This window comes from Calonectris borealis, chromosome 1 (assembly GCF_964195595.1).
Source record: "Calonectris borealis chromosome 1, bCalBor7.hap1.2, whole genome shotgun sequence".
NCBI classification, from domain to species: Eukaryota; Metazoa; Chordata; class Aves; order Procellariiformes; family Procellariidae; genus Calonectris; species Calonectris borealis.
In genome coordinates, this window is record NC_134312.1 from 151,644,060 (window position 1) to 151,705,007 (window position 60,948).

Sequence of the window (60,948 nt, forward strand, 5' to 3'; positions counted from 1 at the left end):
GCCCAGTAAACCATGATCCCAGCCCAGAAACTCAGTCCCTGGGCTGACCAGTTCACCTCTCACCTCCCTGTTTCACAAAAAAAGATATTCATCACTCATTGCCTACTTTGAAAGCAGATTTAAAGCTGCAGGCAGTGGGGTTTGACCTCACTCCACCTTATCTGTCAGAGTGCACTGTTTACAGGCTACTCAGATTCACAGCTGCAATAAAAGAGAGCCACTCCATAAGCAGCTCTTGGGTTTTTCTTTGTTGAGACACACCAGCTGATGTGCTTTGGGGATTACTGTATTACCAGGATGGTTGTGTAACTGAAAGGGGGATGCATACCATTTCAACCCAGCAAACGAACTGCCAGGTGCAGGTGTGAGAAGGACAAACGGAATCGGCATGGACTTAGCACAGAGAGGAAAATGCCAAATCCTCCCGTGACAGAACTTGAAAGTAATGGTCACATTAAAAAAAAAAAAAAAAACAAACAGAAGAAGAAATATTATACCTTAATAGTATATTCTCTGCTTGTTCTGTGTTATTTGTTAGTTCTGGTGTTGCCACCCTTCAGAAGAAAAACCTGGTGTCAGAGCCAGAAAAAGATCAAGTGGTTGGCTTAAAGCCAATCAAGCAGTCTTCTCGATTTCTTGGTTTGTTTCCCGATTCTTTGGAAACTTTTCCTGAGATCATACAGGGAACGCTGAACTAATTCACTGACTCCCACAGCCCCTCAACGGGGACCCACTACTTATATGCTGTGAGTTGTGTGAGGAAAGTCATCGCCTGTATGTGGACCAACGGGTGGAAGGTGGTGATCCTGACTGGGAGACCACTGTCCATCGAGAGTCAGAGATCCACATCGCAGTTAACCTGAGCAGGCGCAGCCCGTGCTGTGCTGCACAGATCCCTCGGCTGCAGGACAAAGTCAGCCTGTTAACAGGAGCCTGCAGGCAGCTCCCGCTTGGTACCAGTGATCACGCCTCCTGCCTGGCCGTGCCTCTGTCTAAAAGGGCAACAAAAAGGTCTCCTGTGAACGTCCTTCATGAAGAGAGTTGTTTTCTTGTAAGAAAACTATATAATAGCTTGAATGACCAAAAAGGAGTTTCTCTCCACGAACAGGAACCACTCAGTGTGCCCTGGGAAAAATCCACCCGGGCTCCATCTGATGCTGCACAAACGCAAGGTTCCCAGCATCTGAAGGGACGTAAGATTTACTTGCTATCTATATTCCTCCTCTTACTCTGTCTTATTAAAGCAGTTATCTTATTAAGTCGTTTGTTCTCAGGCCTTTCTTATTGATATCCAGAAGAGCCCTACACCAGCTCACTCTCACCTCACTCCCCACCTCCAGGGCAGAAATCCTCACTTCCCACCTGTGCCTTAAACTGTAAGTGAGTCTTTGCTACCTAGATATCTACGCTCCTCCTACAGTCAATGCAGAGCTAATCCATACAGTTCATGGACTCTGCAGAGCAAGTCAGCTCATGTTTGGTCAGCTGAATCACTCTCTAGACGCCACTGGCTAGGCTGACTAGAGCTCCATCCGAGGGTAGGTTTACTGCAATGATGGCCACATCCTCATTTGAATAGTATGTATGAAATGTCTTTAAAAAATTGAGATAACAGAAAGCCATTTTAGATACAAACATTGCCAGACCATCCAAAGGATGACCAAAAAGGACTTTGAGTACTCACAGTGCTTGCATGCCTTCAGCACAAGACAGAAGCAATGCCTGATAGCAATGCTCTTCAGAATAATTTTCCTTTATGAACACAATCCATCCAAACTTGCTTGAGTTCAGCTGTAGTGACCTACCTTTTGCCCAAGAACAGCTTTTCCTGATGCAGCCAACATGACTGCAAAAGCTGGGAACCAGACAAAAAAGTGTCATTGGCACACTTTTAGCAGCCACTGTTACTACACTGTTTGTGGCTAGTCCGGCGCATGTCATTGCTTCTCCCAGTATCTCATATAGATTTAAAGATAGATAGGGCCTTAAATCTTATAAAGAAACATTACCTCACACACAGAGATCCCTAACCCTGTAATGCCAGGCTAGGTAAGAAGTGAACCTGTCTAGAAAGTGCTATAAAACATAAATGGCTGGCCCCAGCAATGAAACAGACCCTCAGACATCTATTAAATGAGCATGGTGCAGTATGTGGTGAAAATGGAACCAACTTACTTTTAATTCATTCAGGCCCGTTGATCTTAGGTATTAACAAATAATAAACTATTTTGCAATTTAGATTAAATATTAGTAAGAAAATGAATTATTCCAAGACTGTTGACAATTACAGAGACAAGTTAAAATAATCTTGCTGGAGCTACTGACCAACATTTCATGTTGTTGCCAGTAAAGAATCATACTTCAGATGATAGATCATAGAATAGATCACAGAACAGTTTGGGTTCAAAAGGACCTTAACGATCATCTAGTTCCAACCCCCCTACCCTTCCCTAGATGAGAATTCAAAGTATTTTTCCTTCATGGGATTAAAAAGGAGTTCATAAACCAAGCCAGAAATACTGTTCAGCTGTTGGCTGCTGCCGTACCTCCTCCTCGGCTCTCCTCACACTCATAGGAGGAATAGAAACTCCACCCAAGCTTTCATTCTATGTCTGCCTGAAGATTTAAGTGCGTGCACAGTCAACAATACAGCCAAGGCTGAAGACACTCAAGCAAGAAAAATTCTCTGGCAAGTTTCTTTTTCCTTCTTTTTTTTTGTTTCTTTGGTCACTGCCCAGCCACCAACACAACCTCTTGCTATGCTCAACTGAATCTGTGTGAAATCAGATGTAAGTCAACAAGGTAAACAAAAGGAAATATTTTGGCAATGTTTGCTGTGGGGATTGAAATGTCTTTTGTCTTTTCTGGCTGATATTTTTAATTGAGATGATTTCTGTATCCTCCCTTTAAGCAGAACTTTCCTCTGACCAGATTCTGGAGCTCTGAAGGTTATGACTAAGAAGATGCCTCCTTAAGAGAAATCCAGACATCAATAACTAGTTACTGTAAAACTGTACAATAGGCAGTAGACTTAACTAGATCGATTTAAATAATTAAAGTCTAACAACCTTTAGTTAATGATCTATCTAGTTCAGGTTATTTATCTGCAAATCTGAAACAAATTTCAATATACAGCAAAGAGCACTTAGAGTGAAAAGCTCCAGGAATGAAACATAGAAAAGCTCAGCAAATATTTTTAAGTATGAGGCCCAAAGGGTGTTAGAAGGTGTTTCTGTTTGTTTTCTTCAGGAAGGGCTGGGTCCTGCATGCTGACTTCAGTGGGAGCTGTTACGCTCTGCCTTCTTTTGAATCACACCTGATTACTTTTTCTTGCCTTTCAAAGGCCACATACTTACAGTCACAATTTTACATAAATGTGTTTGGTAAAATGTTTAAAAATGGGATTCACGTGTTTTTTTCTCTTTTTGTATCTGAGTAAACAGAGTGATTTTTAGAGATGCTGAGAACCACCACCAGCAATTTACCAAGCATTTCTGAAAATTAGATCCAGCTTTAAGGAGCCTCTATATGGATCCACATAGGCCAAATCATAGCCAAAGAAATCAGAGGACATGGAATTCAGTCAATAAAAGAGACCTCAAGAATGGATGAGTAAATTTAGATTTTTTTTCAGAGCAATGACCATGTTAATTCCAAGCCTTTCTTTTTTCATGCAGTGCTCAGTGGCCCTGGATAAAATGGAAGATTTGAGTCTGAAACAGACAGTGCCCCGAGCTGAGATAGGTGAAGTGGAAGGTATTCCCCTCACAAAAACACTATGCAGCACGTGGAACCAAGTGTGGAAGTTCAAAGCCAGATCTGACGATCTGCTCATCGCAACCTATGCAAAAGCAGGTTGGTGTGGGTAGGAAACAGATTAGAAAAGTTTGGGATAGTGCTTACTGTTTGAATTGAAAATTGTGTTTTCCTATTGTGACTGATATTTGTTTAATCCCAAACCAGACGTATTTTAAAGACATGAAGCTATGTCAGTTGTGACTAGTAACTTCTGATTTTGGTGGAAGCAACAACCATCTATTATTATTGAAGTTCAGATGGTCGAAGTCTAACTTCCTATACTTAAGTGTTTCCTTTGATTTAGATTACATACATATATATTAATGGCAACAATAGAAGTTTTTCACCAATAGGTAATGATTTAACAAAGCCTAGTAAAAAGTCATCTTTACTGAGAAATAATAGAAGCTGACTGAACAACTATGGATAATATTATGTATTTGGGGAATGACTGGTGTTATGACTTAGGGCTTCTTCCCCCAAAAAGCTGGTAGGATCAATAGCCCAACTGAAGTATATCTGCACCAATGCACATAGCATGGGCAACAAACAGGAGGAGCTGGAAGCCATTGTGCAGCAGGAAAACTATGATATAGTTGCCATCATGCAAACATGGTGGGATGACTCGCACAACTGAGTGCTGCAATGGATGGCTATAAGCTCTTCAGAAGGGATAGGCAAGGAGGGAGAGGCAGTAGGGTAGCCCTGTGTGTTAGGGAGTGTTTTGATTGTCTAGAGCTTAATGATGGTGACAATGTCTTTATCAATGATCTGGATGAGGGGATCGAGTGTACCCTCGGCAAGTTTGCAGACAACACCAAATTCGGTGGGAGTGTTGATCTGTTTGAGGGTGGGAAGGCTCTGAAGAGGGACCCGGACAGGCTGGATTGATGGGCCAAGGCCAATTGTATGAGGTTCAACAAGGCCAAGTCGGGTCCTGCACTTCGGCCACAACAACCCCATGCAACGCTACAGGCTTGGGCAAGAGTGGCTGGAAAGTTGCCTGGCAGAAAAAGACCTGGGGGTGTTGGTCGACAGCCGGCTGAACATGAGCCGGCAGTGTGCCCAGGTGGCCAAGAAGGCCAATGGCATCCTGGCCTATATCAGAAACAGTGTGGCCAGCAGGACTAGGGAAGTGGTTGTCCTCCTGTACTCTGGTGAGTCCGCACCTCGAATCCTGTGTTCAGTTTTGGGCCCCTCACTACCAGAAGGACATTGAGGTGCTGGAGCGTGTCCAGAGAAGGGCAACGAAGCTGGTGAAGGGCCTGGAGCACAAGTCTTATGAGGAGTGGCTGAGGGAACTGGGACTGTTTAGCCTGGAGAAAAGGAGGCTCAGGGGAGACCTCATCGCGCTCTACAACTACCTGAAATGAGGTTGTAGCGAGGTGGGTGTTGGTCTCTTCTGCCAAGTAACTAGTGATAGGACAAGAGGAAATGGCCTCAAGTTGCATCAGGGGAGGTTTAGATTGGATATTAGGAAAAATTTCTTCACCGAAAGGGTTGTCAGGCCTTGGAACAGGCTGCCCAGGGAAGTGGTTGAGTCACCATCCCTGGAGGTATTTAAAAGACGTGTAGATGTGGTGCTTAGGGACATGGTTTAGTGGTGGATTTGGCAATGTTAGGTTAATGGTTAGACCTAATGATCTTAAAGGTCTTTTCCTACCTAAATGATTCTATGATTCTATGGTTCTATGGTCTGTAAACCAGTACTGATTTCTGGAAATGGGTTAATTATTTTAAGGATATAACCAAATTCTCTTAATATTTTCAGCCAATAAAATAAAATACCCACCATTAATATTAGCTATCTGACCCTTTAGGCTTACTACACAGGAACACAAGAATAACAAGCATCAATATTAATCCTGGGTGAATAAAAACCTGTACAGTTTAGGGGATTCAGGAACAGATTCGGGAACATTTGATGATCATAAAAAAATCATGACTTGAATTAGCAAGAATTTTAAAGTATTTTTTTCAGTAGGGAAAAAAAACATTATACAAAAAAAACCCACACACATTATTTTTGGAAAACCTGAAAGCTTTTAATTTATTTCCTGTATACTGAAAACAAAAACACGTTATTTTATCCAGCCTGGATTAAAACCTCTCAGCCATTGAACTGAAAAGAAATAAAGTTAGCAGTCCGTTTGACATTATGTTGTATCTGCCTCAGATGCAGAATTCAAGCATCTTAAGAAGGGCTGAGTTTCCTGCCCACATTGCTTTCCAAGTTATCCCTTAGCCTGTTCTCTAGCCGACCTGCCACAGCACCTCGGAGGAGATGTGGTTAACCCAGTGATCACGGCTATAAGGGAAAAGAGCCACAGAGACACAATACTGTAACTCTTACAAGATGTTGCAGTAGCTCAGGCAGATGAAATGTTGTACCGACCTTCATTAAAGCATTTCAAATAGGAACGTTGAAAATACTGCAACTTTTTTATATCTTCAAACTGTATGAAATTTTTACTCACTCAAAGTCCAGGTATTTCATTTTTTCATTCAAATTCAGGATGAAAACAAATGTTGAGATACCTGAATTTGTGTGAGGTATGAAAACTGGGAGGAGGGAATTTCATTCCTCTCTGCGAATAATACAATCTCCAAATAATACTGGAGGTGCTTTTTTCATTACTGGCGTGGGGGTGGAGGCTATTTCTGTTGGCAAGAAGAAGCCTGTCTAAAATGGAATCCGTGAAACTGTGCTTTGGAATTACCTTTGTATTCCTAATTATGCATTTTTCCTCCATTATCCTCTCTTTCCACTTTGTCCATCATCTTCTGTGCTGTTCCTTCCTCCTTTAATACAGAGTCCATCCTTCTGGCTTTCACTTCCCTAGCAGAAGAGCCTGTTGGCTATCCCTGAGGGAAACCTCTAAACACTGACATTTTCAGGTACCACATGGACACAGGAGATAGTGGATATGATTCAGCAAAATGGAGATGTTGAGAAGTGTAGACGCACCACTACCTACAGACGCCATCCCTTCCTTGAGTGGTCTATCCAAGAGCCTTCAGCTGCGAGTTACTCAGGTGAATATTATACAAATAGGTTTGTATTTTAGATAAAATGAAACAAAACAAGCACCCAGTGCTGATGCCACAGGTTTCCTGGGAAAGGTCCCCCTTGTTTTGTTACTGAACTATGCACCGTGTTGGGTATTAGGGATCAGTTCAGTTGCTTTAACATAAACATCTAGTGCTACTCAAGCCGAAGCAAGGCTGGCAGATGTGACTCAGGCGCTACTGAAGACCATGCTGTTTTGGAGTGCCATGTGAAAGCTGTGTGTGATACTCCACAGTACCTAAAACAGCAGCAGATATGTGTAAAACGGCAACGTGGGGGCAACTGAATCCCATTCTCTGATTAGGGGCTGTATGGAAGAGAAACCTCTGTCATGGAAGTATTCCCAAAAGGTGTATAATGTTTTCAGTGGTTTTGCGACTGGTTTTGAGTAACTGCTGTTAAATTCTAGGGTCTAGTCATCTAAACAAGCTATGGGGCATTCAGGCAACCAGCAGGCCTGACTGTTTCGCAAAGACAGTTTCCTACAACAGTCTTCCCCCAGCAAGGGCTCCCGTTCCACACAAACCTTTAAGCCAGACTCTCTTCACATTTGAAGCTAAAAAGCTTGACTAATTCTGCAGCAGAAGTGCTACCTTTTCTCTTCTAAGCTAGACTGTATTGACACAGAGACAAAAAAATGATAGAGGATGACAGAGGATGATAGATGATAATAGGAAAAAAAATGATAGAGGTCATGATAGATGTTTAAAAAGGAGAGGGGGAGGGGATAACACATCTCCACATATCATCAGATATTCCCAAGTATTCCCATATATCCATAGCTACTCAAAATCCACTGTCCATCATTCTCCTAGTTTCTCTTTACATACTATCCAGAAAGTCTAGTCAGCCAGCCTATTCTTCTCGTATCCTAGAAAGAAACAAAAATTTCTTACCTGCAAAGTGAAAGGAGATCACTAAATATTGCGAAGGAAGAACTTTGGTTGGGTAAATATAAATTAGTATTCATCATTATCCCTTGGAATGCAGGGGTTAGACATGGGCCCAAGAAAGCAAGAAGAAGATATGAATCAGTGTTCCCCCCCTTTCCTTGTTGAATACACAGGTAAAAATTTCCCTAGAAACACTGAAGGTGCTTATGCAATGTTGTATATGTTACACTGCTATGTAATTGCTTTGGAGATGAAAGATCGTTGCAAGGTGAACGGTTGAAAAGTCACAGTCAAAATCACACATATGAGAAGAGCAAAGAAGTGCTAGTGCAATTTAGAGAACAAGTCACATATCATAATGAAACATCCCACAGGCCTGGAATTAGCCGAAGCTATGCCTTCTCCACGAACAATAAAAACTCATCTCCCTGTGCAGCTGGTGCCTCCCTCCTTCTGGGAACAAAACTGTAAGGTAAGGCTGAAGAGGTAGGACTCAATTCTGCTTCACCTGCAAAGAAAGTGACATAAACCAGGACTGAATACAGTTTCCAGAATCTTTATGAAAACTAAAGGTCTCCCCAGACATTTTCCCTTCAATGTGCAAAGCTTGTGTGAAACTAAAGAAGTCATGTCTAAGTTACCTGCATTGAATTTCAGAAAATGGCAGCTTCAAAGCAAAATCTCTTAAGCCTCTGTCATCAGGCTCCAAGAGAAAACTCCAAGAGATACTCAATATCTATATAAGCCTGTGTAAGTTAATTTTTTTTCTCTCTCTCTCTTTTTCTATCAATAAAGATAATCTATGTGGCGAGAAATGCAAAAGACAACCTGGTGTCATACTACCATTTCCACAGAATGAATAAAGGAATGCCTGACCCAGGAACCTGGGAGGAGTTCATGGAGAAATTCATGACTGGAAAAGGTGATGAACTGCAATCAGTTCTATGGGAGATTTTGTTCATTTAAAAAATACATGACATTGATTTTTTTATTTCAGCTATGGTTTGAAATCCACTGCTGACTCTCTACAGAAGGATATCTGCTGAAGGTGTTTCAGTAGTAATTTATCTTCATTCATAGGTTTTTATTAGTACCTAAAGGATTAATCCTGTCTTTACATCTATCTTTCCCATTTTGAAAAAAAAATGCTATTCTTTATTCTATTATCATTCAGAAACATACATGACAGGCTTAATTTCTTCCCTCTGATTTTAAAAGAAACCTGCTTGGAAGCCAGCTAGGAAGGAACAGTGGTTTAATTGGTTTTACTCTAGGCTGATATACAAGAAACCAAGGTTTAATTTTGTGTGGAAATGTGTGGTGTGAATTCGAGTTAAAGGAGTCTTTTTACCTAAATTTATCTGTATAAAAACCAGGCACCTGAACAAAGCCAGTTATCTAGCTAAAGACAGGCAGCCCCAGAAACTGATTCCTCTCTTTCTAAAAAAGGTGCTCATATCCAAGAAAGAAAACCTGCTCTGGTCTGCAGACCAAAAGTCTGCAATTTTGGTCAGAAAAGCTTCCATAGGTCCTTAATATTTTTGCCACCCATGTAGGTCTAGAAACACTACTGTCTGGACCAGCATGAGAGTCTCATGTCTAGAGACCTTGTGTCTTGTGTTTGACGAGCTTGGCTTGGAAGCCGTCTGTCCCAGTGCGGACATCTAGAACATAGCTACCTCTGTCCAAGCTAGACGTCTTGACACTTGCTGGAGAGAAACAGGCACTTCTGATACTATAGCAAATACTTAAACCAGTTAGAATCACAAAATAATGCAAGCTGGAAGGGACCTTTGGTGTCCATCTGGTCTCCAACCCCCTGCTCAAAACAGGGCCAATTAAGCTGATCAGATGAATCACTCTGGAAACGTCTGTTTCTCTCCATCGACCACAAAGGCAGCCTGGATTTTTCATTCAGGGGTAAGCATCTGCGTTTGTGGCCCTCTAAAGTTCACACATGAATCCTGCTCTGAGTATACGCCTCAGGGATTCACAGCACGAATGCTGTGGTAAGCACAGAGCACAGCAGTCATGGCCACAGTGATTCAAAACCAGCTGGGAAATGCCCAGACAGTGGTTATGAGGGAAACATGACTGTCACAGATACCTAAAGACAGTTTGGGCATTTGTAGCTGCTGATGATGTTACTCCTTTTTCAGTGCTCTGGGGTTCCTGGTATGACCATGTAAAAGGATGGTGGAAGGCAAAAGATAAGCACCGTATTCTCTACCTCTTCTATGAAGATATGAAGGAGGTAAAAGGCCGAATGCGTGTTTATAGAGCTCTGAAATCTGGAAGTCCAGTAGATACTACCTACGATCAACAGTCTTCTATGTAATGCTAGCTGTATCAAATCTTCAGATAACCTGATCATCTCACCCTGACAACAACTGCAACCTTAACACTATGTTTGATCTCTTTGTTTTTCCTAGTTCTGTATCTTATCCCATGTTATTCTCTCTGCAGAATCCAAAGCAAGAAATTCAGAAGATTCTGAAGTTCATGGAGAAGGACGTGAATCAGGAGGTTCTTAACAAGATAATCCATAACACCTCGTTTGAGATAATGAAGGAAAATCCCATGACAAACTACACTAACGAGTTTCAGGGAATAATGGATCATTCCATTTCCCCATTCATGAGAAAAGGTACTGAGGTTTGTTACTGGCATCAACTCTGTCTTCCTGGTTATCATTCTGTTTTGAAAAAAGGCTTGAAGTACAAGTATCTAGTGAGTCATGGCTAATGGGCTCCAGGAAATACTGGTAAACTAATCTTTTTTTTTTTTTGCTTTGCTGTTTCTTAGGGGTTGTTGGGGACTGGAAGAATTATTTCACTGTGGCACAGAATAAGAAATTTGATGAAGATTATAAGAAGAAAATGGCTGATACCTCTCTTGTTTTTCGCATGGAATTGTGATTATTAGCAATGGGAATTATTCTCGATGATCTTCAGCCTTTTCCATTTTATATATTTTGCTTTTCCTTCACAAAATGCTTGTGTCCCTAAGATTTCAATATCTCTCTTTCACACACCACTGATTTTTCATTATCGTGAGAGTGCCCAAATTATATGGAAGTTTAGGTTGGTCTCCCTGAAGAAAATAATCCCGCTGGATACTTCTCATTCATCCCTCCCACAGTAACTTTCAGCATTAACAAAAATATTTCAGACATGCTTTGAGTTTTTGTCTTTGTAAAACTGCAGTTGATACTGCTGGCATTTTCAAACCAACTTCTAATAGAAATTAGGAACCAATAGGAAAAAAGGTGGTGTTGTGGTTTAGCCTGGCAGGCAGCCAAACACCACACAGCCGCTCACTCCCTTCCCCGCCCCCCCGCCCCCCAGCAGTGGGATGGGGGAGAGAATCAAAAAAAAAAAAAAGTAAAATTTGTGGATTGAAATAAAGACAGTTTAATAGAATGGAAAAGGAAGGGATAATAATAATAATAATGACAGAATACACAAAATGAGTGATGCACAATGCAATTTGCTCACCATCTGCTGACCGATGCCCAGCCAGTCCCCGAGCAGTGATCGCTGCTCCCTGGCCAACTCCCCCCAGCTTATATACTAAGTATGACGTCACATGGTATGGAATACCCCGTTGGCCAGTTGGGTTAGCTGTCCTGGCTATGCTCCCTCCCAGCTTCTTGTGCACCTGGCAGAGCATGGGAAGCTGAAAAGTCCTTGACTATCTAAACACTACTTAGCAACAACTAAAACATCCATGTGTTATCAACATTATTCTCATACTAAATCCAAAACACAGCACTATACCAGTTAATAGGAAGAAAATTAACTCTATCCCAGCCGAAACCAGGACAGTATCCGCCCCTTCCCTATTCTATACCATCTACGTCATGCCCAGGTCTCACATTTTCCAATACATTCCAATTAATCACCACCACTTTTCCTGTCTTTTGATATATATACCCACAGATATCATTCCCTTAGTCTATGGGCCATCCCTTTAAAATGTCCATTGAGTTCCTTTAGTCCATGACTTTGGGCTCCATCTGTCATAACAGTCTTTCAGGGCAGGAGAGATGGTGTGTGGTGTTGGATTGTTGCATGCTGAGGCCAGTTCTGGTTCCATTATCACTGCACTTGTCCAGTTCTATCATCGTTGCACTTTGCTCGGTTTCATCAAAGTTCATTCTTCATTAATCTGGGTGATTCTTACTGCAATATCGTTGGTATGACATATAGCAACCATAGAAGTGATGACATACAGTATTATATAGTAATTAACATCATACAATTCAGTTCATTGGCTATTTTCACCCAAAATCAAATCCCCTTAAGGTACACATCGGACTTCCCCATCCTTTTGCATTACCCACGAAGTGCACCAAGGTCCTTGAGCAACAGCAATCCCACGAATGGGTTTTCCTTTGCCCGAGCAGGAGTAACCCAGACTGTCTTCCCCAGCATATTTCTCATATCAACGACAGGGACTTTGTCCCCCTCTACAGTACTTAAAGGTTTTGATTGGGCAGTGCCAGCTGTGGTGACAAATCCCCTAGTGCTGACTAACGCGGTGGCTTTTGCTAAATGTGTATCCCAAAGCTTGCATGTCCCACCACCCATTGCTTTCAGTGTACTCTTTAGTAGTTCATTGTATCGTTCGATTTTCCCGGAGGCTGGTGCATGGACATTAGGAGAAATTTCTTTACTGAAAGAGTGGTCAGGCCTTGCAACAGGCTGCCCAGGGAAGTGGTTGAGTCACCATCCCTGGAAGTATTTAAAAGACGTGTAGATGAGGCGCTTAGGGACATGGTGTAGTGGGTATGGTGGTGTTGGGCTGACAGTTGGACTCGATGATCTTAGAGGTCTTTTCCAACCTTAATGATTCTATGATTCTATGATTCTATGGTAGGGGATGTGATATACTCACTCAATGCCATGCTCTTTGGCCCAGGTGTTTATGAGGCTGTTTCGGAGATGAGTCCCGTTGTCTGACTCAATTCTTTCTGGGGTGCCATGTCGCCATGACTTGCTTTTCAAGGCCCAGGATGGTGTTCTGGGCAGTGGCATGGGGCACGGGATATGTTTCCAGCCACCCGGTGGTTGCTTCCACCATGGTGAGCACATAGCGCTTGCCTTGGCAGGTTTGTGGGAGTGTGATATAATCAATCTGCCAGGCCTCCCCATATTTCAACCATCATCCTCCACACCAAAGAGGCCTTACTCGCTTGGCTTGCTTGACTGCAGCACATGTTTCACATTCATGGATAACCTGTGCAATAGTGTCCATAGTCAAGTCCACCCTTTGACCATGAGCCCGTCTATATATATATGTTGCATCTCTTCCTTGATGGCCTGAGGTGTCATGGGACCACCAACCTATAAATAATTCACACTTATGTTGCCAGTCCAGATCCACCTGAGCCACTTCAATCTTAGCAGCCTGACCCACCTGCTGGTTGTTTTGATGTTCTTCAGTGGCCCGACTCTTGGGTAAAGGAACATCTATGTGACATACTTTTACAACCAGGTTTTCTACTTGGGCAGCAATATCTTGCCACAATGCGGCAGCCCAGATGGATTTACCTCTGCGCTGCCAGTTGTTCTGCTTCCATTGCTGCAACCATCCCCACAGGGCATTTGCCACCATCCATGAGTCAGTACAGAGATAAACTACTGGCCATTTTTCTCGTTCAGCAATGTCCAAGGCCAGCTGGATGGCTTTCACCTCTGCAAACTGACTCGATTCACCTTCTCCTTCAGCAGTTTCTGCGATTTGTCGTATAGGACTCCATACAGCAGCTTTCCATCTCTGATGCTTTCCCACAAGGCGACAGGACCCATCAGTGAACAGGGCATATTGCTTCTCGTTTTCTGGTAGTTTGTTATACAGTGGGGCCTCTTCAGCACGCGTCACCTCCTCCTCTGGGGATTTTCCGAAATTTTTGCCTTCTGGCCAGTTCGTGATCACCTCCAAGATTCCTGGGTGACTGGGGTTTCCTGTTCGGGCCCGTTGTGTGATCAGTGCAACCCACTTACTCCACGTAGCATCGGTTGCATGACGTGTAGAGGGGACCCTCCCTTTGAACATCCAGCCCAGCACCGGCAGTCGGGGTGCCAGGAGGAGCTGTGCTTCAGTGCCAACCACTTCCGAAGCAGCTTGAACCCCTTCATATGCTGCCAATATCTCCTTCTTAATTGGAGTGTGGGGGGCCTCAGATCCTCTGTATCCCCGACTCCAGAACCCTAAGGGTCGACCTCGAGTCTCCCCTGGTGCTTTCTGCCAGAGGCTCCAGGTAGGGCCATTCTCCCCGGCTGCGGTGTAGAGCACATTCTTCACATCTTGTCCTGCCCGGACTGGCCCAAGGGCTACTGCCTGAACTATCTCCTGTTTAATTTGTTCAAAGGCTTGTCGTTGCTCAGGGCCCCATTTGAAGTCGTTCTTCTTCCTGGTCACGTGATAGAGACGGCTTACAATCTGACTGTAATCTGGAATATGCATTCTCCAAAAGCCCACAACGCCTAAGAAAGCTTGCGTTTTCTTTTTGCTAGCTGGTGGAGACATGGCTGTTATTTTGTTGATCACATCCGTTGGGATCTGACGACGTCCATCTTGCCATTTTATTCCTAAAAACTGGATCTTCTGTGCAGGTCCCTTGACCTTACTTTGTTTTACGGCAAAACCGGCCTTCAGAAGGATTTGGACTATTCTCTCCCCTTTCTCAAAGACTACTTCTGCTGTGTTGCCCCATACAATGATGTCATCAATGTATTGCAGGTGTTCTGGAGCCTCACCCTGTTCCAGTGCGGTGTGGATCAGTCCATGGCAAATGGTAGGGCTGTGTTTCCACCCCTGGGGCAGTCGGTTCCAGGTGTACTGGACGCCCCTCCAAGTGAAAGCAAACTGCGGCCTGCACTCTGCCGCCAAAGGGATGGAGAAGAAGGCATCAGCAATGTCAATGGTGGCGTACCACTTGGCTGCCTTCGACTCCAGTGCGTATTGGAGTTCTAGCATTCTGGCACGGCAGCACTCAGTGGCGGCGTGACTTCGTTCAGGCCACAGTAGTCTACTGTTAGTCTCCACTCTCCATTAGACTTTCGCACTGGCCATGTGGGACTGTTAAAGGGTGAGCGAGTCTTGTTGATCGCTCCTTGGCTCTCCAGTCAACGAATCAGCTCATGGGTGGGAAGCAGGGAGTCTCGGCTGGTGCGGTATTGCCGCCGGTGCAGTGTTGTGGTAGCGATCGGCACCTGTTGTTCCTCAACCCTTAGCAACCCCACAACAGAAGGGTCCTTCGAGAGACCAGGCAAGGTGGACAGCTGTTTAATTTCCTCCGTCTCCAGGGCAGCTATACCAAAAGCCCACCGATACCCTTTTGGGTCCTTGAAATACCCTCTCCTGAGGTAGTCTATGCCAAGGATGCACGGAGCCTCTGGGCCAGTCACAATGGGGTGCTTCTGCCACTCGTTCCCGGTTAGGCTCACTTCGGCCTCCAATACAGTTAACTCTTGGGATCCCCCTGTCACTCCAGAAATACAAATGGGTTCTGCCCCTCTATAGCTTGATGGCATCAGGGTACACTGTGCACCAATGTCTACGAGAGCCTTATACTCCTGTGGGTCTGATGTGCCAGGCCATCGAATCCACACAGTCCAGTAAACCCGGTTGTCCCTTTCCTCCACCTGGCCAGAGGCAGGGCCCCTCTAGTTCTGGTCATTGTATTCACTACCCACTTCTTGTAAATGCGAATCAAAAGTCCCTTTATTAAGATCGGAAGTAAAATCAGCCCTTCTACTCTGTCTGGGGAACTGCTCACTGGAAACTGGAGCAGCAGTTTTCCTGGAAGAACCCCCTTTTGTGATTGTTCTTCCTTGCAACTCACTTACCCATGCCTCTAAGGTTGCCCTGGTTTCGGCTGGGATAGGGTTAAATTTCTTCCTAGTGCTGTGTTTTGGATTTAGTATGAGAAGAATGTTGGTAAAACACTGATGTTTTCAGTTGTTGCTAAGTACCCTGCTAGTCCAAGGACAGCTCCCGTGCCTACTGACTGAGCTAGGTGCACAAGACAGGAGGGAACATAATCAGGACAGCCAGCCCAGCTGGCCAATGGGGTATTCCATACCATGTGACGTCATGCTCAGTATATGAATGGTAGGCGTGATCCAGGAAGTACCGATTGCTACTTGGTTATCGGTCAGCGCGGGTGGTGAGCAATTGCATTGTGTATCACTCATTTTGTATATTCTATCATTATTATTATTATTATTTTCCCTCTTCTGTTCTATTAAACTGTCTTTATCTCAACCTACGAGTTTTTCTCACTCTTACCCTTCTGATTCTCTCCCCGTCCCACTGGGGGACAGGGGGAGTGAGCGAGCTGCTGCACGGTATTTGGTTGCCTGCCAGATTAAACCATGACAAAGGTCGAAGTAGATTTTCCATCCCGCTTTCTCGTGGCCACTTGTCTTCTCTGTGATCACGCAGATAAAACCATAGGGTGGCCGGTGGTGTGCATCCACTATATCTTCTCTCTTGAGCAGAGGGACACTTACTCCTAATGGCTGAGATACTGGTCCGTACAGGTGGGGAGTAGGACATATCCTTTCTGAATCGCTGGAACTCCCGGGACAGTTTCTCAGCTGTCATGTCTGGCAGTTTCTCCACAGATGAAATGCAGGCCTGTAAGGAGGAAGAGAGACTTTTCTTGTACTGCCGGAGTTGGCCAGCCAATTCATCCACCGTTTGTTCCTCTCCATCTTTCCAGGTCATTATTGCCAAGGAGTTTGCATACAACGATAGTGCGCTCTGTACAAAATTCTGCCACATGGGTCGGGTGCACTTGACTTCATCTGGAACTTTAGATAACTGCTCGGTATTCAGGTCATCATAAATCACCTCCAGCACGCCTAATTCCCTCAGGTACTGGATACCTCTCTCCATGGTGGTCCAAGTTTGCCATAACGAAGGCAAAACCTTTCTTACCCTAAATCAGTGTTAAACCACCTACCAGAGTGAGGTCTTTGATTTCAGGAATAATGTTCAAAGCACCACATCAGGTCTTCTGTCTCCACTTTCTCTGCATGATATGATTCATTCTTTATCAGGTTTTCCAAAACTTTTGCCCAAGCTGACTCCCTGCTTCAAGCACTTAAATTGCTCCCCCATAGATTGGTTCTCCGACAAGAAAAGGTAAAGAGTGTAATTATTAATAGTTTCCGAGAGGTGGCTCCCGAGGTACAGAGATGACGGCAATGCTGAGTACAAATTCCAGATTAGACTCGTGACCAATCATTTCATCATATCATAACACAGTACTACACAGTGCAGCAAAATGATAACCTTGACCCAGCTCCGAGCGTTGATAAACAGCACGACAGGGAACATATGCTGCAAGTAAGGTATTACATAACACAACGTTGAGAGCCAGCCTCGCAACTTTGAGAGCCAATAAATCAAGACTGTGACCAGTGACTTTGAATTTGCCTTAACACACTTTGGTCAGATCTGTCGTTATCTCAACCCTTCATGCCCCATGTTGGGCACCGAAAAGGACTGTTGTGGTTTAACCCGGCAGGCAGCCAAACAGCACACAGCCGCTTGCTCACTTCCCTTGCCCCTGCAGTGAGATGGGCGAGAGAATCGAAAAAAAAAAGTAATATTTGTGGATTGAAATAAAGACAGTTTTATAGAACAGAAAAGGAAGGGAAAATAATAATGATGACAGAATATACAAAATGAGTGATGCACAGTGCAGTTGCTCACCACCCGCTGACCGATGCCCAGCCAGTTACCAAGCAGCATTCGCTGCTCCCTGGCCAACTCCCCCTAGTTTATATATTGAGCCTGACATCTTATGGTATGGAATACCCTGTTGGCCAGTTGGGTTAGCTGTCCTGGCTATGCTTCCTCCCAGCTTCTTGTGCACCTGGCAGAGCATGGGAAGCTGAAAAGTCCTTGACTAGTGTAAACACTACTTAGCAACAACTAAAACATCAGTGTGTAATCAATATTATTCTCATACTAAACACAAAACAGTTAATAGGAAGAAAATTAACTCTATCCCAGCCAAAACCAGAACAGGTGTTAAAAGAGTGCAGCAGGTATGGGCATTATATGTTATTCACATGTTGTACGAACATTAATCAATACATAACAATAAATAAATTTAAAGGTGGGCAAGTATAAAGAAAGCAACAGAAGTGCACAAAGTAGAATCATTTTCTTTTTCTCTCGTTTTAAGCTGGACATCATAAATGCTGTTGAGATGAAAGCAACGTTTCCAAAAACACCAAACACCTATTACTTCCTTTGATAAAACTTGCTAAAGGGCCACATAGAGGCATTTATCTACAATCCAGCTGTGGAGGCTAGTCCCTACTGCATCAAGACAAGAAGATTTTCTCACTGTTGCCTTTTGAAATGGATAGCATAATCTTCTGTTAACATTTGGAGAATTCTGAAAGGTGGTATGAACCAGGTCAAGAGGCCATGCTGCATATATCGTCTCCCTCTTCTCCAACATTGTAAAAGTGTTCATCAGACACATCACGTTATTACCTCCTCCTTTTCTTCACTCTTCTCTTGTTAATCAAACATACAACATCCTGTTGAGGGCTCTTAGTTGCAATAGGGCCTGGTTGATATTATCAGATAAAGACCAGTTCCGCTTTAGCATTAGTACCAGCACTATAGCCATGCTTTGAGCTTGTGGGAAATTAACTAAGGCAATTCGTGGCCCACTTAATTATAGACAACTGTTACCAATCCACTTTTGATGTTAAAGTGCCACCATTGAGCTTGGCACACAAAAAAGGTCCCAAAGAGTTCCAGCTTAACTGGGTTTGCACTCTGGCCAAATGGAAAACAACATAGATGACAGCAGCTGGAGGAAAATACTGTCTTAGTCTCATTTAAAATCATAGAATAGTTTGCTTGGAAGTGACCTTTAAAGGTCATCTAGTCCAACCCCCTGCAGTGAGCAGGGACATCTTCAACAAGATCAGGTTGCTGAGAGCCCCATCCAGCCTGACCTTGAATGTTTCCAGGGATGGAGCATCTACCACCTCTCTGGGCAACCTGTTCCAGTGTTTCAGCACCCTCGTTTTGAAAAATGTCTTCCTTATATCTAGTGTAAATCTACCCTCTTTTAGTTTAAAACCATTCCTCCTTGCCTTGTCGCAACAGGCCCTGCTAAAAAGTCTGTCCCCATCTTTCTTATAAGCCCCCTTTAAGTACAGAAAGGCTGCAATAAGGTCTCCCCGAAGACTTGTCGTGGTTTAACCCCAGCCAGCAAATAAACCCTGCTGCTGCTCGCTCACCCCCACCCTCCGGTAGGATGGGGGAGAGAATCGGAAGGGCACAAGGAGGAAAACTCGCAGGTTGAGATAAAAACAATTTAATAATTGAAATAAAACGGAGTAGAACAGTAGTAATAACAATGAGAACAACAATAACAGAATATACAAAGCAGGCGATGCACAATGCAACTGCTCACCGACCACCAACTGCGTGTCACGAATGGGGGGCGAGCCCCCACCCACTCCTGGTTTTTATACTGAGCATGATGTCACATGGTATAGAATACCCCATTGGCCAGCTGGGTCAACCACCCCAGCTAGGCTCCTCCCCTCCCCCCCCCACCCCGAGCTTCCCCTGCACGTGGCATGGCATGGGAGGCCGAAAAGAGAAACCAAAAGTCTCCCTGGTGCAAGAACCACCCAGCAACAACCAAAGCATCAATGGGCCATCAACGCTCCTCTCATACCAAACCCAAAATACAGCACACACTCCCCCCCAAGCTACTGGGAAGAAAGTTAACTCTGTCCCAGCCGGAACCAGGACAAGCCTTCTCTTCTCAGGCTGAATAACCCCAACTCTTTCAGCCTTTCTTTGTAGGAGAGGTGTTCCATCCCCCTGATCATTTTCGTGGCCCTCCTTTGGATCCGCTCCAACAGGTCCATGTCCTTCTTGAGCTGAGGGTTCCAGAGTTGGACACAGTACTCCAGATGGGGTCTCACCAGAGCAGAGTAGAGGGACAGAATCACCTCCCTTGACCTGCTGGCCACGCTGCTTTTGATGCCCAGCTTTAATCTAGTTCAGTCTAGTTTAACACAGAAATGTTTGCTGGGGATATTTTCTCTTTGGCCTATGGAGAGGATTTAGTAATAGGAGCAGCTGTCAATACGCAAGTCCAGGCTACTGATTTAATCCAAATATTCAAAATGAATGCAGTTCTCTAAAGGGCAGCAATATCTTGCATCAAGTTTGAAAACAAACTAAAAGCTTCCTGTTAAATGTAGAAATTACATTGTCAGTTCCTGGCCCACCAAGTTTCCCCCCAAAATGCAGGAAACACTGAAACCAGAAACATGCATTTGCTACATTAGTACAAACGTGGGCAACTGAAGGGCTTTAGGTCAACAGAGATTCCTGCCCACAAATACAGGATGTCTCAGTAAATTGACTGCCTGAGAAAAAAATCATCTGGCAGAGGTGCTGCTGTTCATCACATCACGGCTAAATATCAGCCTGGGCAGCCTTCTGCTACTTGTTTGTTTTTTGTTTATGATTAACTTGATTTGCTATCTTACTATTGCCAGTATGAGGAAAAGGCATTGCCTGCTCTCTTTTTTCAGAGAGCACGTATTTCCGTCCTCTTGGGTTGCCCTATGAAACCACGTAAGTCAGCTCAGTTTGTCAATCTAATCCTCATTCAGTGTCATAAGAGTCATCAGTAAATGGAAAACATGCTTAACTCAGTCAGTTGGTGACATGAGCAGTGCTGTACAAAAGGTCGCACAGACGACCTATTTGTTGCTCCTTGGAAATCTCTGAATCTATCAGAAGTGCAAAATACTGACAGTGACTGGTCTGAAAGGAGCTGCATAGCCACTGCAAGGATAGAGGCACCATATAATCAAGGGCTCGTATCACGGGACTTGGGAAAGTCACCTTTGCTCTCACTTCCTTAGGTAACTCTTCACCCAGCTGCAATTCAGATAAAAAGTAATACAGGTCAGAGTGCAGTCCTAGAAAAAAAAGGGGGAAACAAACACTGGATGTGTGGTTACACAAAACCTGGCTTTTCTTATCCTATTGATATTATCCTTATATGTATTCAAAGACAGAAATGTTAGCCTTTATGACAAAATATAGCTGGCAGGGGAATAGAAAAGTGGGATGTTTCTGCTTTTTATGCCCTCTCAAGCCACCACAGCTGAGAGAGATCAACCTGTGGATTCAGTCAAAATTTGCAAAATGTTATTAATTATACCAATGTAAAACTAAGGGAAAAGTGCATTGCTACCAGTGAAGATGATTGGATCTGTAGTTACCAGAAAACTTTGGGAAAGGGGTGAATAGGCTGTATGCATCCCCCAGTGAGCCTGGAGACTACTGTGCTTTGGTGTCTATTATGACAGTATGTCAATAGAGATGTGCATATGCTTCTGGATAGATGACTGGAGGGTTCCTACATCTAGAGTGCCTTTAACTTACATATCTTTAGGTTTGTCAGTTTTATGTAGCCCTGTATGTTAGGGAGTGCTTCGACTGTCTAGAGCTCAATGGTAGTGATGACGAGGTCGAGTGCTTGTGGGTAAGGATGAGGGGGAAGGCCAACAAGGCAGATATCCTGCTGGGAGTCTGTTATAGACCACCTAGCCAGGACGAGGAGGCAGACAAAATATTCTACCAGAGGCTGGCAGAAGTCTCCCAGTCGCTAGCCCTGGTTCTCGTGGGGGACTTCAACTTTCCTGACGTCTGCTGGAAATACCACACGGCAGAGAGGAAACAGTCGAGGAGGTTCCTGGAGTGTGTGGAGGATAACTTCCTGACGCAGATGGTAAGCGAGCCCACTAGGGGAGGTGCCTCCCTTGACCTGCTGTTCACAAACAGAGAAGGGCTGGTGGGAGGAGGCCGGCTTGGGCTTAGCGACCATGAAATGATAAAATACTCAATACTTAGTGAAGTAAAGAGGGGGGCCAGCAAAACCGCTACCATGGACTTCCAGAGGGCGGACTTTGGCCTGCTCAGGACACTGGTCGAGAGGGTCCCTTGGGAGACAGTCCTGAGAGGCAAAGGGGTCCAGGAAGGCTGGATGCTCTTCAAGAAGGAAGTCTTAAAGGCGCAGGAGCGGGCTGTCCCCATGTGCCGTAAGAAGAACGGGCGGGGAAGACGACCGGCCTGGCTGAACGGGGAGCTCTGGCTGGGACTCAGGAAAAAAAGGAGAGTTTATCACCTTTGGAAGAAGGGGCAGGCAACTCAAGAAGAGTACAGGGATCTCGTTAGGTCGTGCAGAGAGAAAATTAGAAAGGCAAAAGCCCAGCTAGAACTCAACCTGGCCACTGTCGTGAGAGACAACAAAAAATGCTTTTACAAGTATCTTAATGACAGAAGGAGAGCCAAGGAGAATCTCCACCCTCTATTGGATGAAGGGGGAGGGAGGAACGTTGCCACCAAGGATGAGGATAAGGCTGAGGTACTCAACGCCTTCTTTGCCTCCGTCTTTAATAGTCAGAGCAGTTATCCTCAGGGTACTCAGCCCCCTGAGCTGGAAGACAGGGACGGCGAGCAGGATAAACCCCCCATAATCCAAGAGGAAGCAGTTAATGACCTGCTACGCCACCTGGACGCTCACAAGTCTATGGGGCCGGATGGGATCCACCCGAGGGTACTGAGGGAGCTGGCGGCGGAGCTTGCCAAGCCGCTCTCCATCATTTACCAGCAGTCCTGGATAACTGGGGAGGTACCGGACGACTGGAGGCTCGCCAAAGTGACGCCCATCTACAAGAAGGGCCGGAAGGATCCAGGGAACTACAGGCCGGTCAGCCTGACCTCGGTGCCGGGGAAGATCATGGAGCGGTTTGTTTTGAGGGTGCTCACGAGCCATGTGCGGAACAACCAGGGGATCAGGCCCAGCCAGCACGGGTTCATGGAAGGTAGGTCCTGTTTGACCAACCTGATCTCCTTCTATGACCAGGTGACCCGCCTAGTGGATGAGGGAAAGGCAGTGGATGTGGTCTACCTGGACTTCAGTAAGGCCTTTGACACTGTCTCCCATGGCATTCTCCTAGAGAAACTGGCGGCTCATGGCTTAGATAGGCGTACTCTTCGCTGGGTAAAAAACTGGCTGGACGGCCGAGCCCAGAGAGTTGTGGTGAACGGAGTTAAATCCAGTTGGCAGCCGGTCACGAGCGGCGTTCCCCAGGGCTCAGTACTGGGGCCGGTCTTGTTCAATATCTTTATCAACGATCTGGATGAGAGGATCGAGTGCTCCCTCAGTAAGTTTGCAGATGACACCAAGTTGGGTGGGAGTGTTGATCTGCTTGAGGGTAGGAAGGCTCTGCAGAGGGACCTGGACAGGCTGGATCGATGGGCTGAGGCCAACTGTATGAGGTTCAACAAGGCCAAGTGACGGGTCCTGCACTTTGGCCACAATAACCCCAGGCAACGCTACAGGCTTGGGGAAGACTGGCTGGAAAGCTGCCCAGAGGAAAAGGACCTGGGGGTGCTGGTTGACAGCCGGCTGAACATGAGCCGGCAGTGTGCCCAGGTGGCCAAGAAGGCCAACGGCATCCTGGCCTGTATCAGAAATAGTGTGGCCAGCAGGAGCAGGGAGGTGATCGTGCCCCTGTACTCGGCACTGGTGAGGCCGCACCTCGAATCCTGTGTTCAGTTTTGGGCCCCTCACTACCAGAAGGACATTGAGGTGCTGGAGCGTGTCCAGAGAAGGGCAACGAAGCTGGTGAAGGGCCTGGAGCACAAGTCTGATGAGGAGCGGCTGAGGGAACTGGGGTTGTTTAGTCTGGAGAAGAGGAGGCTGAGGGGAGACCTCATCGCGCTCTACAACTACCTGAAAGGAGGTTGTAGTGAGGTGGGTGTTGGTCTCTTCTCCCAAGTAACATGCGATAGGACGAGAGAAAATGGCCTCAAGTTGTGCCAAGGGAGGTTTAGACTGGATTTTAGGAGAAATTTCTTTACTGAAAGAGTGATCAGGCCTTGGACCAGGCTGCCCAGGGAAGTGGTTGAGTCACCATCCCTGGAGATATTTAAAAGACGTGTAGATGAGGTGCTTAGGGACATGGTTTTGTGGGCACGGTGGTGTTGGGTTGACGGTTGGACTCGATGATCTTAGAGGTCTTTTCCAACCTTAATGATTCTATGATTCTATGTACAGAAGAGCTTTAAATGATGTGTTTATATACAGAGATTGTTTACTAATACCTACATAAATTGGTAAGAGGTTTAATTCATTTTTACGTAAGATTTTGTTAACCAATGAGCACCTGCAGAAGGAGACTGTACATGTTCAGCTAAATTATTTCAAATCAGTTTAAACTATTGTCAAGCTTCTGGTGCAAACAAGTGACTCTGTTTACTATGGTGACAGAGGTCTGTACAAAGTTCTGTTAGACATATGCCCTGAATATACACCTATGCTTTATTTTCATCCAGTTACCTAGATGCATGATTTTACTAACCTTCTTACACAGGTGCAACTTCAGTTTAAAAAGGACTTGTGTCAGTTTAGTTAATGCAATCCCACAGCAACTTCTTCAATGCTGCTTGTCTCTTTTTTTATAAGTAAGTGTACCTGCAGAGTTTTGATAGCTGAGAAACTGTTATTAATCTCTAACAAATGTTTGAAAATCAGTGTTGATTAATACACATTAACTGTTCACATGGTTCTTTTTGTAGCTCTGCATTAACAGCTACCAAAACAAATCCTCCCATGGGAATGACTGAAGATTCCTGCTTCAATATAGACTTTTTAATGGGAACTGCTCTATTAATTCTAGGGTAGTCACAGTCACCCTTTAACTTGACTGTCAATAGCAACTAGGGGAGCCATTTTACTTTCACATGGAATGCAACCATTCACGAAATAGAATGGAAGAAGCACCAAGCTTCAGAAAATTAAAGAAAGAGACAGAGAAGGGAGCCATTCTACCTTCTTAGCTAGCATTCAAACACAGAGGGACACTGCTTTTCTTTCCACTAATTTCCACTGTAGATTATCTGCTTCATGCTTGGATTGAAAGTCACTATTTCTCCAGTTAGGAAACAGACGGTGGACAGGAAGTAGTTTTTATTTAATTTGTCCTATCCATATAGAATATGGATATCCTATCTTATAATATATACTTTATATTTTTTTAATAATGATTTATGCCAACATTTTCGCAAAGAGCCTTATCTTTACAACAAGGTTAATTATTAATTCTGGAATTTTCCAGAGGTGCATTAACATAATATTTTAAGCTTGGACTGAAGCTTCCATTTCCCTCACGTCCTCAATGAGTGATGCAAGCCCTGTCTCAGTGTAGGCTGTAGGTGAGCCTAGAGGCACATTGAGAGAGAAAGTTAAGCCCTTTATACTCATAGGATGCAATGAAACTGTGCTGCCAGACCTAAAGCCATGGGCTTAGGCTGGATAACAAGGCTCTGCCTGCCCTCCAGACCAAGCACAGACTTAGGCACTGTGTAGGCGGACCAGGAATGTTGTCATGCAGCAGTGTCGCATGGTTGATGTTGCAGAGGCAAATTACTCATGGATTATTTTGCAGAAGGGCTTCAGCATAGCCTGCTGCAAGGGCAGTTGGTATTTATCAGCAATGTGAGCTGCAGTGTGAGCTCAGACTGCCTTTAGGATTTGTGAAGGCTCACAGCTGAATTATAGCCATCTACCACGACCATAGAAACAGAGGGATTATGTCAAAAGCAAGCCACAGTGGGTTCTGTTCTGGTATAGGCAATACAGATACAAGTATAGATAGAGTCTTAGGTTAGACACCTAAACATGAAGGTAACTGATTTTTTTTTTTAATTGTTAAAATTGGGCCTCTTGATTCACAGTAACTTCTTATTGTACCAATAACCCTCACTCATCTATATTTGCTACTATCTCTGTGTGCAGTTAAAAGGGCTTTCATGTTCTGTTAACAATGGAACAGTCTTTTATAGCCAGACCCAACCCTAAGTGCTCAAACAAAATATTAGTTTCCGTGTTTGAGTTTCACGCTAATCTTTCAACAGGCTTGGTGGGCTTTGCAGACAAGTAATAAAACACCAAACTTCTTACCTTTCAGTTCCCTATTGCAATTTAAGAGCACAATTAAGGACTACGTATACAATTTCTTTTTTTAATACTTAACCAAATCCTTCACACACAAAGTAGTTTTGAGATAGAAAGGACAGTACTGGCCTTGCATCTTATTTACTCATATAAACATTCAGATTAGCCTTCCCCTTTACACTTCAACTCTTTTACTGTACCTGTAGCCTCTACCATTCCATTCCAGTGGGAACATACTGAACCTGAACCCAACCCAACAAAATGGCCCTAATCAGCCAAAAAATTTATGGTTCATTTGCATGGGGCAGGGAGAATACTTTAAGTTTCCAAAGAAGAATAGTTAACATACCATAAATTCATACCCTGCCTTCCTTTATACTAATTTGGCATGTAGAAAAGCCATAAAAATAGCTCAAAGCAAGAATGCTGACCGGCCCGGCATGGTTCACAAGCAAAAGAGTTTGTGATCTTCAGAACCTGTTGGAAAGGCAGATTCTACAATGGCAAGTATTTAAAGCATCAGCTCTTGAATGCTGGAAACAAATTCCACAGTTGCAAAATTACAGTAATTTACTCATTCTGTGCTCTTCAGAAAATTCTTGCAGGTCTAATAATTCCAATGATAGTGAACAAGTATTTGTATCCTGCCTTGATGTAAGGGCTAATAACAGCCCTGTGGGACTTGGCTTCTCAACAAAAGCGGGATTTAAAGTCTGTTATGCTCTGTCCCAACACATCTCATAAATGTCTTGGTAATCTTGTTTTACATAAACAGTGCTATTTAAGAAGATGAACTAATTATCTTTTTCAAAGATAATAAAATCATAGAATATATGGAGCACATAAATTATTCCTGTTTTTCTCACTTACCTTGTCTCAAATTAGCTGCATGGAATATATATCAACTTACTGGCTCCTTCAGGATAGGTAAAATGTACAATTCATAAACTGTTTAAGAAAATTATGTAAGACTATTGCAGGTACAAATCGACATTTTTTCCCACAAAATACTGAGCAACTTGTACTTTATTGTAACAAGTTGAAATAATCAACACTCAAAAGCCTCAATATTTTTTCTTCTAGTTACCCCAGAAACTTTTAAAATTCTTCTACCATTCCCTAAACAGGACGCTTTGCAATTGCTGTTGCAACTCAAGACCAGAATGAAAGACTGTCAAGATAATCTCAGTTGTAAAATATACCTAAATTCTGTGGTACAAAATGGAGGGGGGGTGGGAGGGGAGAATTGGCCTGTCTCTGTCAAATACATAGCTCACAGGAGCAGAGATCTGTATCAGGGGCTGAGTGCTCTCTAGCCAGAATCAGTTAGTTTCAGAAAGCCTGCAATGAGTGAGCCGGTAGTTCACTGCCTTCAGTACAAACACATCTGAACGCACTTTGTGTGTCCGCCTTGGACAGTCTCCAAAATCAATCTCCTCATAGGCTAAGTCACGAGATGACCCAAGAGTCGAATCATAATACATATTTTCCGGGGATAGAAAGAAAGAACAAATTTACATGAAACACTGTTTTCTCCGGGGTTTTCCAAAGGAGAAGGTAAGCTTTCCTATCGTGTTCTCTCCAGACGTCCAACTTCAATCGGAGACTGACCTGGAAGGACAAAGCAGTGCTGCATGGCATAGTTTAGGGTCAAAAGCTTTTGCCACAGAATGGTTTTGGAAGGACTGTATCTAGAAAGGCTCTTCTTGAAGTTGTGTGAAACCCCCATGTTAGACCACGGCAGTGCAGGCGTAGGTACCAGTTCAGAGTCTCCCAAAGTGGATGGGGAAAGAAAGATTTAATCTGTTTAGTGCCCCGTGTGGCTTCTAAAAAGTATAAGAATATAAGTAATGGAAAAACAGCTCCTTGCAGTTTGGTTAGGGAGATCTGTTCCTTGCCAGCAACCTCTGTGAGAGCATGGAACCATATGTTCCTGCTGCAGTTGTGTACCTGCATATATTACAATATACAATAAATATAGATAACGTACAGTGAATGCATTGGGGAAAAAAAAAAAGACGAGGAAATAATTTTTGAGGTATATGTGAAGAACCTTTCTGCCTTTTGTCACTATTTGTCATTTGAATTTTAAAAGAAGACTTACAATAAGTAGACTTGGAAAAATGCAAATTATTCTTCCCAGAGCAGCATTTTGACTAACATGAGTCTCTTTTTTTATTAAAATAATAGATATTCTCTCATGACACCATAATTAATTCAGTGATATTCAATATTTATCCAGTGAACTATAAATAGATTAATATGCCTAAATTGTTTCTCCCAGGCAACTTCTCATTAAAAATCAATTGCTTATCACGAATGTCAAAAATAATTCAGGCACTACCAAAGTGCATGCATGATTACAATAAAAAATGCGTGCACTTTAAAGTAGGTATTGCTCCCCTCAAACACCTACCCAAATGGCCATAAAAAAGGCTCTTAATTAAAAAAACACAGAACTACAAGCCATAATTTCTGGCTTCTGCTATTTGCTCTGGTACAATCCTTCATATCCGACGTTTGATAAATAACTTAATCACTCTGTGCTTTCATCGAGATATTAAAAACAGGATCCTAAATCCTTAACTACCTGTCTGAGCACATAGCCATTCACCTCATACCCTCCTTATGGTGACAGTGAGAGACAGACTTGCCTAATAACAGGCTCTCCGCACGGTAAGGTGCCCTTGCAGCGGCGGGTACCCCTCAGGAGCCCTTCAGGACTAGGAAATGGTGGGGTGCAGCTGTGTTGGAGCCGTACCCCTCCCCCTGTGCCGTTTTTATTAGCCGGAGCGCGTGTGGCTGGCCGCACTACCTCCACCTCCTGGCTGAAGCCGCCTTTCAGGTCGGTTTTGCCCCCGAAGCAGCCCGGCCACACTACCAAACCCTGTCAGGCGACGTTTGCCCGCCAGCTCTGTACCTCAGCCCGCCCTTCCTGCACCACCCCCACCCGCCTCCGCGTAAGTGAGGCGTTGAACTGCCGGCGCCGCGTGCCAGGGCGCGGGGCCGGGCCCGGAGGGGGCGGGGCCCAGGTGACGGACGTTCTCTAAGCCTCGGCCAGCCCGGCTCGGGGGGGAGGGGAGGTGCTGCGTTACCGGCGTGCGGGGATGACGGAGGCGGAAGTGGGTCGGGGAGGATGTAGCGGCGCTGACAGCGGCTGCGGCGCCGGGATCTCCCCGCCCCTGCAAGACAGGCGGCCCCGCCATGGAGGTAACGGGGCGGCCGGCGCGGCTGGGGAAGAGCGGAGCCGGCGGGGGCGGGGGGCTGTCCGTTGCCGGGGGGCTGTCCGTTGCCGGGGGGCTGTCCGTTGCCGGGGGGGCGCGTGACCTTGGGCTGCAGCACGCGGGACAGTGGGAGGTACGCGCCAGCTCCCTCCCCGCCCCCCGCGGGTCGCGCACCCCCTCCCTACCGTTGGCGGGCGACTGTCCCCGACCGGGGCGGTCGCGGCTGGCGGGCGGCGCCGCTCGCCTCAGGGCCCGCCGCCGGCTGCTGTCCGGGGCCAGCGTGGCGGACGGGGTAGCCCCGGCGCGCCCCTTGGCCTCCTCCCCGCCTGCCCGCGGGGGTGGTGCAGCCCCGCTGGGCGGCAGCTGTGAGGGGGTGCGATGCGCGGCCCGCCGCGCTCCCGCCTGGGCTGAGGATGGAAATGGGTGCTGTGGTCCTGCCCTGCGGCGGTGCGAGCGCCGGTGCGGACTTCAGGGGTTGCTTCGTGCCTCTTGCTAGAAGGTGGGGATGTCACCCTGTTTGCACGGGCGGGGGGAGGTCAGCCGGTGCTGACTCAAGGGAAGAAACACTCGGATGACATGCAGTGAATGCGTTGAGTGGTTGCTCTTTGAAAGTACCCACGGGTGAACAAACATTCCTTTTTGACTGAGGTGACCTGATGCGTTAACAGTACGCCAACTATGAAACACCTACCAACACAAGCAAATAAAATCACTGAAGTATATGTATCCAGTGCAGCTTTCATAACCACCAAGGCAAATCCAAAGGCAACGCTGAAGAGTTTAAAATTCATACATGACATAACTCTCCTGCTAGTTTCTGAGCTGCGTATGTTCTAACTACGCCTCTGTTTGCTGAAGCGGCCACAACCAAAATGTGTTTTGATGTGACTTGGTATGATTAGAGTTGGTGATGTCTGAAAGTTGCACACTGCTCAGAAAATTGCTGTTCATAATTGTCATTACTGCCCCAGTTCACATCAAAGATTGATACATTGCATTTATACATCGGTTAGGCTTTCTATGTATGTTTAGCTATTGCAAAAGTAAGTGGCAGATAGCAATTAAAATACACCGAACATGCTAAACTGTGGCTTGGAAACACCGTAGTGTAGATACGATAGGCTTTAAATTAAAAAAAAATCTCTTTTATATATATGTCAGTAAAGTATGGAAGCATACCCTGTTTTCAGAATGGTGGAATAGAAACTTGAGAATCCTTGCAGGATTCAGTGTTGTGCTTAGAAGTGTACTTACTATCTGCTGGCTCACAGCTCGAATGCACCTAATCAGTGAAAAGTTCAGGGTTTTTATTAACCGTATTCCTCATCGTTCTTCTAATTCAAACGGATGAAGCCCTCTACACGAGCTACTTGTGGTTTCTGTTACCAGAACAGCAAAACTGAATGCATCGTCTTACATGATACGTGGTTCTGCCTCTGTGCATATTGGCTTAAAGGAGAGTAAAAGTAATATGTAGATTCATCTGACCTTACTGTAATATGGAGAGACATGTGCTATCATTTTCTGAACAGTACATACAATTTGTTGTACTTTAATTATACTGTGTAAACGTACTGCTTGTAGTGAGAGTTTTGCTAATCGCAGAGCTGAAATATTAAGAATGTAAATGTTGACAAAGTTTTGCATACCAAGAAAATCTGAAACTTAAACTTTATAGCTTTTTTTTTAAATGCTATATTTATGTTTAACAGGCACATTATTTTCTAATGAGTTTGCTGTTGCCATCTCAAAAAAAACGCCACTAGCCCATGTGATACAGAGGGAGATAACTGTAACTGCCTTTGTCCTTGGTCTGTACTTGAACTCATATTTCTAATGATGGCCTTTCTTGTTATCTGTATCAGCTGTTCTCTCTAAATTGGTAGTCAGTGATTCTCCATTCTAGTAGTGCTTAAATCCAGTTTGTTTTTTCCTTAGTTTCTATTATAAGGGGTTTTTTGTGTGAATAAAGAGAGTAGCAAAATAAAAGTGAAGGTATGTGTGTATACATATACACACGCAGGTAGATATGTATAAAAATACAAATATTTATATATACACCCCTTCACTTTTATACACACATGCGTGCATACGCCCACACACACGATAGTATGAAGGAAAAAGCAGGGTAAAGGTCAAAGCTTGGAAACGCTACCCTTAAGATATTGGAAGTGTCTGTTCCATTTTCCTTTGCCCCATTTTAGTTATGTATGTTTCTTCATGTTTCCAAGTATAGGTAAGCATATCTCATATAAACCACTGCAAAGTAACATAGTCTTTCCCAGGTTAGATCTGTGGAAGTTAACAGTAGAAGGCGTTATGCACGGATGTTAGGAATAGAGAGCCCAGAATTTGCAGTCTTTTCAAATATGTTTGTCAGGCCAGCACTTTTAGTGCTAACTAGTGTGTTTAAAAAAAAAAAAAAAGTGTGTGTTATATTTTGTTCAAAAGAGCCCTGGTTTCGCAGACTCTTTTCAAATACATTTGTTAGACCAACAATTTTCGTGATAACCAGTGTGTTTAAGAAAGAAAGAAAAAACGTTGAGGGGTATATGTGGTTCAAAAGTGCCCAAAGTTTGATTTAACTGCTAGTCCTCTACGAGTATTTTTTGTTCATGCCTTTTTTTAATGAGTCTTTTAAGAACAAGATAGTGAGTCACAGCTTTGTAACCTCTTGTAAATAAAATGATTTTTCACTACTGTATCAATTCTAGATGCCAATTCAGTAATGGAATCATAAGATCCTACTGGTTTGGAAATCAGGAATTTTCTGTTCTGCTGTTGTATTGGACTAATCAGAATAGCTCTCTATTGATTTTTTTTTTTTCCCTCGTTATCCTTCTGACTAGTTCTACAAATATATTTTTAATTTTTTTCTTGAGTTCCCACTATATTCAGTTATTCTCAGTGTTTGCAGACTTTCAGTTAGTTCCTTCGGTAGTCTATATGAAAATGTTCAGTTATCGCAGATTGTGCTTTATTTTGCTGTAGGTACAAGAAGCTGGGCAAGAGATGGTGGCGTCTTCTGTCACACCAGGATCAGGCAAATCAAAGGTAGTCAGACCTCACAAATCTAATTTATTTGGATAGCAGTAGTTGAAAGGGTTAGAGCTTAGCATGCAAGCTGTGACTAATAGGAAGACATAAAGGTATTTTTAAACAGTTTCCTGTCTTCTAGATTTCTTGAAAAATTGGTTTATAAACAGTAGTCTAAGGTGTTTTGGAAAACATGGGGAAAAAAAAAATCTCGTATTGGTATGTTCACTTCCTGTCATAATACTTGATAAAATGTTAGTAGCATCTAGTTCTGGCAGTGGTCTGTTTCATAATGTACACAGACTTCTTTGCATATGTTGGAAGTAAACTTAAACAATGTCAACGTTAGGTCAGCATGCTATTTACAAAACATTGTTTAAATTATGTTACTGAATTGTAACCCTTCCCAGCCGAGTTTTCCTTTCTAACTGATGCTGCCCAGTTGTGTACTCTAGAATGATTTTGGAAAAGTACGGAATTAGGAGTAGTTTCTGTTACCGCACTTGAAATAACAGAATTGGATAATAGAACAGCAGTAACTTGGACTGTTATTGTTCTTGCAAATGTGTGATAAGACAGTTTCTTGCCCAAAAATTTAACTTCTTGGAAGTCAGATGCTAAAATGTCCTTTTTTCTGTTTACCTCTGGGTTAGAAGAAGCTGGTTTCTGTAATATGTATTTTTTTACAGCTGGACACATTGCCTAAAGAAGATCTCATCAAGTTTGCAAAAAAGCAAGTGATGCTTATACAGAAAGTGAAGTCAAGATGTACAGGTACCTTACCAGAAAGAGAACAATTTCTGCCTTAATGCTTGGTACTATCTGACTTTTCCTAATATCGCTGCGTATTTTTGCTAGGTAGATTTAAATTCTAGGCAAATATCCTAGATTTTTTTCTGCGATTTCACTATTTTTTGTGGGAGGATAAGGAGTGAAGTCCTGAGAGCAAGGAGGGAAGAAAAAGAAGCATTGCTTTTGTCAGGTATTAAATTAACTTTGGTCTGGCAGAGTGCCATGATGGAACAAAGTAGGTTGTGCAAGAGTTGAAATGGGACTTGTCATTGTCTGTTCCCCTTATCGGTTGCAGGGATACCTGAATATCTTTTCTCTAGCTTAAATTAATCATGAAATAGAAGATAAGACAATCATAAAAAAAAATTCTATCTATCTGTTGTCCCTCCACCCAAACAAGGAAGCTTTGCTTCCTCAGGAAACCATGCTAAATGTCAGGACTGGAGAAAGTACTGGAGAAAGAATGTTTGTTCTCTTTCCATTAGCCCTTTATATCACTTGGTAACAAACAAAAATCAATGAACTGAAAGACATTTGTGATTTGAATAGGAGTGTTGTTAGGCACTGGATTTACTAGTAATTTGCTACTGTGATGGAGCATCAATTCATGCTGTGGATTTCTATACTTCTTTTTTAAGAACTAGAGAAAGAGATTGAAGAACTCAGATCTAAAGCAGCTACTGGAGGAGCTGATGATATTATTCAGGTAGGAATACGTAATGGGTTTCTAATGTATTACATAATGTTAGCTGAAATAAATCTACAGAAATAATTTGTGGTAAATAGTAAATAGCTTTAAAACTGTTACTCAAATTGGATATAATAAATTTTCAGGAATTCAGGACACTTTTTTCCTCTTCCACCCAACATCCTTACTCCACTTTTCAGAATACACTATCAGTTCTGCGAGGAATAGAACAGAATAGTACAATTTCCGCAGCAAGACTTTTTCCTTGTGTAGTTGGTTGTTGGTTAGACAGGCTTTTCTTTATCTTAGAATGACCACTGCAGGAAGACTTCAGGCGTTTAGAAAACTTCTGAGACAGTCATTTGATGAGATCAGAAACACATAATGAAAGTTGCATGTCACAAGAAACACTTTTAGGAAAGTAACTGGAATTTTTTTAAGTGGCAAGAACATGTCTTTCTCAAAGTAAGGGTAATAGACAGCATATGAAAGTGAAAGTTGGTAGTGAGGAGGAATTTATCAACTGGAAAATTGTTTTTAATAATTTGGATGGAGATTTCTTTTCTACAGAAGGAGAGCTCCCCCCCCCACACCTGGTGATAAAAAATTAGCTGATCAGAAGTATGATTTTGAACAGAAACTATTCCTCAACATCATTGTTTTAGTCTACCTATTCCATATGCGTCATATTTGGGTTGAAAGTAACTTTAAAAATAAAACTGATCGGTTTAATTGACGAAAAAAGTCATGACCAATATGTCAGTTCCTATGCTTTGCAAAAATTGTTCAGGCTTCCGTTGTTAAGAAACCCTTCTTTCAGTGATCTTTCTCCCTTAAAATTAGGCTCTCACAGAAAGACTGGATGTTGTACTTCTGGAAAAAGCTGAAAGTCAGCAGCAGTGCATAGCTCTGAAAAAAGAAAATATTCAAAGAAAGCAAGAAGCAGAGGTACTGAAATGAGCAATACAACATTACTAAAATATTTCAGAATTATGTTTATCTGTATTTTCTAGTTTTGCTTGTTGTGTACTTTCATTTTAATCTTTTTCTTCACCTACCTGTGTTCTGTTTTACCTTGGAAAAAATCTAAAGGCTTCATATGTTAAAGCATATTTTCTCTGTATGCCCTAATTTATAGTTTTTATAGGACTGACAATAAATATAAAATTCATATATGCACCAGCTAGATACACAGCTGTTCAAAAAGAATTCAGTCTGTACATTAGTAGCCTACATATGCGATGGCTTCAATCAATCAGCCCTGTCTTTCCGTGGGAAATATGAGATTTACATTCAGATATTCATAGGAAGGAGCCTGTCAGCCAAGGCATCTAAATTATGTCAGTAATCTCAATTAATAATAAAGTGAAGAGTGAATTGCTTGCAATTGATGAACATTGTTATATTCCAGATACTTGAATTTGATGCACTAAAAGTAATTTGGTCTTTAACACATTATCAGAACAGTTGCTAAAGCTGAAATCTATCATGACTATTTTGTGAAATTATGCTGGTAAACATGATTTAAGACTTAGTTTTCCTTTCTCATTCTGAAAACGTTTTTGAACTCTCTGCAGTGTCTTCTGAATTGAGTTGTCCTAGCATAGTTAGATATTTTAAAACTATAGCAATTTTTAAAACTAAGGACTCCTAAATCTTCTAATTCATTATTGTAAACGGTTTATTTGGAAACTCTGTGTGCTAAATTACCAGTATTTAATAACTTCCATGTTTGTTTAGGCTGCAGTGGCTAAGACAGAAGAATTGCAGAAGCAACTGGAGCAATCAAGTATTGACTCTCTGAAAGAAATAAAAGCTCTGAAGAGTGAATTAGCAAATGCACAATGCAAACACAATGAGGACTTAACAAGGCTGAAAACAGAATTAGAGGAACAAGTGAAGAAACAAATGGGGCTGGTGGAACAGATTGAATGTCATAGTGATACTGAAAAAGAAGTTAAAAGATTACAAGATGATATCCAAAGAATTAAGTCTACTTATGAGGAGCAAATTTTGTGTCTGAGCAAGCAGTTGGAAACTGCGAATGAAGACAAAACCAAAGTAGTAACAGATCTGCAAGAAACTATTAAAAGCAACTCTCAGTGTTACTATAATGAAATCAATAATTTGAATGAAGAGCTTAAAAAATTAAAAATTGCCCATCAGGAAGAGGTGTCAGAGTTGATGCATGGGATTGAAATATCATCTAAAGAAAATGAAGAAAAGCAAAATCAGATAAATCAGTTACAGCACAATTTGGCAGAGGAGGGCTTAATAAAAGAGAAGAATGTGAAGGATGAAATGTGTGCTCCTACTGAGCAGTGTGAATATGACTTGGAGCAGCTGAGAGAAGTCTTAAATAAAAATGTAGAAAGCAAGATAGATGTTGTAGATACACAAGAAGAACCTTGTGTAGAAGCGAAAATGGAAGAAAAGGTTAGGCACCTGGAGCATAGCTTAGAAGAGCTCCAGTCCCAACATAGTATATTAAAAGATGAGTTAACTTACATGAGTAATGTTAAACTAAAACTGGAAGAGGAAATCCATCACATAAAGGATGAGTACTTTCATGAACGGGAAGACTTGGACTTTAAGATAAATGAATTGCAGCTTACTAAAGAAGATTACTCCTGTGTCATCGAAAAACTAAAATTGGAGCTTCAAGCAGCAAGACAGCACTGTGAAACCGCTGTAAAAGAGCGTAAGTTAGAAACTCAAACCCTGAAAGAGCAACATAAGAGAGAAATTTCTGAACTAAATGAAGCTTTGTTATCTGGTTCTGAAAAAGAAAAGATGGCATTAGTTTTTGAAATACAGGAACTTAGAGAACAACTTGAAAAGCTAACTCAGGAGAAGGAAGAAGCAGTGTGCAATTACAACAGCCTGAGAGAAACAATGGAAACTCTACAGACTGAGCTAGGGGAATCTGCTGGAAAGATCAGCCAGGAGTTTGAATCAATGAGACAACAGCAAGCTTCTGATGTCAGTGAACTGCAACAGAAACTCCGAGCTGCTTTCAATGAAAAGGACGTTCTTCTTGAAACTGTGAATCGCCTCCAGGAAGAAAGGGAAAAATTGTCATCTAATTTGCTAGAGATAGAAGAACTTAAATGTAAAATTGTTAGTCTTCAGGAGGAGAATAACACAATAACAAGCTCCATTGACCAAAAAGAGACTGCTATGAAAGAACTGGAAGAGAAGATCATTGCTCTTACTGATCAAAACAAGGATATTTTAAATGAAGTAAAATGCTTGGGTGAAGAGAGAGAAACCCTTCAGGAAAGGTGCAAGCAAGAACAAGGAAAAGTTCAGGAACTTCAGCAAGAAGTAGATGTTGCTAACCAGTACAATAGCGACCTGAAGAAAAAGGTGGAGGAATTAACAGAGAGACTGAATGAGGCTTTAACTGGGAAGAGTGAAAATGCTCAAACACTAGAGCAACTGGAAAATCAGATTGAATCTCTGGTGCGTGAAAGAGAGAACCTTTCATCTGAAACATATACTCTTCGTGAGGAAAATAAGAAAATCATTCAGGAAAAAGGCAAATTAAGTGAAGAGCTGGAAAAGATTACATCTGAAAAAGATGGTTGGTTAGTGTTGAAAGAGCAGTCTGAAAACTTAGAAAACAAACTACAAATGATGACTGCAGAAAAAGACCATATATCGACATTACTTGAAAGTGAACAAACGCACAGATCCCTTGTTCGAACTCAGCTGTACCACTTACTTGAAAAAGTGGGGTCCAGCGTTTCAGATTCTAATGAAGAATATGATTCCCTTAACTTGTTACAAATGGCAAATGAATGCTTGGCAAAAATGAAAGAAGAGCAGTGCCTTGCTCTACAGAACGAGGAGAAAGTTCTTCATTTGCAGCGGGAAGTTGAGAGACTAGAGGAAGAAAATGCAGCTCAATATGCAGAACATAGATCCCTGATTCAGGATTTTGAAAAGGAAAAGGATCTCTTGAAAGAAGAATTGGAAGGAGTGTTGTCTGAAAAAGAAGTACTTCAACGTGATATCCAGGAGCTGAAGAATGCCAGTGAAAAAACAAGGATTGAAAATCAAGATCTTCTAGCTAATATTGAAGAGATCACTCAAAAACTTGCTTTTTATGAAAGTCAAATACAAGAACAGCAAAAAGGATCAGAAGAACAAGACGACTTAAATTTCATTCTGGAACAAAAGGAGACTGAACTTAGAAATGTGAAAGACGAACTGAGTTCTCTAAAGGTTATATTTTGTTATTGAAGTATACAGACTAAACCTCTAAAGTCTTCAGAATTAAGGTTCAAAAAATACTTTCAATTCTCTCTGTTTTTTTTCCTTGGCCTCAAAGTGAGTTTCCCTTCTAGAAAGCACATGTTTCTGAGTTTCCTAGCACCTCAGAATCCCCTTCCTCCCCCCAGGAAAAAAACAACCAAACAAAACCAATCATAATGCTGTTTTGACAAAAGTTATTTGTACTTGAACCTCTCTTCCTATCAATACCCCCAAAGTGATCATTTAACTAGATGGACTAACTGACCTCATAATCTTTCACCTCTAACTTTCTATGACTCCATCTCAAACAAAACTCCTGCTTGATCTGCATTAGCTGCTTCTAACTTCAGGTCCTGGGAATTGATGGTTACATAAAACTGACAGCTGCAGAATTAATGGTCTCCCATTTTTTGTCCTCGGACAGCATGGCAAGCAGCTGTTAAAAGGTTGGAATGTTTTCCTTTCAACATAATTATGCTTTTTAGTTACCAAGCTGATAATGAAATTGCACATACAGACTTTCCTGGTAGTAAGAACGTAGACACAGTCCAGCTGTAGCTGAAACTTCTGATGGCTTGTTAGGGGGAAAACTGATATCACAAAGAAATTTTTGTAATATTTCTTATGTCTTTGTTTATAATACAGAATTTAATGGAGACATTGACTGAGAAAACTGATCAACAGTCTTCAGTAGCAGAGCTTCAAGAAAAAATTGGTATCTTTCTCGCTGTTCTCTTATGTAAACAGTTTGGGGTTTTTGTATTGTTAGTTTTTCTTTCTCTGCATAATTGTCCTGTATTTCCTACAAGCTAATGAAGGTGAGGATGCAACTTTGTACAATATTCCTTCCATTAGGGGTTTAAAACATTGTTAGCAATCTTAAGTTGGTTATCATTTGATTTTTTTTTTAAGGTTTTTTCTTCCTGTGTACATTTGGCTATAAACAGTGTAGTGGATTTCATCTTTATTTTTTAACTATGCGAAATAATTGTGTCAATAAGAATCCCTAAGGCTGCCAAGAGGAGAGGAAAGCAACACTTTGCCAAAACTACTGTTGCCTCATTGCAACACATTAGAAAGAAAGTGGTTCCAAGTTGTTACAACTGTACCTAGAAGTAGACAGGAATACGGCTTTTAACGTTAACTATGATGGAAGCCTCTGAAACAGGGAAGCTGTCTGCGCAGCTGGATGTTTTAGCTTCAAATTAAATTGAAATGCTTCACTGAATGAAACATTTGAACATCCCCCCCACTTTATATTTTGTTTTGTTTCAAAGTCATGCTGGTATTTGTGTTCTAACTGAATTTCATTTAATTTCATTTTTGAGGAGAGAGGGGACGCATATTTTTTCACTTTCTTATTTATTTATTTTAGGAAGGCTGGAAAAAGAATCTGCAGAAAAAGGAGAGAAGATAAATAAAATTAAGGTTGTTGCTGTGAAAGCAAAGAAAGAATTAGATGCCAGCCGAAAAGAGGTACCTTGACTGCTTGTTAATATGAAGAACATTCTGCATGTGGGGTTCTGTTTTAATGACACGCATTTCTTTGTAATAAGATGCAGACTCTGAGGGAAGAATTGGAGTTGGTCCGATCAGAAAAAGATCAGTTGTCTGCTTCAATGAAAGATGTCATTCAAGGAGCTGAAAGCTATAAGGTAAGAATAGTTCTATATTTACAAAGGACAGTTAACTGTCAGAAAATACTTTGCTTTTGAAGCCTAGCCTGGATATATATTGCTATTTACTTGCACAAGTATGTTTGGCAAAAGAAATTATGTCAGGGTAGTTGAGTATCCAAATCAAGAAATGTGAGGTTCTAGTAACAGAACTGTGTGGCTGCTGTCAGAAGAAAATAAGGCACTTCCTTTCTACTGGATGGTATTTTTAAACCACCTAAATGTAGCATCATACGTATCAAACAATGTGTTGCTGAGGCAAAACATAAATCCTTATAAATTCTTCAGAGTACATTAAATTGGTGATCGGTTATGAAATCCTTAAGTGATAAAGACATAAACTAACTGGGAGCAGGTCTTCTTGAGGCATGTCTCTGGACACATGAAGCAGAAGCAGCTGGCTGGGGACAGTCAGCATGGATTCACCGAGAGTAAATTATGTCTGATTAATCTGATTGCCTGCCATGATAAAACAGTTGGAGTTGTGGATGAGAGGAGAATAGTGGATGTAACTTATCTTGACTTTAGGAAGGCTTTTGATGCTCTCTCACAGCACTCTTGTGTCTGCGCTAGGACATTATGGTCTAAATGGGTAAACAACTCAATGGGTGCTTAAAAAATAAAAAAAATAGTCTCATGGTTTGGCTCAGAGAGTAGCAATTAATGGCTCGTACTAGATGTCAATAACCAATGGGGTACCAAAGGAGTCTCTGCTGGGACCTGTCCTGTTTAACTTTAACAACGACCTGGAGAAGGTGATGGAGTACACATTCATCAAGTTACCAGATTATTCCTAATTGAGAACAGTCAATGGACTTCTGAGGCAGGGCTTCCATTTAGAGAGACCTAGACAGGTGTGAGGAATGGGCTGACAGAAACCTTTTGAAGTTCAACAAAGCAGATGCAAAGCTCTTCATTTGGGAGAGAGGAACTCCTTGATGCAAGCTGGGGACCGTGTGGCTGCTGAAAAGAATTTCAGGGTTTTGGTAGGCAGTGCACTGAGAATGGGAAAACTGTGTTCTGGTACCAAAGGTGGCTGCAGCATCCTGGGCTGCAAGAACAGGAGTACAGCTAGTAGGTCAAGGGAAGTCATTATCTCTTTCTGGTCAGCACTCCCATGAAGGTGAAGGGTCTAGAGAACAAGTCTTATGAAGAGTGGCTGAGGGAACTGGGGTTGTTTAGCCTGGAGAAAAGGAGGCTCAGGGGAGACCTTATCGCGCTCTACAACTACCTGAAACGAGGTTGTAGCGAGGTGGGTGTCAGTCTCTTCTCCCAAGTAACAAGTAATAGGACAAGAGGAAATGGCCTCAAGTTGCATCAGGGGAGGTTTAGATTGGACATTAGGAAAAATTTCTTCACCGAAAGGGTTGTCAAGCATTGGAACAGGCTGCCCAGGGAAGTGGCTGAGTCATCATCCCTGGAGGTATTTAAAAGACCTGTAGACGTGGCACTTAAGGATATGGTTTAGTGGTGGACTTGGCAGTGTTAGATTTACGGTTGGACTTGATGATTTTAAGGATCTTTTCCAACCTAAATGGTTCTGTGAGAGACAGTAGTCCTAAATTGAAATGAGAGATTCCAGCTTGAGACATGGATAAACATTTTTACCCTACTGTCGTGGTTTAACCTGGCAGCAGCCAAATACCACGCAGCCGCTCGCTCACCCCCCCCGCCGGGTGGGATGGGGGAGAGAATCAGAAGGGTAAAAGTGAGAAAAACTCGTGGGTTGAGATAAAGACAGTTTAATAGGGAAAGCAAAAGCCGTGCACACAAGCAAAGCAAAACAAGGAATTCATTCACCACTTCCCATTGGCAGGCAGGTGTTCAGCCATCGCCAGGAAAGCAGGGCTCCATCACGCGTAACGGTTACTTGGGAAGACACACGCCATCACTCCGAACGCCCCCCCTCCTTCTTCTTCACCCAGCCTTATATGCTGAGCATGACGTCACATGGTATGGAATAGCCCATTGGCCAGCTGGGCCAGCCGTCCCAGCCATGCTCCCTCCCAGCCCCCTGCACATCTGGCAGGGCATGGGAAGATGAAAAGTCCTTGACTAGCGTAAACATTACCTAGCAACAACCAAAACATCAGTGTGTCATCAACATTATTCTCACACTACATCCAAAACACAGCACTATACCAGTTAATAGGAAGAAAATCAACTCCATCCCAGCCAAAACCAGGACACCTACGAGGATGGTTAAGCTTTGGAACAGGTTGCCCAGAGGTGTAGTGCCATCCTTGGAGGCAGGTCCTTGGAAAGACCCGACTGGACAAAGCTCTGAGCCACCCAGTCTGATCTCACTGCTGACCCTGCTTTAAGCAGGAGGTTGAACGTAGACCTCCTGAGGTCTCTTCCAACCTGAATTATTCTAGAATTTCGTGAACTAAAAAGGGTTTCTCCCAGACCCTGTAATGGAATGATAGATTTAATTTAGTTCTGGTATTTCTGATGTTGCAGTGAGACAACTTACATGCTGAAATATTAGGAAGATAAGTAAGTGTCTGAGGTATAGAATGTGTTTATGCAATGTATATTGTAAAAAATGATGGTTTTGTGTTTGTATGTGTTAAGAATCTTTTGATGGAATACGATAAGCAAGGAGAACAGCTGGATTCTGAAAAAGGCAGAGCAAATAATCTTGAACGTCAGATAGATGACCTCACAAGACAGCTACAGGTGTCATCCCAGCAGGTCGGTTCTGTATGTGTGTCTGATCCATTGATAATTACAGTAAAAATTATTTTACCTATTGAGCTTAAGTTTTATTCATTTGATTGTTACTATATATAGTTTCATAACCTAAGTGCATTTTGGATAGTGACTTGATATTCAGGGGTGTTTTTTCAACATCTGATATCTTATCTGGGCTGTGACAAAGGTAAATATATCTAGAATGTCTGGCCTTTTCATAAGAAGGGGTTTAATTTACCCCAGGTCCAACTCACAGAAGAAAGCAGGAGATCAACTCTGGCTTCATTGGGACATATAATTCTGCTGCATGTACCAGATACAAAAACGAAGTATCAAAACAGAGAATCATATTTCTCTGATTTCACACCTACACTTCTCCTGAAGTACAGTAACCTTTGTGTTACATTTTTTTTTCTTCTGTTTCTTAGACAAAATGTGGTTTTGTTATTTAATCAACGGAGTGTTTAAACATACTAAATTAATTATGATTTTTTGCATCTTTCACAAGGATGAGACTTTAGAATGCATTGTGGAGTACTATAGTGGCATTCAGAAGAGTCTAAGATGGTAATTAAGCAGCTGTGAGACACGTTTTTGCAGAGCTAACTGAAATGGGTTTGGGATTTAGGATTTAAATTTGCAGGCCCCATACATAATTATACATAAGATCCACCTAGGCCACTGTTTCCTTATAAACAGAAGCTAGTAGTGAGTAGCATAGGAAGAAATGACAAATAGTAGCATATATTCTGCTGATTATGCAGGCGTTGATTTATTCAAGTTTGTTATGAAGCATTTTGTAAATAAAAACACTGTTTAGGTAACTAGCAGCTTCTTTCACTTATACTGCATTCTTAATCTGCATAACAGAGACTGAGATAAAACACTGAAGTTTTCAAAATTAAATCTGTTAAAATCGTTGCAAAAATAGCCCAGATACAGGAGGAGTTGTGCTATGTACTGATGTGATCTCATTGAAGGCTTGGTGGTGCTGCAGCTAAATCTTTTTTAGGAATGAATAGTATGATCATTTATTTATAAATACAGCAGCTGTATTTGAAGTGGGGCAATAAGTACTTGAACCTTGCATATTATTGTGGGAGGAAGGTGATTCTTGCAGAAAGAATATATCTTGGGGTATTTTTTTCAGATTTCTTGTAATTCTAGCCATCTCACAGAAAGCTGGGCAAATGAACTCTGAATAAAATAATCAAATTGTGCTAGTGACTTTAATTTAGCCTATTTCTTAATCTGGTTTAAAACAATTAAGATGGACAAGACTCATCTGTAGGGGTGCTATTTGTAAAGGAATTGGATAGAAATCGGTGTTTGTTTTTTAAATATAGACAATATCTTATCTGTCACACGCAAATTCAGCTTATGTTTTTATCTTTCCACTATGATCATTTCAGCATGATCAGTTACGCTCTACTAATGAAGACCTCCTGGCTCGTGTTGAAACACTGCAATGTAATGCTAAGCTGCTGGAAGCTCAGATACTGGAGACACAAAGAGCCAAGGCAAAGGCTGACAAAGAACTAGAAGCTGAAAAGCTTCTAAAAGAACAGAAGACAAAGGTAGTACTCTGTAGAGGTGGTGAATGGGCTGAAGCATTACTTTCACTGAGTGTGACTTCTGTTAGACCTTTGTAAACTGTGTTTTTATAGAACAAGTTCCACGTTTTCTATCCTTGTTACTTGACTCGGTCTTTTCTGAAGGCTTGGTCTACTGAAAGAACTTTGCAAAACTGTCACTTAGAGTAGATTGGGGATTGTTACAGAATGTGAAAAACATTTCATAATCTTCTGCGTTTTTCTTTGGTTCCCGGTGATTTCCTAAAAAAAAAAAAAAAACTTATCTTTATACAACCTAAGTGTGTGTGTGCAAGTGTAAATAGATGCTGACATCTATTTTGAAATTGGACTGCATAATTGAGAAGTATTTAAATTTCAGGAACATAGTGGTGCTCTCCGAGAAATGGAGGAGCTTCAAATGCAGCTTCAGAAGGAAAAGAAACATCTGCAGAAAACTATGCAAGAACTAGAGCTGGCCAGAAAGGTAGGGTTGCTGTTCATGTTAGTGCTTAATGGACTACCAAAGATTTTGGTCCATCTTGCTGTGTTGAATGGCTCTCTTTCTGTTCTGAGGATTTTAAAGCACAAGGTTTGCAAAAGGGAAAACACAAGGGTTTTTACCCTTGGTTTTGTGTTTGGAGAGCTGATGTGTACTTTTGCGGGGTTTTTTTGTTTTGGTTTTTTTTTTTTATTTTTTGTTTGTTTGTTTTAGCTTGGGTTATGTGGCCTGTCATGAGTAGAAATAGGAATAGAATTCAGATGTCTGGAGCACTTGTATGGTGCGCTATTAAGAAGCTGCCCTTGTTGTAAGAACTGAAGATGATAGAAACTAATATCTGCAAAATACCTACTGGTAAAAGTGTTAAAACTAGCAACAGGTTTTTCAAAGCTTCTGGTTCTTGTTTGAAAACAAATTATTTACTGAGGATATGGAAACCTGATGAATGGGTGCTGCTTGTCGATATGGATCGTTACAAAGTTTTTGTTAGATGGGCAATATAGTTTTTTAATATAATATTAAGAAAAAAAATCTTAGCAGCCAAGGCAGATTGTAAGCTGTAACTTCATTGTGTGTAACTTGCAGGATGCTCAGAAGAGTACGCTGATGGATATGGAAATAGCTGATTATGAAAGGCTAGTAAAAGAACTTAATCAGAAGATTACTGATAAAGACAGCAGAATAGAAGATCTTGAGCAAGAGACGGGGATTCAGAAACAGAAGCAAGAGACCCTGCAAGAAGAAATAAGTGAGTAAACTATAAACAGCAAGAGTCTCTATGGTATAGTTAGCAATGGTAAAAAATACAATTTATAAACAGTTCAAGTCGATGAGTGAGAGTTTGCTTTTCTTCCTATGCTAATGTTCATAGGGAATACTAAACAGTTACACAGTCAAAATTACTTTTCCATAAAGGAAGCTTTACTAGATTATCAGTCACTTGATCTTGTATTCAGCAAATGAAAGCCAAATTGCCTGCCTGATAAACTGTGTTTCTTACCTGGTTAAGTTAATCATAAATTCTGAAAGTCGGTGACTGACAGGGGTTTTCATTCTGATATACCACACTCATAGAGCTTTATTAGTTAGCATGTGGTTAAAAATTTCATTTCTTCCTAGTCTTACATGTAAGTCTTAAAACAATTTCATTTATTTGAAGATCTTTGTGATACTTGGAAATAGGATACTAAACTTACTGTAAGCTACTTGTTTGCAGCTCTTAAGAAATCTGTCAGAATTTGGTTAAATATATTCCAATATTTTTAAGGAAGTATAGCAGGGGAAGTTTCCTTTGCATATAACTGCTATTTTCTGCATTAGACTCACTGCAGTCAACTATGCAACAGGATGAGGAAAGAAATGCCAAGATAAAACAACTCCTGGTGAAAACCAAAAAAGAACTGGCTGATTCAAAACAAGCTGTAAGTCCAGATGTTAATGACTGTGTATTCCATTTTTAAACTAAATTTTAAAAAATGGGCTGGTAGCTGAATTATTAAGTTGCTGAGGTTTTGGGTTTTTTTAATAACCAGATAATTTTATCATGCAGGAAAATGACCATCTAATATTGCAGGCATCATTAAAAGGGGAACTGGAAGCCAGTCAACAACAAGTGGAAGCCTATAAGGCAAGAAACTTCACTTCTTCGTTAGTATAAGGTTTCTTATTTAAGTAATAAAGGTGTGATTTGTTCTTGGCAGATGGAATATAGGCTGAAGAATGAAAAGGTGTTATTTTTATCACTAGGTTACTGGTTCTTTTTCTTAAATGAGTTTTGTCAGTTTGCTGCTTTCCCCAAATATTTCTCCTGTGACGTTCTTTAAACAGGTTTACCCTTGTTCCTCTTTCCTTTCCCTTTCCACCAAAAGAGAGGACTGCGTAACGTGAAGCTTGTAACTGAGATACGTTTTAAAATAATTTCTTTAAAAATGGAAGTTGCTCAGTTTAAAAACAAAAGAACGCAACATCATCAGCAAAAATCTTAAGTGTCGTCCGACTGTATAAATTTTCTTGGTTGGGCAGAATAGCAATTGAATGTAATGAACAGTAGTAGGGAAGGGAAGGGAGAGAGGTTGGCTTTCTTAAATGCTGGCACCCTGCCACTGTAATTTTTTCTTCAATTCTCTCTTCAAACAACATCATATTTTTTAATTAAGTACATGGTAACCCATGTCTATTTTTTATTCTATTTTTATTGGATTTTAATTTATATTCACCAGTTCTGTGCGAGAATTACTATAGTAGAATACTATGCGCTCTGTGGCATGTCCCCTTGGAGAGAGAAGAAAAAAATTTGTCATAGTGAAGTGTTCAACTGACTTTTTCAGATTCAAGTGGCTGTACTAACATCAGAAAAGCATAAAGTTCAGGAACACCTGCGAACCTCTTCAGAGCAACACCAGCGTACGTTGAGTGCTTACCAGCAAAAAATTGCGACCTTGCAAGAAGAGTGCAGAGCAGCCCAGGTATTCTAGTGGAAGAAGTAATGTCAGAGACTTTAGAAGGGAGATTTACTGCACTCTGTCTGCTTCTCTAAAAATATTTTGTGGATCTTTCACTCTTGTCTTTTTGTCTGTCAAGAATTGGGAATTATCCCAGTGCTTAATGTATTTGAGTGGTGGTATAGAGGACAAGCCAAACTCTGTCCTGGTTGTCATGTATCACTTGTGGTGGAGTGTCTGGACTGCACTCCTGCATTTCCAGTAGGGAAACCTGTGGTGGTAGTGGGGAGTTGGCGTTCATTTAAGATGATCAGCAAGGGTACACTGAGGGGGCAAAAAAGAAGCCTTTAAAGAAAAGGGGGGAAGAACAAACAGAAAAGGAATATAATTTGCTCCATATAAAAACAGTTAACACACATACTTTAAAGAAAAAAAAAACTGTGAAAAATGTATTTGCAAGCACCTTTTAATATGCTACTATATGAGCAGCTTCTTCATTGGCAGCTGAGCTACATATGAAACTGACACTGAGGTTTTTATTATTTCTGGTTTTTTGTCCATATGACACTGTGTTAGATGTTCTGGAATCTAGTGCTTGCATTGGAGACAGACAGATTCAGAATATAGTAGGACTGTTATGTTCAAACTATCTTTATGGAGATTACTGCACCACACTATAGCCCCTTTTGTATGATAGGTATGCACCCTGCAGATAAGTAACAGTTGAATGCAGCCTCTTAAAAAACTTTTAAATTTTAAAAAGGTGAACTGAAATGGACAAACTTTCTGGTTGCTGCTACAGGAGGCTTGCCTGAGTTGTACTGGTAGATATGGATCATGGTTTTACAAATGCATTGTAACTGGGGACTTACAGTACCTATCTATGGTGGCTTGCTCCTTGATGTTGTGAAACCAGTCAGAGTGTAGATCTTCCGTGATGGCATGGCTTGAAGCTGTTGGAAGATTAGCCCTCCTTTTTAGGTACCCTACATCTAAAAAATAGATATTATTACAAGGTTATTAAGAAAGGAAAATTCTGTCCAAAGGAAAGGTGGACACTAAAGCAGATAGTAGGTTAGAAGGCAAAAGTCATGCTGACATTTAAGGCATTTAAGGCTGTGTACCTGAGGACTTAGGAATATTCTAGCTCACATAGTTTGACTGGAAGAAAAGAGAAGGATTAATTTAAAGAAATGCCTTACAGACTTCAGAAAAGCTGGAGCAGTGGCTAGTCAGGGTCAGCACTATAGAGTTTCACGCACCAGTTCAGCTTAAGAGAAACTTTCCAAAATCTTCCTCTTGGAGATGAGAGCATCTTAGTCATCTTGAGGATGACTAATCCATGAGCTCCTGCTAAGATCTAAGAATGAAAACGTCCATCTGTGTTTCCTTAGAAAAATATACAACATGAGTACTTGAAGGATGGGAATAATTCCTTCTGTATAGCGTACAGTCAAGGATGAAGCTATGTTGTCAGGTAATTTTCTGTATGTCCACAGAAACTCATGTATCACCTGAATTTAGAAGAGAAGACAGACCAAACACCCTTACAATCAACTAGAATATTACATCTTGTGCTGTGTAATGCCATTACAAGACTGATGTAACTCCTCAAAATTATGCATAACTTTAAGGCGTATTAGATTTTTGTCACCTCAGTAGTATAAAAGGAAAACAGAATTATCACTTTCTTTCTCTCACCCTTGCTTTCATTTAAAGCTGTTTGATAGAACCCCTTGCTTGTGAATCTCCGTTGAATGCAATTTTTGAATTTGCAAGCATTCTTTCTTTTCTTTAATACTGGTATGTTGAAAATCAGTGTCTCCTTTTAAGTTTCACATTTTATGATATTCAATTAAAGTCTAAAGAAACATGATCTGTTATGATAGTCACAATTTTAATTATCCACTTAAAAGAAGAAAATGCAACAGGTGGTTCTTATTATTTTTTTTTCCAATGTAAGATGCATTTCATTTTAGAGAAATAAGGGAGCAATAGTCAATAGCATAACTTATTCAGGGTTTGTTTTCTATGTGATAGGCTGAACAAGCATCTGTTACATCTGAATTCGAGAGCTACAAAGTCCGTGTTCATAATGTTCTAAAACAGCAAAAGAATAAATCTGCTTCTCAGGCAGAATCTGAGGGAGCCAAACAAGAAAGGTAAAACTAAAATTTTTTACATGCATACAGAAAAATACTGATACTTGAGTTATTGTGCTTGCCTTTGCTAATTTCTGACCAACAAGTGAGTTTCACTATTTAACTTTTGCTTGAATAAGGAAAATATCAGAAGGGAGGCAGTTTGCTTCCCCAGTTACTTTGGTTTAAAAAAAAAAAAAAAACAAACCAATCCCTCTTTATTTCTATAAACTTTATCTGATCTGTAATCTAACTGTGGCTCTACCTAGCTGAACAGAAGAAGGATCATCAGTTGGTACCATGGTGGTACTACGTTAGTTTCCGATTCCTTGATTTGTCTTTTTTAACATTTATTTTTGTGTAGATTACCTATTGTTACAGTCGGAGGGAGAAGTAAGGTGTTAGGAAGATTCTCATGAGCTGAAATTAGCCAGTATCATCTGTGTAGACTTAACATCTCATCTTCTCTGACATAAAGTATTGCAGCAAAGCGCCATTTCCAACTAAGAAGAAAAGAGCAGATTGGTGCTGTTCAGCTGAGCTCACTTGGAACTTTTTCAGAAAGGAATGGTTTAGTGTCGGTAAAGCTCTGGCTGCCAATTCAGGCATCAGTTCCAGAAAATTTACAAAATACTTATCAGCTGTTATATGAGGAAAGACTTGGGGAAAAAAAAAGTTACACTGCCAAAAGTTCCCTGGAAATATTTTAAGTATAGTTGTAAGCCAGGTAAATTCAGATTCACTTCAGAACCCACTGCAAAAGTAGATCAGTTTCTGTAAGTTATTTTTATAAGTTATTGATAGCTGTCCTTCATGACAGACTGGGCGTTTATGCATGAGATATCAAAAGTAATTTTTGACATAGATCTTAAAACAGTATGTGCAATTACTGCTGAAAATCCACCAGAGGGAGACTTATGCTTTGCTAGAGGATTTTGGTTTTACAGTTTGTGGGGTTTTTTTAATACATCTACCCCTTCTTTTCTTTGAAGCAAGCAAACTGCAAGAGTTGCATTTCTTTGTCTCTCCTTTTTGCAGAATTTCAAGAAGTTCTGGTATTATTAGGTTTTTGTGAAAGAGGATCACATGGGAAACAAAGTGGACAAGTAATCAAGCAATAAACAGATGAAAAATAAGTTTTCAAAGAAATGATTTACAAGTATCAGCTGTAAGGGTTAATGAGATATACAGTTCATGAGATAATGGAAATGTATGCATATATAAATACAGAAAGCATAAAAGGAGAATATGCATGACTTAAGACTTTTTCCTCCTGGTGTATCTGGTTTTGATTTATTTCTGACCAACAGAGTTTATCGGTTTTACGGATTGATGTGGCTTTCTAGTCCTTTGCTCAAAATCTCTTCCAACCATTTGTCTCCTGTATTCAGTCTCATTGAATTGATGTGCGTTTCCTAAACAAACAAAAAACCCTCTTCCACTTTTAAGACGAAATTTTTTCTCCCATCTACATCCCACATATTGTTCTTCTGTCTCATTCGTCCCAACCAGCTTGAAGTAGAAAGTGGTAGCAGTCACACTTTCTACCCCAATAATTACATTCCTATAAGTTCAGATGGTATGTGATAAACCTATTTGTACCTATATTGAAACACGATCAGAAGTTCTCTAATTGTTTCTGTTGCAGTCACATTCTAAAATTATTTTGGTCATGTTGCTGTATTGATTTAATTAATAAATAAGCAATTTGGATCAGCTATACAAAATGTTGTGGATATAATATAGGTCCTGAAATAATATAATCCTTTTTAAATGTATGTTGCTTATTTCTTTTTTCCCCTTGCAGAGAACAGTTGGAAATGGTGATAGATCAACTTAAAGTTAAGCTGCAAGATGCCCAGCATAATTCACAGATGAATGCGTCTGAACTCCAGGCGTTGCAGTCTGAACACGACACCCTGCTGGAAAGACACAATAAGATGCTGCAAGAGACTGTTGCAAAAGAGGCAGAACTCCGTGAAAAGTATGGTCTGCTGATCAATAGATGTGGATATTTTATTTTGTGTGAACTTTAAGGGCTGGGCATCTAGTGGCCTGTAACTGTACTTCCCAAAGAAAAGGCATAACTGTTGAGAAAGTTAGAGGAATTTTCAAAAGGGTTGTTTGCTATTTTTCATCAGCCTTCAGAAGTTTCAGCAATGAAAATGAAGTAGTAGCTGATCAGGAAATTTGAGATTTCTACAAGCTTTGTACCTGTTAACTATCAGATTTAAAAATTAACTTTTTTTTTAAGCACGTTGACTATTTTTAAGTCCAATGCTCAGCACTATGTTTGTGTTGGACTGCTCAACTAAATTTTATGGGTGTTTCCTATTAGAAAAATAAGGTAGTTAAATGCAGAGCAAACAATTTCACTGACAAAAAATACCCAGTCCTGCATCCACCAAGTGCCTTTCTTACAGAAAGTACTCGTTTTTAAGTCTATGCTTGCTTAATCTGCTATTTCTTTCAAAATGAAAGGAATCTGTTTAATCTGTATCACTTCTTGAAAAAATCACATGAGTACCTAATACTTGAGCTCTTCAAAAAGGGTCTTTCCTTGTCTTTTCTTCTCTATTTAGGGTGCAAAGAAGTTCATATGAAATAGTCATTAGAAATTACAGCTTAGTATTAGGAACTGTTGACTTCTTGTCTTTGTACTGTTTTATCTGTTCCCGATAGCCACATGATGATTCATTGTAATCAACTAAATTATGTCCTTCTGCATTTTTCTGGAAACAACCCATATCACAGTAGGTTCCCTTTGTACCCAGAGAGACTAGCTCTTTGCTACTCTGGCTATATTTAAGTTTGTATGCTTATAAGGGCAAGTCCTATGCTTGGTCTTTCCATACATGCACTTGTTTAATTGCTTGTGACAACTTTGTGTTGCTTCTGGAGTACCTCCAAACCAAGTACAATTGATGTGTTACTGACATTTTTCTTGCTAACAACGGCACTCTTTTACCCTCTTTTGCACTGAAAGTTGAAGCTTACAAAAATTAAACTTAGCTTCTTAGAAACTTATGTTTTCAGAAGTCCTGCATAAATGTTTGGTAAATAAATGTTAAAGGAAGTGGAGTATAAGGTAAGTGACATGCCCTGTATTACACTATAAACAGTCATGTTGCAATTTCAGAATTTAAGAATGTTTAGACCACAATGTGTCTAATACTTTCATTTTTTCCCAAAGATGTCTGAATTTTGTGTTCTGAAATAGAAATCAAGAGTTTATATAGCACAGTGCATTCATATGATAGGTAATAAGTGTAACTTTCTCAGTCTTAGATTTTCCCTGTAAAAAGGGGAATTTGAATGGAAAAAAGTCGCACGGTCATCCTAAGATAATCATACACATGAAAATTGAAAACCACTGTAAACTCTAAAAATTTTGAAATGTAAAAATGAATGTTTTGCTGTTTGTTTCTTATGTTTTGGGTGTATGCTGTTTTCAGGCTCTGCACAATACAATCTGAGAACATGGTCATGAAAACAGAGCATGCCCAGACCTTGAGTCAGCTGACAGCCCAGAATGAAGCTCTCCGGAACAATTTCAGAGATCAAGTCAGGAACCTGCAAGAAGAGCACAGGAAGACAGTAGAGACACTTCAGCAGCAACTGTCCAGAGTAGAAGCTCAGCTCTTCCAACTCAAGAGTGAACCAAGCACTAGAGGTAACTTTCAGTCATAATACCAGCTTTTCTTGGGTTAGATACAAATTTATGTAACTGAGTCTGAATCTAAAACATGTTTATAGTGTGTGGTTCTGTAATACACCATAAACTTTTTCTGGAGAATTTGCAGCATGACATATCAATCCACGTGTCATTGTTATTACTGTCCCTTCAGAATCTTAAGGTACTTGAATGCATCCAGAGGAGGGCAACAAAGCTGGTGAAAGGGCTGGAAGGCACATACTGTGAGGAGAGGCTAAGGACTTTGGGTTTGTCTAGTTTGGAGAAAAGGAGGCTGAGGGACGACCTCATTGCTCTCTTATAGTTTCCTGAGGAGGGGAAGTGGAGAAGGAGGAGCTGATCTCTTCTCCCGGGTATCCAGTGATAGGACACATGGGAATGGTTCAAAGCTGCGTCAGGGGAGGTTCAGACTGGACGTTAGGAAGCATTTCTTTACCGAGAGGGTGGTCAAGCACTGGAACAGGCTTCCTAGAGATAGGAAGGTCGATGCCCCAAACCTGTCAGTGTTTAAGAGGCATTTGGACAATGCCCTTAATAACATGCTTTAACTTTTGGTCAGCCCTGAGGTGGTCAGGCAGTTGGACTAAATGATCATTGTAGGTCCCTTCCAACTGGAACTATTCTGTTCTAGAATCTGCATCACTGTTATCTCTTCTGCAGTACCTGCATTGTCAGACAGATGGGGGGAAATTACTTTGTAAACATTCGGTGCTCCTCCTATCAGTTTGTCTCAGATTTTGGAGCATACTGGATCTCTGCCTCCAGTACGAGTGGTAAAGCTAAAGAAAAGTGTATTGAAAGCTGTTTTAACAATGTTTGTTATTGGTATACTTCCTATTTGATCCTCTTCTAATTTAAGATTGTACTGTGTTCGAGCTCAAGTACTATTTTTATATCTGTAAAGTTACTAATTAGAATCTAGTTGGACCTTTGCCAAGCAGCAGTAACAGTTTAAGAAGTTACTCTTTCCATTTGTTACTGAAGCAGCAGGATAGTGAACGCGGTATTAAAAAACAATTTACACCTCCCGCAGGACTGGTTGAAAGAAAAGCTAATTCTGTTTTGCATTAAGAACATTTGACACTCTTGTCATAGCTACAACACATCTTCAGGGAGAGTTGCATGAAGGCTTCATAGTCACTGAAATAAAAATTGCCAGTCAAGTTTGGATTTAGAAACAGGCTTTGATTAGAATGGTCATTTGGAGATGAAAGGCTGTATTTTCTATTATAAATGTTATATGTGTATCTGGCTTTCTCCCTTTTCTTCACCTTTCCTCCCCCTGCTTTTTGAAGACTGCTCTCCAGTCTGAGACAGTCACACCTATGAAGTAGCCCTACCAATTTCATTCTGATGACAAACATCAGTAAGTATCTTTCAGGTCCAGCTGTTTCAAATCCAGCAACGAAGAACTTAAGAGAACGGCGAAACACTGACCTTCCTGTTCTCGATGTGCACACTGTAGCTAGGGAAGAGGGAGAAGGTATGGAAACAACGGACACAGAGTCTGTCTCTTCAGCCAGCACCCATGTACCATCCTTGGAACAACTTCTGAACTCCCCAGAAGCAAAACTTGGTAGGTAGGCTTTTTGAAGCACTTGCCTACGTATGTGGCAGAAGTTTGTGCCCTCAAAATACCTGAGAACATTGTGTTTTTATGCTTTTAGGTGCAAGACACAAGTCTACTTAAGTGCCATTGAGTTTACACTATTCTGAATTTCTGTAGGAGTTTTGTCCTTGAGTAAGGACTAACAATAAAACATTGCTACAGGTTTTAGTGATTTAAAGATGTCATATTTGTGACTTTCTAAAGTGAAAAGTGAATGAGCAAGTCAGTGAATAGTTACAGAACTTTTTGTATTCTGGACTAGTCTCTACTAGAGACAATTAAATGCTGATTTAACTCCCATTAGTGAAGGGATAAAATGTCTGTTCATCTTAATGTGGCTTATTAGAACAGGAATTTATTCGTAGTTTTTTCTAGGAAAATGAAAGCCAGCATGAAGAAAAATCTGAGAGTCCCCAAAAAAGTAAAAAAATACATGGTAGCATCTAATCATGTTTTAAAAGTCTACTGAACGCTTTGTGGAGAACTGTTGAAAATCTCCATCTATGGGTAGGAAACAGGGTAAATTAAAACCATGTATCTTGACGTACTTAGAACTGATTTGCCAATCCCCTTCTAATGTACTTATATATACAAAAATAGATCAGAAAACAAGCATGCGGCGGCAGCAGCAATGATGCCTGTTAATTTTGCAGTCTGACTTTGCATGGATTTTGTTTCTAAGAAACTATATTAATCAAGTCCTAATGTTAAGTTAGTATAAAGTAGACGCAAATGCTTTTTCCTTCACTCACTTTTCTTTTCCAATTAATTGCAGAACCATCTCAGTGGCGAACAGAACTCACCAAGGATGAACTGATTCAGAAACTAAACACAACAGCGAAGAGTGCTGATCACTTGAATGAATTACTTCGTGAATCAGAAGCAACCAATGCAATCCTAATGGAACAAATAAAGGTTAGCAGACATGCAGGAAATTTGGAGACAACTCTAATTTCTATGGTCTGTTTCTTAGACCAATGTTTAAGGCCAAATAAGTTTCAGGAAATCCCCGTCTATAAAAATTTGGTGATGCAAAACTTAATTTTGGAAGGGCTTTTATTCCACAGGACTAATTAGCGCTTCCAGAGTTGACTTCAGCTTTTCTCCCCTTCCCCCCCTTCCCCCCCCACCAAGTTTTTAGTCGGGGGTGGGGAGAGTAAAAGCTGCCACAAAAAAAAAACCTCAAGAGTTTGGAAGTTTAATGTTTAGTAAAGTGCCTTTGCTGTTTTCACTTAGATAAAAGCAGTAAATCCCAACGGAAGCATTGTCTGGTTTCTCTTCCTGTAACCCCTTTTAGCTGTTTTAAGTTAAAAGAAGATACATGTTTAGAGATACATGTACTCATAGAGATTTGATTTGATTGTACCTCCCTGAGTTTTCTGAAACATTTTTGAAGTTAGCATATTCTCTAAACATGCTAAGCTTTCTTTTATAAAATGTTTCTTAATGAGTGATAATATTGTTAAATCTTTGATCCACATTGCTTATTTAACTGTTCAACTCTTACTCTTTATCACTGAAATTGAATAGTTAGTACTGTATATCATTATAACTACTGCACAGATTTTTTCAGAAAAGGTTATTTTTGATCAATAAAAAGTTATTTCTGGACAACATTATCATGTGTTCAAATTTCACTGTATTTTTGTCCAGAATATGTGCTATGCCCGCATTACTCTTTTTGAAGGAAGCTGCATAATTCGCTTTTTTAGCTCTTCAAAAGACCTTTGTTCAATTGCTCATTATATGAAGCAAACAACATTGCCTATTTTTTCCCTCATCTGCAGCTTCTTAAGAATGAAATAAGAAGATTGGAAAGAAATCAAGAGAGAGAAAAGTCTGTGGCTAATCTAGAATACTTGAAGAATGTTCTATTGCAGTTCATATTTCTAAAATCAGGAAGCGAGAAAGAAAGGCTGCTCCCAGTAATAGACACCATGTTGCAGCTCAGCCCTGAAGAGAAGGGGAAGCTAGTTGCAATTGCCCAAGGTAGGTGGTGTTCAAAACATTGTCACAAAAAAAAGGAAAAGTGGAGATAAAGGCATCTGAAGTTCTGTGCATTCTTTTATGTAGACCTTTGAGGAAAAACAAAGCTTAGCAGTATAATGCCAGTGAGCTAGCAATAAAACCATTTTGGTCTGTTGGGAAGTTACTATTCAGTTTTCAGAAAACAGAATAAATATGCAAAAATATAAATAAAATTAAGGTAAAATATAATTTCTTCTGGAACATACACATTTTAGGAAGATGATAGTAAGTGGTAAAAATTTAATGTGTTCATGTTTTGAGTAGAGTTAAAGATTTCTGTCAAAGTGACCTTACAATAGAGATTACTATAAATGAATTACTTTCTTGGCAGATGTTCTAAAAAGATAATTAAAGTGGTCCTCTCAAGGCAGTACTGCAGATCTAATATTAGTTTCAATATATTAACTTTAAAAATCTCTTCAAGAAAATATGCTTTTTCTTTAAGAAATAAAGGAACTATGGAAGGAAATAAAAAGAGTTAAGCCTTTGCAAGAAATTAACCCAAGAGCTGACTGTATAATAATGTTCTGGCTCTGCTTCATACACTGTTTGAGTGTTTATCCCCTTAAAAACAATTTTTAAGGTATTGTTTGTCACTTCTCAATAACAACCTGTAGCTTCTTGTACTTCGTTAGCAACTGACCTATACTTTATTTTAAAATTAACATAAAGACTAAGTACCGTGTATATATAAGCACTTAAAAGTTGTGAAGAAAATCACATGAATAAGGAAAGTGGCAAAGCGCTGCATTCCATGATAGGCTTTGCATTTGGAAAGATGAGATGTAAATTAAGTCCATAGCATTTTGATGTTGTTCTGGCACTCTAATGAACACTCATTGGATTTTTCTGAAGAAAGGTGATAAATGGCCTCTTTAAAACATCTTTAAGTACCCAGAGTAAAATGGACTTGGTGATAAAATTCATGAACATATGTATGGCATCCCAAGAGTGAGTACTGAATGTTACCTCCTCAACAAGTTTACGAGGACAGCATTTGAAAAAGGACAGAGGCGTGGGGGAAACAAGGTCATGTAAACAAATGATGCAATGTCTGACATAATACACTTAGTTTAAAGTATGTTTCTCTTCCTCCTTCAGGTGAGGAAGAGAGTACCTCACGGCCCTCTGGGTGGGCTTCGTACCTCCACAGCTGGTCGGGACTTCGATGAGACAGTGGAAATGCTGAATCTTTAAACACATTCCACAGTTGCAAAAAGAGAAATCTTAATGTAGAAGAACAATCTGTTGGTGTTGTAGCATTGTACTACAGGTTTTTATTTCTGTGTGTTATTTTCAGCTTTTTAGGCTCTTCTAAGAAAGAAGCCCTCAGTAGCTCCAAAAGACTGTCCTATATTATGCTCTGACAGCAGTGAACTATTCCTCTTGTCAATGTTAAAGCTGATGATCAGAAGTGTAATGAGAAGAGACAAATTAATTGCAAATTGCTTGGAAACAGAATTTGATAAACCTAGGACAGCTCTATTGATTTAAAAACTTGATCTAATATAGTAACTGGAATAACTAGACTTTAAACTTAAAGCATTTTAAAGTGTTTACAGTTTCTTTCACATATTTTTGCCAGCTCGCTAATTTATATGGTTAGTGTTATTCTCTGCACGTTGAAGAAACTAAAATTGAGTTATTTCCTCTCTGGTGATGCTTACAAAATGTAAGATCATTAAGAAACAGAAATGGCATTTTCTGCTTTGACTTGACTAAATTTTTAGCCTTGGTTATATTTTTTTTTTGCAAAAGCTGGATTGAAAATATGAAGGCAGTGGTCCATAAAATGTAGAGGGTGCCTAAAACTCTATGAAATATAATGCTTGGCACATCTGGGGCATAGTACTGTAGTGGACATTAATGGCATCTATGGAAGTCTTGGGATAGTACTCCAAGAATCAGAGGTCATAAGTGAGCTGAAGCTTTGGGAGAGAGGGCTTAAGCAATGGCTTTTTAACCTGAGGTTGGAAGTTTGCGTTCAAGACCAGGAAGAAATGTTTCATTACTGTCGTGATGCCAATACTTAGATGAAAAGACTACTCATACTGACTTAGTCATATTGAAGACACTAAAGGAAGAATCTGAGTCTGTAGGTCAGACTCCTAAGAATAATTTCTGGGAGAAAAGGATAGAACTTTTGTCAATAGACGCATCTCTTAGATGTTCTAATGACTGAACATGTTACATCCTTCTCTCACTTCTGTGTTTGCACGTGCCGTTTGCACAAATCTTACGCACAGATGAGATAATCTCTGTTCCAGGTTATTCAAGAGGATGTTTGAGTTTTTTTCCAAGAAAAATACATCTCTACCATAGAATTGCTTTTTCTATTATCAACACAACACCTTTTTTAGCTTCAGTCGTCTTTTTCCCCTTTCCAGTCCATGCTGCCTTTCACCATCTTAATTTATTTATAAGTTATTAAAATCTGTACACATTTTTAAACCCTGCTTACCTTCCAACAAGAGTCTTTCTATCTTTTTCACTCATATTTTCATGCTCTCTGTGCTGTTTTACAGTAAATCATTCCCTGGTATACATATCAATATGAAATAGTATTCTTTCTTTCCTATCTGTCTTAGCTGAGGCTCTGAGGAAATGATGCTCATTCTTTCAATATCACCTTATTCGGGACTGAGATTAATCTGGACATAGGAACAGTAGAAAGGCAGCACATGTTGAGAATAAACTGTTCAGTAACTGTGCTTTTGATTTAATTTTTTGCTTCTTGTATATTCAGTACACAATCAGCAAAGCCGACAGGCTTTATTTAGATATTTTAATTCCTTTCCACAGTCTTAAGTACCTCTTTTTTTTTTTTTTTTCTTCCCCCTCCAATATGTATTCTAACTGGAATCTTTATGATTTGTGCTACCAGTGAAAACATTCTCTGTGGACTTTCAGATCACTGAAAAATGATAGTGTGAGGATGAGTCTTTTAGGCATCTGTAGTTTGGAAATGTAGATAGCAAACATAAGGCTACATTTAGGCCTTCTTGCATTTGCTTTTGAAATGATTACTGTATCATCAACATTCACAATTTGCTCCAGATCTCGGATGTTGAATTCTAACTCCTTATTCACAGCTGGGTTTGGTTAGTGTCACTCAAAAGAATGCCAAAACAGAGCGACAGGAGAGATTTGAAATATGCATAAAAATAAGTGCAAGTCATTCTCCTGCTGTGATTTTAACAATGGAAGCACATAAGTGGAAGGATATGACTTTGTCTTACTTAGTTCAAACTCAGTTTGCAGCTGACCTGATTTAGTCTCTTCTGCACGATGTCTGCTCAGCCATCTCTAAAGAGCTGTGACAAATTCCTTTTAAAATGCACGTATTTCAGAACTGTAGATTATTTAACATTGTAAGCTGTGAATAAATGTATGCAAGTAACATACATAACTGGCTGTATTAAATACCTGTTGCTTATTGACTTCTTTCAGGTCTGAGTTGCACGCTCACTGTTTTTAGTAAAACTCAAGTATTGTACTTATGAATGTAGTGGACACCTTTTGCATTACTAGATATGTATTTTTTTTTTACGATGGAAGATTAAGATCTTGATTAATGTAAAGGTATTTTAATAACTGCTACTAAACTGTGTTCTGTTGCTAAGATTGCCAGAACTTACCTTCGTGGCAATAAACTGTCTGGAAGTAAATATATCAAAGTTTAATATGCACTTGCAGTAAATGGCATAGAAGAATGTGGACTGGAAGCAGGATTATTTTGCATAGAAAACTTTTTATATGTCATATATTTGCATTTGTAATGTACAGCATTGTAGCTGTGATTTGCTTTCAAAAAGCAATTTAAAATTGTAACTAGTATTGCTGCTGCTTGATATACTGTGGTGCTCTTTTTTGGAAGAGCACTGTGCTGACTTTGCTTTCTGGTTCATTTGTTTGTTTTCTTTACAGTGCCATATTTTGTTAGGATGTTTCCCAGAAAGTGTGACCCCTGCCCAAAGAGTTTACAAGCTTAGGACCAAATTTTACTCTTCTATCAGCCTGCCTTCAGCCCAAGCCTAAGGAGGGCATAATAAAAAAAAAAAAGAAACTCTACTGTCACTATGCAGAGTATATATTAATTAAAAACCAAAAATGGGAGTGATTTGGAGTTCAGAGGCCTGTGTGTGCACTGTAGCTGCATTTTTAACTACCTGTACTGGAAATGAGTCATGTGCCATCCGTGGTCCCTTTACCCAGAAGGGAGACCCACCTGTGCAAGCGAAATGTGCTCCCTTTGAAAGGCAGGAAGACCAGAGCTTGTCAGGCTGTAGCGTAGATGTGGCCAGTTGGATATGGGATTCAGGATGGCCAAAGGGAACCCGTGTTAGAAGTGATACATGGGAGAGTAGAGTTGCTTTTTTTCTTTCGTGACCCTCCTTCCCCAAAGCATAATTGAAAGAATACATGGTTAGATTATTTTCTAAATTTAAACCTTCCTTTGGCTATTGCCCTCCATCCTTTTGCTTTGATAACAGACGATATATACTGGAATTGTGGAGGAATATTTAAAAACTCTCCTTAGTTTGTACTAAGTGGCTTTGAAGGCAGCTTAACCACTGATGCTTCATTTGGCTGATGCCTTGGCTTCACCCAATGCACCAATACTTCCTCAACTACCTGATAGTTCTGCTATTACTGGTACTGTGAAAATATCTCCCCTAGGAGCCTTGCAAATAGCAGTTACCACCCACAAGCTGAGAGACCAAAAGTATGAAGAGGTAAAAATGTATTTGTTGTAGTAATCTCAGAATTGCTAGTCTGAAT

General features: G+C 40.9%; 2 protein-coding genes across 2 annotated transcripts; both read left to right on the plus strand.

The window, feature by feature from the left end:
• The first annotated feature begins 2,636 nt into the window (after positions 1-2,636).
• Positions 2,637-10,858, plus strand: SULT1C4 (sulfotransferase family 1C member 4). The gene is made up of 8 exons (XM_075138515.1): positions 2,637-2,802; positions 3,678-3,855; positions 6,697-6,834; positions 8,136-8,233; positions 8,557-8,683; positions 9,921-10,015; positions 10,228-10,408; positions 10,567-10,858. Exons 2-8 carry the CDS (start codon positions 3,699-3,701, stop codon positions 10,677-10,679), a joined length of 909 nt encoding a protein of 302 aa, XP_074994616.1. The 5' UTR covers positions 2,637-2,802; positions 3,678-3,698; the 3' UTR covers positions 10,680-10,858.
• An 18,040-nt stretch (positions 10,859-28,898) lies between these two features.
• Positions 28,899-60,265, plus strand: GCC2 (GRIP and coiled-coil domain containing 2). Its single transcript, XM_075136255.1, is given in 24 exon segments — positions 28,899-29,001; positions 29,003-29,017; positions 32,023-32,085; positions 32,757-32,841; positions 33,498-33,565; positions 34,391-34,495; positions 35,288-37,777; positions 38,453-38,522; positions 39,183-39,283; positions 39,364-39,462; positions 42,061-42,180; positions 43,593-43,757; positions 44,134-44,238; positions 44,839-45,001; positions 45,574-45,674; positions 45,803-45,880; positions 46,581-46,718; positions 48,735-48,856; positions 50,643-50,819; positions 52,291-52,508; positions 53,911-54,105; positions 54,914-55,053; positions 55,926-56,127; positions 57,268-60,265. Coding segments are annotated over 24 exon segments (5,178 nt in total). The 5' UTR covers positions 28,899-28,914; the 3' UTR covers positions 57,339-60,265.
• Positions 60,266-60,948: the final 683 nt, after the last annotated feature.

Bases quoted from the DNA above. Each gene is read 5' to 3' on its own strand.
- SULT1C4 (XM_075138515.1), top strand. From the start codon at position 3,699: ATGGAAGATTTGAGTCTGAAACAGACAGTGCCCCGAGCTGAGATAGGT. The intron at 10,016-10,227 runs GTAAAAGGCCGA...TTCTCTCTGCAG, and splicing joins TCTATGAAGATATGAAGGAG to AATCCAAAGCAAGAAATTCA. The intron at 10,409-10,566 runs GTACTGAGGTTT...GCTGTTTCTTAG, and splicing joins TTCCCCATTCATGAGAAAAG to GGGTTGTTGGGGACTGGAAG.